Source organism: Pelodiscus sinensis, chromosome 18 (assembly GCF_049634645.1).
Source record: "Pelodiscus sinensis isolate JC-2024 chromosome 18, ASM4963464v1, whole genome shotgun sequence".
NCBI lineage: Eukaryota > Metazoa > Chordata > Testudines > Trionychidae > Pelodiscus > Pelodiscus sinensis.
Window position 1 is genome coordinate 19,581,944 of NC_134728.1, and position 60,948 is coordinate 19,642,891.

Below are 60,948 nucleotides of genomic sequence, written 5' to 3' on the forward strand. Positions count from 1 at the left end.
AAAAGCAGAAAGTAATTAGTGGAACGATCCCTCTGCCTCTCTTCTTAATTTCATTTAAAAAAATCATTTGTTTCCTGTTGGGAAATGGAGGATGGGGCTAACAAAACCCCAACTTCCTCAGTGCTCAATAATAAAGATTGTAATGAGCCAGGCTCAGATGGGAAAGTAGGTTTATGCTGGGTGAGCACTTAATTAAAGAATGGCTGAGCAGCAGATCTGTTCCCTTTTACAACTACACATCTGCCTGTTTTATAAAAGTGCCTTTTGAAACCTAAAGGGAACAAGTGCTTGACTGGAGGCTGCTTAACTGATTTTATCCATTCCCAATTATTTTAAAAAGGTGAAATGGAGACATGTCCTGCTTGGAGTGGAACATCTCTTTTGTTTCTGATTTAAAAACCGTATTTCAAGGATCATAAAAACAGAATGTGGGTGGAGGGAAATGGGAAAACTTTAGCCTGCAGGGAAACCAGTCAGTAAAATATAGATTTACATCTGCCAGCCAATTAAGTGGCCATGCCAAAATTCCCAGTCTACTATGAGTGTTTTGAGTGGGCAAGGATCAGACCCCTAAAATGGCTGCATGCCTGACAATAGCATAAAGGCAAATGTATAATTATTTATAGTAGGAGAGTCATCTATTAACTCTGCCATGTGACAGTATTTCTAACCTTTTTGAGCACAGCTAAGGAAAAGGGGAAAGAAATGATTTACTAGCTATTTACCATTCTGTAGCACCTTCCAAGCAAGGGGTTCCAAAGTATTTTTCAAACATTACATGAGCCAAGTTCCACCTCCTGGGTAAGGGGCATTATCCATTTTATAGATGGAGGAAGTCAGACGTGCTTTCTCTCCCTTTGGTGCAGCCGCACCAGCGAGAGTCATGATGGTGTCAACACTAGTGTTCCCAGGACTTAGTGCCAACACTAGATTGGCTGGTCTACCCATGCAGCTATTCAGGAAGAGCTGCCATGCTTTAAATTTACAGACTCCTCAATCCAAATTAACTTTCAAGCGTAGACAAGCCATAAATCTTGTTTAAAACTGCAGTGGCAGCTAGATCACCAGCACTTCAGCAGTGTACTTGCTACTGCGCCATCCACCCCTTTTCAGTGTTACAAAGGCTACATACAGATTCAGACTGATGCCAGGAAACACTTTCCAATTTGTTATATTGACCAAGATCCTTGAATAGTGTCCCAAGGGAAGCTATTGGGATACTTTCGGAATAAAGAGCACTAGAAAACATACTTTAAGAACAACCTTGCTTCATCTTTTGGTGGAAGAGATTAGATGACCTAATAGGACTCTTGAGAAGTTAACAGTTTGACCTGCCTCTGTCATTAAAGCTACATCTACAGTACAGCAGAAAGTCAACCTAAGCTATGCAACTCCAGCTATGTGAATAATGTAGCTAAGAGTCGACATACCTTAAGTTGAGTTACCATGATGGGCTTGTTGGGAGAAATTCCTTTCGGCTTCCCTTACTCTACCCTGGACAAGAGCAAAAGGAGCAACTGAAGAGTCATCTGCTGTTGACTTGGCAGGTCTTCATTAGATCTACTAACTTGACCACCGGTGGATTGATCTCAAAGCGTTGACTGGGGTATAATGTAGTTCTAGCCTAAGACATATCCTCTATGACCCCCAAACATACCACTTGAGAATTTTACTCAGAGGCTCTTTGCATCTGCACCACAAAATTACTTCAAAATGCCTGCAGAGTTACAGCCACCTACTACCCACTGTTCACGGGCATTCTGGGTATGTTACTGATACTGGTTCTATTGTCAGATTGCTATTCACCTTTGGCTACTCAGGGGGGAATAGCCTTTCAGGAATTTAAAGTGCTAATTTTTGAGCCCAACTGAGTAGCCATTGTTTACATTAATATGCCATTACTAACACATAATCTTGCAATGTCAAACTTAAATGTGCATTCATTGCTATAAAAAGTAGCCACCAGACCATATTATAAATTAACCACTTTATTGAATATCAATAAACTGTATATAATTATATAAAAAAGTTTCATCAGTACAAAATTGTGGCACAAAAATATAAATACCAGTGTACCTTTGAAATGTAAACATACTCTGTTATGATTATGTGAAAACAATGTACAAAGAAAAATGCATTCACTAGGCACCTGTCAATAACCATAAATAGCTCTTTTGGCACACACCTGTCAATGGGCAGTGCTTTGCACAGGCCACTATTGTATCATCTGACAAGTGCCTGCTATTAGTCACAGTTCTCTTGAAAGGCAGTTGTTAAGAGTCATATTAACAGGTGCTTGAGTGCATAGCTGCTCTGTAAACAGGATTCTTGTTTGAAATGGCTACCAATGCCTTTTATGGACACTGTTAATCTTGTAGGCATTGCAAATTGTCATTGTGCTGGGGAAGAAGCAGCTGCTTGAGAACTAATGTGATACTGTATTATTGCATAGTTACACCTTCTGCAGGCGGCATATACACAATTGAGGAGAAGAAGGGATTTATGTTTAACACTTCGCTTTTGTCCTTCATTAAAAAAAAAAAAAAAAACACCAAACACAAACAACTGTGATACAAATTTCAGACCAGCTGTATGTCATGGTTCCAGGCGCAATCCTGCAAGGTACTGAGTGCCTTCCGCAACCAACAGACACCTATTAAGTCTATAGCAATGCTCACATCAATAGGCCTGATCCTGCAACCACTGAATTTAGCTGGAGTTGATGAAAACTCTTCATGCCTTCATTTCATAAGCCACAGTCAATCAACAGTAGAGGGGCAGATCCTGTAACAGAATTTTCACCGCTGATTTCAATGGACAAAGGATCAGGCCCTTAAATTGCGCCAGAGGTATAAAGATGAAGAGCATGGTAAAAATATCATTTAAGGCCCAAAGCAGCTGGATATACAGGGCTTCATACACACTGTAATGGCAATATGAAGGAAACTACCTCCTATAGAAACTAGTAACAATACATGTATTTGCATGTCAGAGTCCTTGGGGGTTAGAGCCTTTAGCGAGTTCCAGAGCAGCCCGTTTCTTCATGTTTGTGAAGTAGTGACATGCGGGAGAAAGTCCGGGAGCAGGTTTTGCATTGATACTTCTTTACATCTGAATGAGTCTGCAGGTGGGCTCGGAGATTAGAGCGGTCAGCAAAAGCCCTATTGCAGTGTGTACAGGAAAAAGGCTTTTCACCTATAAAACAAAGAGAAGCATTCACAATTAAAGAATGCATCAACACATGGGAATATCAAAGAGTGAGCCATTCAATGGGCAAAGTTTGTTAAAAGTGTTTTGAAAAGAAGGCCTGTGTATTATTGAGATTTTAAAAGGACATTTATAAATCTCTGTACAAATGCATATACATTTGTATGTATGTGATCCACTTGGACAAAATATTACATGTGTAGGAATTCATTAGTAAAAAGAGCATTCCTGAACTGGTACATAAAAGTGTATGAAAAGTAATGCCAAGGAAAGGTTAGCGCGCGCGCACACACACACACACACACACACACACACACACACACACACACACACACACACACACACACACACACACACACACACACACACACACACACACTTTCACAAAGTAATTAAGGACAGAAATATTTCACGGGAGGGCTTGGTGTTGTTGAACCTGACTGTTTGCCCAGAGCTGTGATGGGATCCTGTCACAGCAGACAGTGTTTAAAAGCAGAGGGTTCTCCAACTAGAGTACAGCTATTTCTTTCTGTTCATCCACCTCCCAAAGTTGAAACGCCTCAAGTAGGGTGAATTCCTGGCAGAAAGGCTCTTTTGGAGAAAAATGCATGTGCTCAATTTAGAAAGCACAATTAAGAGTCTTTCTAGCTTCCTTCAAGCATCTTTAGTACTTTCAGAGGGTGTGAAATCAGCGCCAAGTAACAATTAAACTATCCCTGTGGCAAACACAAAGGATGTGGAGGGAGATGCATTGTAAATGTGATACTTCTTGGATTAGAAGCTAAAAGCTTCAACAGGCTGGCAGCTGCAGTCTGTTGCTTTGCCTGGGGCATTACAGTAACAGGTGCACCATGCTAACAGCATTGCTACATTAAAGCACCTGCCTACATGGGCCATGAGCCTTCAGTGTCCCCTACTCCCTTGCTCAATGGTACCATTAGCCAAACAATGGAAAATCAATGAGGTTTGAAATGATGCTTTTGTGTTGGAACTAAGCTCATCCCACCCCTTGATTCACGAGGAATTCACATGCCTGGAGAATTAAAGAGGCCTGTGTTCTGATCAAGGTGGTCAAGTTCCCTCAAGTGTCCACAATCCCTAACACTAGACAGAAGGAAAGACTGCAGATGATATGAGCTTTACTCCAGGAGCTAAGAGAGCCTGCAGGGAAGAAGTGGGGGTGGGGGAGAGAAGTCAGGAAAAGACTTGCATAGGTAAGCAGGTTGGATGTTTAACAGAGGGGGGTAAACCAGACCCAAATCACTGCATTGTCACAGAAAAGATTGCACGCTTGAGCAGAAATGCACACTACTCCCTGAACTCCTTAGCATGCCTGGGGCCAGACCCTCAGCCGGTGCAAATGGGGTCTGGATAGCACGGATTTACACCTGCTACTAATCCGCCCCATGAGTTTAGCAGAAAGGCATTTAAAGGACATTTTCCAGCCAGAGGCCCCAGGGTTTGGGAAGCCCTTATCTCCTCTAGATAAGATACAAAATTGTGGCTGCTGCTTCAGGCTGCAGGCCTGGGAGGGGAAGGAGAGGAGGGAGAAACACCCGGGCCCACTTTACCTGTGTGGGTTCGGATGTGGCCCTGCAGGAGCCAGGGCCTGGAGAAAGCCTTGCCGCAGATTTTACACACGCAGGGCAGCGTATGGCTCCGGATGTGCATCTTGAGAGCCCCCAGGCTCACGTACTCCTTCTCACAGTACTTGCAGCTAAAAGATTTCCTGGCCTGGGAATCGCAATGCAACTGTTTGTGCTTGGAGAGGCCCGCGAAGGTGGAGTAGGACTTGCTGCATTGACCGCACTGGAATTTCTCGGCCTCCGTGGCGGAGGAGGCCGGGCTGGGCGGGTCGGAGGTCTTGCCTTCGTCTTCCTCGCTGGACAGGGAGGTCAGGTCCAGGGGCTTGAGCTCGGGGCTGGGGGAAGCGACGCATTTCTTGTACTCCGCCTCCGAGGTGAAGAAGTTGGAGAGCAGCCCCGTGTCCCACACCAGCGGGGGGTAGTAGGCCCCCGGGCTCAGCACCTCCGGCTGGGGGATGAGGGACAGGGGGCACTTCTCGTACAGGAAGGGCGACACGATCACTGGAAAGAAGCAGAGCGGGCGCCGGTTAGAGGGGGCCAAGGTGAGCAGCCCCATTCAGAGCCGGGGAGGGGCCTGATCCCTGCGGGGGGGGGGGGGCTGAACTCAGTGGAGTGGGGAGGAAGAATCGGGACCCACAGCGCGAACCGAGCCGGTAAAATCCGCGCCCCGTGGGGCCCCGGGGCTCCTGGCAGAACAGAGCTTTTTCCTCTGCCCGTCGCCGGGCGGCGTGTCCCACCCCGGGCGCAGGCTGGGCGCCCGGGAGGCTGCGCTGCAGGTGCGCTCCAGCCCTTCCCTGCGCCCGCACATGGGCAGCGGCTCGCTCCCGCAGACCTCCGGGGCCGGCAGCGCCGGACTCCGCCACGCCCGCGGGCTTCACACGTGGGTGGCGGATGCTGCCCCTGGATGCAACACGGGCAACTTCCCGGGCCCGGGACGCACCTGCCTGGTGAAGCCACCGTGCGGGCAATGCCCTTCCCCTGGCCCCCACCCCAGCTCCTGCGCCCCCACCCTCTCCAGACTCCCCCCCTCGCCCCGCTGCCCAGCGGCCCCTCCAGCACCCTCCCCCGCCCAGCGCTCCCCTAAGCCTTCTCTCCCCCAATGTCCGGCGACCCCCTCCAGTCCCGTGCCCCCCTTACCGGTCTGACTCTCCAGCTCGCTGTAGTTGGGTTTCTTGCTGGCCGAGAAATGCTTCTTCACCAGGAAGGAGCGCGGCATCTTGCGGCCGGGGCTCTCGGCGCGTCTCCGCTCGCTCTCCCCAGCTGCACCGGCCCTAAATCCTCCGCTCCGGCTGGCCCGTCCCCCGGCTGCTGCAACCACCTTCAGCGGCCCGGAGCCAGGACGGCTGCTAATATGGGTCCGGGAGGGGCGAGACCGACACGCCCCCTTGTCACTTGGCGGCCAATGACTGGAGGCGGGGAGGGTCCCCGCTGTTCTGCGGTCCAGTAAGTGCGGCGCCCTCTTGCCCAGCCCGGAGACCCAGCGCTCCCGGGCGAGGAGCGCCCGGCCGGCCCCTCTCTGCGCGCACTGCAGCAGCTTGCGCGAGCAAACCCACCTGCGCCGAGTCCCATTGTCCGGGGCTGGCGAGCGCCCCTTAAAAAGGATCCGAGTGACCGGTCAGAGGCGCCCTGGCAAAGGCAGCAGAATTCATAGGGGGCGGCGCTCCCGGGGAAGCGCCCGGAGGAGTCCCAGAGGCTCTTCTCTATTGCTGCCAGTGGTACCCTGGGTACAGGCGGCGTTTCTCAGGTTGCAAGCACTGAGCAGAGCGGCTCCCGGTCTCCGATCCCAGTGCTGGCTAAGGGGCACAGTTTCCTCTAACTCACCGTTCTCCTGGCGCTGCGGTGGACAGACTGTGGGAAGTGTCCGTCCGGATCCCCTCTGACCCTCACAGCTTTGCCACCTTCAGAAGCAAAACCAATCCCCCAGGCTCAGCCCCGGTACCTGGGGCATGTTCCAGAACACCCCGAAGTGAGTGAGCCCTGCGGTCCAGCGTGGGCAGATGTATTTGTCGGGAGACGGGTTTTCTCTGGGGAGACCTGCGCAAGCGAATACACTTGTGCTCCGGCCGACCTGGGGGCGGGGGTCCCCCCAAGCAGCACGTGCCTTGAAAGAGCTGCTCCATATCGGGCATTAGCACAGTCTCCAGCTAGCCGGCCCCCGGCTCTTTGGTGAACTTTGCTTCCTCTCCCAGGCAGCAAGCCCACACGTGTTAGCCAGATGCCACCTGCACCCGCTGCGTTCCAGGGGCAACAGGTGTGGGCCAGAGAAGCCACTGGCAAAAGGGAGGGGGTGAAGAGGACTCATCCGGAGGCTTGATTCCCCATCCCCAGGAGAAGGATAATTTGGGCTATTGGTACTGTCTGTACATATGTCTCTGAGGCGCCCGGGGGCAAATTGATTGGTCTCTACACATCACCAAGCCCGGGGGAGAAAAGCGGGAGAGGCAAGGCGCTAGCCTAAAAGGGACTAAAATGAGGGTAACAGAAATTTAAAAAGTGAAAAGCCATCAGAGAATCTGCTTCCACCTCTTCTGTTAATTTCATTGCGCCAGAAACGGGTCTGAGCGCCAGACCCAGGCAGGCGCCTTGAATTGATTCGATTTTTAGTGGCGTTGACCTAATTCTTGACGCTGTTTACTTTAAAAAAAAAAAAAACTTTTTTTCAAACAGATGCACTACCACGTGTAAGAGGCTCTCCCAGCTCTCTCCAAGGTGGTTGAGCATCGCCCTCTGTGGGCATGTAAGGAAAACTGAATTCAGTTCTGAATGGATCAAGATTCGTTCTCTTTGGCTAGGTCTACACAGTAGGGCTAAAGTGGAATTAAGCTACCAACTTCAGCTAGTCAATTGCATAAAGAGAAGCTAGATAATTTCATGGAGGTTAGGTCCATAAAAGGCTATTAGCCAGGGGATAAAATGGTGTCCTTGGCCTCTGTTTGTCAGAGGCTGGAGAGAGATGGCAGGAGACAAATCGCTTGATCATTGTCTTCGGTCCACCCTCTCTGGGGCACCTGGTGCTGGCCACTGTCCGCAGACAGGATACTGGGCTAGAAGGACCTTTGGTCTGACCCAGTAAGGCCGTTTTTATGTTTTTATGTTCTTATAGTTTAAGTAGAAATAGCTTAACTCTTTTGGCACTGTCTACACAGCAGAACACTCTTCCTTTGACTTCCCTTACTCCTCCTGAAAAAAAGGTTACAGGAGCCAGACTAAGAAGTCCTCCAGCTCCACATTAGTTTGAAACAAAGGCTTGTAGTGTAGACATGTACTATGTTATTTTGGAATAATGTCACTTACTCCAAAATAACACTGCTGTGTAGATGTACCTATTAGAGGGTGCCAAGGCAATCTTAAAAATGAGTTGCCCCTTTGAACATGTTCAGATTCAGAGGATTTAAAAACGGGGGAGGGAAGGAATGATCAGTAACTGGGAAGAGATATTACACAGCTTGCACACCAATACATTTTAATGCCCCAAACTTATGTATTAACGGGACAGGGTCGAATTTAAGAGACTCCCCTCTTCGGATTAAACAGTTTCAGTATGTCTACATTGTCTTTACATTCATCTGCATTTGAGGTTTGCACTGGCTTCGCTAGAATGATTTAAAAGCTATATGGATAAATCGATGCAATCTTTGTACTTCACACATGGCTTGAATAAATAACTTTCACCCACGGGCCGTGGAGATAGGAAAAAAACCCAAGTTGTAGACACAATTCTGGGACAGCTTTGCCGGACGATAACACCTACATTAGAGGATGCCAAAAAACACGTCATTCTGGATGACTCAATAATCTTTCACTGTGGCTGGGATCTCGTTAAAATATGGGCAGAAGCAGGGACCTCAACCAAACTGACCACTAGCGTTTTCCATTGCCTTTAAAATACGCGTGTACCCGCAGGTACCGCAAAGCGAGCTAAGCTGCAGCGCTAGCCCCGAACAAACTCCCAACAAGTGAACACGTGGAACCCGCCTCTTGAAAAGCAGGGGCAAAACTCCCACTGACGTTTCCCATTGACTTCAATGGGATTTGGATCAGGCCCTTTCTGCTAGGGATGGTAACTCCTATTGTGCTGGAGTGAGTCAAAATTGACACAATCAGGAGAAGTTAAAGGAGGTGGAGACAGCTCCAAAGGATCGTAAAGTGAAGTAGCTATTGACTGGAGCTGAGATTAAAGAGTTTAAGTGATTTGGTTTGACTGGAACTGGTAAAATTATCGCGGAAGAATTTATAACAGAGATTGAGAAAAGAGGCTGGAAAGTATTTGCCAGAGGGAAACGTAGTGTATAAAACTTACCAAGCTTTCTGTCTAAGGGAATCTTAAAAAAATAAAATAAAAAATCAAAATACTAGAGACAGGTGGCTGGTACCAAGGTGGTATGACTGGATTAAAGCTAAACACACCAAGATGATAATGAGAGAGGGTGTCAGACAGACACACCAGCATTACCACAGGCCAGAGATACAGGTCATCTGCTTAAAATCCAAGGAAAATTCCACTGTAAAGAAAGTCATTTCAGAAATCAAATTAGGCAGTGTCCCTTTAATTCTATTAGCCACGTGTAATCTTGTTAACCCATGCATCTCTAGCCAACAGAGGAATTGGAAAATGGAAATGCAGCTCAAATGTGCCACTCAGACCCTGGGGATGGACCTCTCAAAGGCTTGACCCCATGGGTAATTTTATTAAAATTCACCCTTTCTTGGAAACTGAGACTCTAAGGCTGTGTCTAGACTGGCAAGTTTTTCCACAAAATCATCTGCTTTTGCGGAAAAACTTGCCAGCTGTCTACACTGGCCGCTTGAATTTCCGCAAAAGCACTGACGATCTCATGTAAGATTGTCAGTGCTTTTGCGGAAATACTATGCTGCTCCCGTTTGGGCAAAAGTCTTTTTCCGAAAAACTTTTGCGCAAAAGGGCCAGTGTAGACAGCAGAGATTGGTTTTCCGCAAAAAAGCCCCAATCGCGAAAATGGTGATCGGGGCTTTTTTGTGGAAAAGCACGTCTAGATTGGCCACGGACGCTTTTCTGCAAAAAGTGCTTTTGCAGAAAAGTGTCCTGCCAATCTATATGTGCTTTTCCAAAAATGCTTTTAACTGAAAACTTTTCTGTTAGAAGCATTTCCGGAAAATCATGCCAGTGTAGACGTAGCCTAAGGGTGCATCTACACTGCACTGTTATTTCAAGATAACTAGCATTATTTTGAAATAAATGAGCATCTACACAGCCATTCTGTTATTTATTTCAAAATAATGGATGGCTTATCCTGAAATCTGCAAGCCTCATTCTAGGAGGAATAACACCTATGCTGAAATAGCTATTTTGAAATAAGGCATGTGTAGACACGCCACTGCTGCTATTTTTCGAAATAGCCCCTCACCAGGGCCATTCGAAGTTATTCCTCCCCAGTGCCTCCTGGGGCTCTAAATCGAAATAGCACATCTGCATTAGGGAAGTCTGCCTTGGACTAATTTGGAGGCTACCCTGCAGTGTAGACCTGCTATTTCAAAATAAGCTATTTCTGAATAACTTCTGGAATAGCTTATTTTGAAATTGCTGTGCAGTGTAGATGTACTCTAGGGTACATCTACACAGCAGGGAGAAAGTAAAATTAAGCTTCATAACTTCAGCTATGTCAATTGCATAGCTTAAGCAGAAATAGCTTAATTCAGCTTTTGGAGCTGTCTACACAGCAGGAAGTTAAAGGAAGAACACTCTTCCTTCAACTTCCCTAACTCCTTATGAAATGTTGGTTACAAGAGTCAGAGTTAGAAGTCCTACACAGCAAGCCATTATTTGAAGTACGGTTGAGCTGGAGATGAGCCCTAGTGTTGCCAAAAAAAACCCCACGGCTGTGTAGACATACCCTTCTGGATCATAGAGGCAGACTGACCCAACAACACCTTCACCAGCATAAACTTGTCTCTCCCCCCTCCATTCCAATACAGATCCACTTTTCCAGAGTTGAAATCCTAACTTCCTGGCTCTCTCCAAAACTAAAATTTGGATGCAGACACCCAGGAAACTAGGAACACTGTCTTCTGCTCAGGTGCACCTCAAATGAATTTCAAAGGCATCTGCATTTCCTGAGACAAGAATCCTGCTGGAGGCAGGCAGCACTGGATGTAAGGCAAAGGCTGTAATTAACAAGAATTCGTTTAGTAGGCATGTTTCAGAGGGGTAGCCATGTTAGTCTGTTCCAGCAAAACCAGGGAGTCACATGGCACCTTAGGGTGCATCTACACTGCATCCTTAGCTTAAAATAAGCTATGCAATTTGAGCCATGTAAATTGCATGGCTTATTTCAAGTCAATTTTGAAATAGCTTATTTTGTAATTGGTGCTGTCTTCAGAGTGCCAAATTTCAAAATAAACCACTATTCTGAAATATCTCTTAATCCTCATGGAAGGAGGTTTACAGGGACTTCCGAATAGCATGCCTGTTATTTTGAAAGGTATCAGGGCATGTGCTGTCAAGATATGGAATAGCTCTTTCCAGATACCAGAAGTATCCTTAAAGACTAACAATTAATTGCTAGTCTTTAAGGTGCCACCAGACTCCGAGTGTTGTTTTCGTAGGCATATATCTGTCCCCAGGATCCTAAAGTATTTTAGTGTAGGAAAATCCTGAAAGATGACTTTTAAACAGAAAATCGATAGTAAATCCTACTGAGGGCTTCTAATGAACACATTTCTTTCCAGCCGCCTGTCTAGCCAAGGCCCTAGGAGCTTGCTCAAAACGAACCCAAACAAAACCCTGTTGAAGACAATTGGCGTCTATCCATTGACTTTAACGATTGATTCAATCACTGTAGTACCTAGCCGCCAGATTCCGCTCCCACTGACGTCAGTAGAGAGACTCTGACAACAATGGTGAATGGAACCCGGGCTGGGCTAACATTCTCTCGGGCGCAGAAAACACCTTCCTAGGAGATCAGCGCTAACCCCCTGCTGCCCTAACAGGACCGGAGCCTGCTGCTTTGCGCTGCACGCCCTGTCGCCGCAGAGGGCTCGGTTAGGGAATGAAAGGCTGAGATGCAACCGAACCCTGCCCCCTTCGGGAGCGCGGAGCGGACTGAGGTTGCAGCTCAAGCAATAAGCAGGGAATCCGTTAGCAGTGTAGGCAGGTGAGAAAGGGACACAGCCGCCCCGGTCCGTTCCAAAGCCCTGCCTAGGAGCTCCTGTTGCCATGTTGTGTTACGATCGAAATGCCCCCCCCCCTTTTTACTTTTCTTATGGGGGGCGGGGCAGGCCTTCCCTTTCTCGTGTCCCTGTGAAAGGGCTCCCACAAGCAAGGGCAGGAACAACTCAATCAGGGAAACCTGTGAAAGGGACTATCCAGCAAGCGAGGGCAAATGCGCTGGCTGAAGTGGGAGGGGAGGTATTTCTCCGGCGCCTTGAGGCTGTTCCACAGGAAGGGCGAGTGTTACTTATCACAGCAGTAGGCCAAAACTTTCCAGACGGGAAGGTGTTACATGTGATGGAGCCCCGGGAATGCCCCATGGAGCAGAACTAGAGCCGTTCACACCGCTGGCTGCAGACTCCAACCCAGCATGGCTTTGGGAAGGCTCTTTGCAGCCTGTTTTCTTAAATGAGGCGGTCAGACCAGCTGCAAGGGAAGGAAACATAAGGGCGCCCCTTTTGTATTCACCTCTGCTGCTGCGAACAGGTTGAAATGTGGAGCTGGGTGCGGAGCACCTGCTCTGAGATCTGTTTGGCTTGAGCTTCTTCCTCCCCTGGGGGCAGGTAGAATCAGTACCCAAGTGGTGGTCCCTTCTGATAGGTTTGAATGAATGCAGACAGCTCTTTAATAGCAAGGAGTAGACCTTGCAGACTAACATATAGAGAGAGCTGCAGAGGGGTAGCCAAGCTAGTCTGTAACAGGAAAAACTTTAAGAACAACAAATAGTCTAGTAGCACCTTAAAGACTAACAATAGAGATGGTCTCATGAGGTTTTGTGGGCAAAACCCACTTCTTATGAGATGATCTTGAGTGGAGAAAAAAAAAGGAGGACCCTCCAAATAAGAAGGGAGAAGGAGAAAAGAATTATCTGTCAATTGCAGTCCGGGTGCTAATGAGGCTAATTGAGTAGGCTGGAAGTGTCCCATACTTAGCTTTTGATGTCAATAGGAGGTTGAATGTGAGGGAAGCTAGTTTTATAAGATGTTAGCCAGTTCAAGTCTTTGTTCAGGCCAAGGGAGCTGGTGTCAAATTTGCATATGAAGGTCACTTCTTTAATCTTTAATGTGAGCAGTTTCCTACTCTCAGAATTGACATGGGGCCCTTTCCCCACTCTCCTATATACAAGAATGGTTAATTACCCTGCCTCCATGTGATGATTATTTGATTAATTGCCACTGGCACTTGAATGCAAGTGGGCACAGCGTTTCAGCTTGGGGGGGGGGGGGAAGAGAAGGGAGGTGCACTTTTCAGATGTCTCACCTTTCTAGTCAGGCCTTAGTGGGAGGGTGGCAAACATAGCCAGCTTGCTCAAAGACAGAGAGAATTACCTGTGTTTCCTCATGCTACAGAGAAGAAGAATTTTTCACTTTAAAGGGCTCAGCCAAAGTTTTGACTCTTGCTCCACAGTGACCCTCTTCCCTCTCAAATTAATTCAATTTTCCCTTTCCTGTAAAACTTGACAGCACCGGTCCAGTCATCTGCTGTGAAAGTCTTGAGTTCCTGTTGGTTTCAACACAGGCACAGCTGTTGACTTAGTCTGGTAATGACTGAGGAAGGAAGGGGAAAGGCCAGAATGGGAATGTCTTACTGGCACCTTAGTCTCTTTTCTGCATCCAGCAGTGCCTTTTGCTTTTCTACAGAGGGTGTTTTCTGCGAGGATGCCTGCCAAAGCCAATGAGCAGAGCAGCAGGAAGGGTTTTTCCTTTAATTCAGGTTTGTTTCCTAAGTCCCCAGAGTCCTACAGACTATTTTAGGGTAGTTGCACGCTCCAAGTAATAGTAGTGCATGACATGGGATGAAAAGATGTCAGAAAAAACTTTGCACTAGAAAAATTAAAGTTTTGGGATTTTATGTGACTTAAGTTCTAAGCACATTCTTTCCCCCATTGCACAAACAGCTGGAGAGGATGTTGTTATTGCCAGTGACCTACAAAAATATAAATAAAGTGACTCAGGATGGGTATGTGGGTGTGTGAAAAATCCCATTGGGGCAAAAATCCTGTTGACTTCAGCTGGAAGAGTGGTTTGCTGCCCATTGGTCACATGGGTAATAGCTTGTGGCCTCCACAAACAAAAGAAAGGGGGGGGGTCTAACAAATGTGTTGGGCTAAATTCATCCCTAGACTAACTGCCCTGAAATCAAGTAGCTTTTGGACAGAATTATCACTGAAGCTCTGTGAGGAGTCTGTAGAATTAAAGCAAGTCACCCAGGCAAGATCCACGTTTCCTGAGGGTGTGCAGAATTCTAAGAGGTGCAACAAATATCTTTGGATGCATCGTTCATGTTGATTTTCTATTACTAGGCCCAGTAGTTGCACCTGACTGTAGTTGCACCCTTGTTGTCCTAATAGCATCAATGGCGTGGTGATGCCTTCCACTTGCTGATTGCATCTGTGGAGTGGGTAGTGCTGACAGCCTGCCCTTTAGGGGGGACCTTGTTACAGGTACCCACTTAAGCGGTTGCCTTTTAAGGAGTGAGGGAGCTCCTTTTCCATTAGCTTGAAATGCGAGTCACATTAATAAACCACAGGGAGAAATCCTGCATTAGCTAGACAAGGATCTAGATTATCTACTAAGTGTGTTCTCATTTTAAGTTCTGTATCAATAAGAGGTCATTTAAAGTCTCTTGTTGTAAAGCAAAACTCTTAGGCTATGTCTACACTAGCGGCTTCTTGCGTGAGTAATATGCAAATGAGGCTAAGCGTGGAATATCGCCGAGCCTTATTTTCAAACCTAATGAGCCACCATTTTTTTCAGAAGAGACTCTTGCGCAAGAAGGAGTGTCTGCACTGCCCCTTCTTGCACAAGAAAAACCCTCTTGCACAATGCCGTTCTTCCTGAAAAGTAATAGGTGTAACGGCATTGCGCAAGAAAAACCCTCTTGCGCAATGCCGTTCTTCCTGAAAAGTAATAGGTGTAACGGCATTGCGCAAGAGGGTTTTTCTTGCGCAAGAAAGGGCAGTGTAGACGCTCCTCCTTGCGTAAGAGCCTCTTCTGAAAAAAATGGTGGCTCATTAGATATGCAAATGAGGCACGGCGATATTCCATGCTTAGCCTCATTTGCATATTACTCGTGCAAGAAGCCACGAGTGTAGACATAGCCTTAGGGTACATCTACACTGCATGGCTATTTTGGGATACCAGAAGTATCCTGAAATAGCTACCCCGCATCTTCACAAGCTGGCCATTATTTCAAAATATTTTTCAAAATAAGTGGCACGCTATTTCAGCATCCCGGTAATCCTCATTCCACAGGGGTTAAGAGATGTCTCAAAATAGAATATTATTTCAAAATTTGGCACTGTGTAGATGTGCCAAATTTTGAAATAGCTTATTTCAAAATTCAGTCAAAATAAAATACACAATTTGTGTAGTGCAAATTGCGTATCTTATTTCGAGTTTAGGATGTTGTATAAATGCACCCTCACTTACTTTCATGCGGTGGGAGGCCAGAGCTGTAAGTGGAAAAGGCATGGAGTTGAGCCATATCAAATATAAGGAATACAGTTAGAAACACATACAAGGAAAAATTCTCTCCCAAAATTACAATTTTATATCAGAAGGCTGGCTTCTTGGTCTAAGCAGGTTTCTCACCCATAATAAGTTTCCAGAGACCATCTTGGAGAATAACGGATACATTTTGGATTCTCTTCCCCTGCTCTTTGATGACTTATGAGAAAAGACTGAGAGAACTGGGCTTGTTTAGTTTGGAAAGGAGAAGACTGAGAGGGGACATGATAGCGGTTTTCAAGTAGCTAAAAGGGTGTTGCAAGGAGGAGGGAGAAAAATTGTTCTCCTTGGCCTCTGATGATAGGACAAGAAGCAATGGGCTTAAAGTGCAGCAAGGGAGATTTAGGTTGGACATTAGGAAAAACTTCCTAACTGTCAGGGTGGTTAAACACTAGAATAAGTTGCCTAGGGAGGTTGTGGAATCTCCATCACTGGAGATATTTAAGAGCAGGTTAAACAGACACCTATCAGGGATGATCTAGACAGGGCTTGGTCCTGCTATGAGGGCAGGAGACTGGACTCGATGTCCTCTTGAGATCTCTTCCAGTTCTACTGTGCTATGAACTTTACCCTGACAAAAAGGAAGTTTTAATACTTCATGGAGGCAACCTTCAGGTGAGACTGATCTTCAGCTTTTTATTTAGATTGCAGCTTTGCAATCTTTAGGACCTGCTACCATTATAGCAAACACCGGAGCATGGTTCTAAGCGGAGTATTCGAAAAGGATTTGATGATAGCTAACAGAGAAGGTAGTACAAGGGGTGGCTTCAATCCACATTGGTCAGCTCAGCAACCGCACCTAATTTATCTAAAATGCAGGAGCTCCCTCTGCTGTGTAGAGGCCATTATAGCTTCTTTGTGATGTGATTTTTCTATGTAATAAAAAGGACATTATGAAAAAGGAATGTAGAGACTATCACTGGGAAATTAACCATGAAATTACAAATAATGTTAATTGGAGTCATAGGGCTAAGTCTCCAGACATGACCAGCTCTAACACACTCAACACAGCAAAGAGTTGCCTTTTTTTCTCCACATAAAAAAGATCCTGGTAATTGTGTTAACATTAGTGTGAAAAGAAATGGGCATGTAGTGTAATTAGCTGCAAAGTACTGAACATCCATGATCTGCAATTGACATATGATCCACAGAGCCAGCCTGCAAACCACAGAACCAAAAGGAGGTGCTAAGGAGAAGGGTATGTTTTTAACCCTCTGCATTCAGCACCTAAATCACACTTATAGGGTGGCACCCCCATTTCTGCTAGTGACCTGTGAAACGGAGATTGGCCCTAACCTGCAGGCACCCCACCACCTGAGACCTCTCTTATAACCTTTAGCCCACTGGTTAGGGTACACATCCAGGATGTGGAAGACTTCCACCTCTCCCATTCAACTCCCTGCCCTGCTTGATGAGAAGAGAAATGAACAATGTTCTACTCGGGGCGGCCCTAGACTAGCTGCCAGCAACTAGTGCCCTAGGCAAACCATGCAATTGGTGCCCCCACCTCCAACCCCTCAATGGTATTGCGCCACCATTTGGCGCCCCATTTAACTTGGCGCCCTAGGCGACTGCCTAGTTCCCCTATATGGACAAGCCGCCCCTGGTTCTACTCTCTCTCAGGTGAGCAACCTACCCACTATCGAGTCATTCAAACTTTCCCTAGTCCAGATAATATTAAAGTGCAACAACTTCTGTGGGAGTGATTGAAAACGCTCTTCCTTGAATATTCCCTGGCCACCCCCAGGCTACGTCAACACTGGCGGGTTATTGCGCAAGTACGGATGTTCTTGTGCAAGAATCCACAGAGCGACTACACTACCCACCCGCTCTTGTGCAAGGAAATTTACAGCATGGCGTGGTAAGAGACGGCTCCTTGCACAAGAGCTATGCTCTTTTTTAACAGGCGCAAGAGGGCAGTGTGAACACTCAGCAGGGATTTCTTGTGCAAGAAAGCTCTATAGCTAAAATGGCCATCAGAGCTTTCTTGCGCAAGAGAGCATCTACACTGCCATGGGCGCTCTTGTGCAAAAACACAGCTTGCACATGGCAGTGTGGACATTTTCTTGCACAAGAACCCTTGCACAAGATGCCGCCAGTGTAGATACATAGCCCCAGATACGACAGATTCCTGTTTAAAGCCCTCCTGATCAGAAGGGGGGATGTGAATCAGGATCTCCCACACCATGCATCAGTACCCTACCCACTAAGCTGCCCATTGCAGGGACCAGCTCCATCTTCCCTCCTGTCCCTAGGTTGTTTGGTGCAAATTCACATGCAGATTTCCCAGACATAAGGCAGCCTCTGACTATGCATTGTGGATTAGCACTGCCCACACTCCAGGCAGTTGAATGCTTATCTTCCCCAGTTTATGAATCACCAGGCTTGGGCCCTTTGGTCCTACCTCAATGCAGCAGTGCACCTGTTCTGAGGCAGAAACAGGCACCAAGGGAAATTTACAACAAAAACTTAGGGCCTTGAGTGAATTTAGGCCCCTACAGACTTCAGTGGCAAGGCAGCTGGGCAGAGTTGTGGATCACAGCAATGGCTGAAAATAGGACTTAGTACCTCAATGGATCTCATCCATGGCACCACTTTTTTTTTTTTTGAAATCCCTTCTTGCTCCCCTCCCATGCTATCCTGAGCACAGACGGGGACAGCAGGTAGCCTAAAGCGCTTTCAGAAGAAGGGTGTTTTTGTTTTAAAAAGGGAGCAATTTGGCTCCATCTACCACTGCAGATGGACCCGTGGCCCCTTTAAGTGCTGCTACCCAACTTTCCTTGCTTGCTTCCAGTGTAGTTGCCAGCACTGTAGTAGGGCTCTCAGAGATACTTTCTGATTATGCAGCTTTAGGCCATGTCTAGACAAGGAGGAAAAAGGGTGATTCTTTCCTCTTCAAAATTAACTCAGTGGCACTTAACTAGGTTTGTGTCTACACTAAGGCTACGTCTACACGGCATCTCTCTTGTGCAAAAGCCTATGCAAATGAAGCATAGATTAGCATATTGCCACACTTCATTTGCATAATTAATTAGGGGCCATTTTTGCACAAGAGGCTTTTGCACAAAAAGGAGCTGTGTAGATGGCTCCCTTTTGCACAAAACCCCCTCTTGCGCAAGAACCGTTCTTCCTGAAAAAATGAGCGACTCTTGCGCAAGAGGGGGTTTTTACGCAAAAAGGAGCCATCTACACAGCTCCTTTTTGCGTAAAAGCCTCTTGTGCAAAAATGGCCCCTAATTAATTATCCAAATGAAGCATGGCAATATGCTAATCCATGCTTCATTTGCATAGGCTTTTGCACAAGAGAGGTGCAGTGTAGACATAGCCTAGGAAAGACATTTTTATGATGAGATAACTAACAGGCTGTAAAACCCTTCTGCAGGCAAGGACAAAGGCAGGAGCGGTCCGAGGCCGGTTGCCACAGCTGGTGCCCTAGGCAGAAGGCATGATCAGCACGCCTGCCTGCTCGGCCATCAATGGCCGTGACATAATCACAGGGCGCCCTGGCACATCATCATCAGGCGCCCGGTGCCCTAGGCAACTGCCTAGTCTCACGGGCTGCCCCTTGGCAAAGGTAGTTTTGCTTCAGTGTGGCTGACTGAGGTGAACTCTAGAGTCTTTAAGGTGCTACTACACTATTTGTTGTCGAAGTTTTTCTAGCTATTTAATCATCAACCAACTTTCCCCCAACAGACCCATGGCTGAGGAAGCTGTGCTTGTCCTGTCAAAATCCAGGCTACCGTTAAAAAAAATCCACACTGGTGAAAGTCGGGTTTTCAGCTGAAGGAGAGACATCTTGATTGACCTCCTGCCCCCACAAAGCACCAGGCCTGAGGAGTGGAAGGATAGTTCCAGAGTTCGTGTTTTATGCTTGGCTACAGCAGAGGGCAGGACTACATTTCTGGCTTCTGCTATCTGGTCTTGCAATCAAACATTTAGAGCCCCAAAGAGTTGATTTGAGTGTCAGTTAGCAACCAAGGATGCACCTGAACCTGGGCAGAAAGTGGCATAAGTGACTGTAGAGAGTCAATGGATGGTAGCAGTAAAGCTGTCATTTTCCAAAGGAGTTTTCCATGCCTGTGAAATATCAAGGGGGGGATTTCCTGAAGTAACAGCAGGACAGTTGCTGTAATGTAAACAGTCCTAGCAGATACTCCCCGCGAGAACAGAGGCTGTACTTCACCACTCCCACCGCTCATCTTTCTCCCCTTTTCTAACCCTCAGGCAGCAAAAACTATTTATTTGTCTCAGTTCAATTGCAAAGTGCAAGGCAGGGGAGGGTAAGGAATAAGACACACGCTGTGAAAGACTCCCCAAAACAAGGTGGATGGCAACACAACCTCAAACCATGGTTGTGTTGTTCTCAGAAGGACTTGTTTTTTTACCCACTGTCCAGACAGGAGGAATGATCTAGAGATCAGCCCAGCAGCCCAACAAAGCTCATCCTTTGGAGGGATCCAATGCTCGGACACCAGCTTCAGTCTTGAGTCCTGGCTTCAGTTCCCTGCTCCACACAGATTTTTTGGCCAAGGCACTTAGCCTCTCTGGGCCTGTCTCTCTACACTGTGATAAAGGACCCCTAAAAGAGTTGGCGCTGGACCATTCCACTGATGCTTTGTCTATGCTGGCAATTGAGCTGCAAAGCTTTTGTCATTCACAGACACTTAAAAAAATACCCTTCTTTCTCCTGTGCCCTCCCGCAAACTACAAAAGTACTTTTGTACTCTCCATATGGTTCATAGGAGGTGGAAGTTTTTTGTTGGCAAGCGTGTTTGCACTGCCCAACTTTTTATCAACACAGCTGTACAGCCTTGCTACTAAAAACTGCACCGTATAGACACCAACTCCGACTTGCAGGGCTATAAAATTGCACTGTAGACATCTGGGCTACGTCTAGACTGGCATGATATTACGCAAATGCTTTTAACAGAAAAGTTTTCCGTTAAAAGCATTTGCGGAAAAGAGCATCTAGATTGGCATGGATGCTTTTCTGCAAAAGCACTTTTTGCGGAAAAGCGTCCGTGCCAATCTAGACGCGCTTTTGCACAAAAAAAGCCCCGATCGCCATTTTCGTGATCGGGGCTTTTTTGCAGAAAACAAATCTGAGCTGTCTACACCGGCCCTTTTGCGCAAAAGCTTTGCGCAAAAGGGACTTTTGCCCGAACGGGAGCAGCATAGTATTTCTGCAAGAAGCACTGATTTCAGTCAGTAGGAAGTCAGTGTTCTTGCAGAAATTCAAGCGGCCAGTGTAGACAGCTGGCAAGTTTTTCCGCAAAATTTGCCAGTCTAGACGCAGCCTTGGGATGCAGTTTGGTTTCTGGGACCCTCCCCCACATGTCTACTCTGCAAATATATAACCACAGCACAGTCCAAGGCAGCAGAGCTGGGCCAGCTGCCAGGCTTTTAGTGCAATCAAGCCACCCTCTCAGCCTCAGCTTCTCCCTTCTGTAGAATGGGGATATAAAACACCTTCCTACCGTCACAGGAACTGGAAGGATAAATACACTCAAGAGTGAGAGACACTCAAATACTTCAGGGATAGGGCTAAATACATACCCGAGATAGTCAGAGGCCTAGTGCCTTTGTAGCTCAGGATACATTTCGTTAATATTGTTACCACAGGTATCCTGCATGTGGAAAGCTTTATCAATTGATTTGACTTAAGGATCAACTTTTTTTCCAAACCAAAAACACCTTCTTCCCTGGCTTACCTGCACAACTTCCCTCCTTCGTGTTAACTCTCCTTTTTAATGCCATCTCAGTGATAGAAACAGGAATTTATAGCTCCAAAGGACAGATTAGATCAGTGATGGGCAACCTGGGCTAGTGAGTAGGCTGCATGAGTGGACCTCCATCTCGGTGGCTTGCAGGACAATTTCTCAGGATAGGGTAATTTTTCTAGCTGTGCTGATGTACCTTCAATTTCTGGGGTGTGCCGATTGAAACAGTAACATTTTGAAGACAGAGGAAGTGCACAGCTCTCAGTCAGCGTTGTGTACAATCAGCATACACCTCACTTGACATGTCCTTGCTTTACCTGCGTGTTACTTTAGTAGTATTGGTAGGGAAAAAAAGATAGACAGAAATCAGAGGAATCTGGCAACGCTGTGGCTGTGTCTAGACTGGCCAGTTTTTCTGGAAAATCATCTGCTTTTCTGGAAAAGCTTGCCAGCTGTCTACACTGGCCGCTTGAATTTCCGCAAAAGCACTGACTTCCTACTGTAAGAAATCAGTGCTTCTTGCGGAAATACTATTCTGCTCCCGTTCAGGCAAAAGCTTTTGCACAAAAGGGCCAGTGTAGACAGCTGAGATTTGTTTTCCACAAAAAAGCCCCGATCGCAGAAATGGTGATTAGACACGCTTTTCCGCAAAAAAGCCCCAGATTGGCACGGATGCTTTTCCGCAAAAAGTACTTTTGCGGAAAAGCATCCGTGCCAAGCTAGACGCTCTGTTCCGAAAATGCTTTTAACAGAAAATGTTTCCGTTAAAAGCATTTCCGGAAAATCATGCCAATCTAGACGCAGCCTGTATGTGGGCAACGGTAAAAACGTTATGTGAGCGGCTCATAGAACCCGGATAGGTGGCTCACAGGCCGCAGGTTGCCCATCACTGGATCAGATTAATAACACCAACGATGACCATCCTGGATGTGCTCTGGCCTTATGGGCAGCCATGGCAATGATTTGAAAGATGCTCTGGCAAAGTACATCAGAAAATACTGCACCTGGGTAAGAAATCAAACTACCATTTGTTGGCAAACTTTTATTATGGAGTTTCTGAACACTGGTTGAACACGGATTATACGAGTTACTAACCCAGCCTCACTGTGACGTGCACATGTAGGAATGGGTACTGTGCGTTTTAGCAGTACTTAATAGAACTGGAAGGAACCTTGAAGTCATGAAGTCCAGTTCCCTGCTCTCATGGCAGGAGTAAGTATTATCTAGACCAGAAGTGAGGAACCTTATTCATGTCAGGGGCCGTTGGCCCACAGAAAAGTCAGTTGGGGGCCTGCACAAAAGTGAGAAGCAGAAAAAAAAAATCTCACTGACATCTCACACACCAGAGCCCAGTGGGACCCAGGCTAGTAGATTTTGTGCCCCCCCTCCCAGGTTCTGGGGTGGGGCATGAAATAAAGGGTCCAGTATGTGAGTGGAATCAGACTGGAAGCAGGCTGAGGGCTTGGGGTCTGGGCACAAGGGAGGATTCGGGAGTGGGTTGGCGGGTCTAGGAGGGTGCAGGAGCAGGCTGGGGTGGGAGGGCTGTGTGTGGTAGGATGCAGGAGAGGGATGAGGGTGGGAGGCACAGCACCCAGGGGTTGGATCCAGACCCAGCTTACCTAACTCCAGCCTATGAGGCTCGGTGTTCCTTCCACCCACCTACCCCCGCAATAGGAAGCCAGCATTGGTGCTCTAGTCCTGTGAGAAGGCCATAGGGCTGGAGCACCAGTATTGGCTCCCTGATGATTGTTCCTAATTAGAGAACTCTGCCTTTATCCTTATTAAATGTCATCCTATTTACCTCAAACAACTCCTCCAATTTGTCCAGAACATTTTGAATGATAACCCTATCACTTGCAACCCCTCCTAGTGCAGTATCATCCACATTACTCAATCTGTATTTCCCTTGTGTTTATCTGCTAAAGGATCAGGCGTTGGTATTTTTAAAACACTTTGCCACAGTTCTTAAATTTGTAAAGAGCTGAAGTTTTGAGTTGTTCATATTATATTTCACATTACTCCTCAACTTGTGACTTTAATGTGATCTGTAATTAACAGGGCTCAACAAATAATATAATCTACTCGCCATGGCGAGTAGATTACAACCCAGAAGAGCGGAACAGAGCAATCTGCGCATGCGCAGAACCGCACAGCTGGCGAGCCCTGGTAATTAATATTACCATATGCTTGTGAATCCTACTATTATAAAGTTAGTAGGTGTGGAGGCATTGTTCTATTTCATATTTATCTGCTGAAAGGCCAAACTACAAGTGTGTTGCTCATCTATTTTTCCCCATGAACACAGCCAAATCATTTCTTGCTCTCAACTTCTCACCTGTTCTGAATTTGAAATCCTCACCCAGCCCCTCTAACAATAATTCTATATCAAATCAGATTATAAAAGTTATCCTTTCAACTGAGGATCTGACCAGAAGCACACCATGTTGCGTAACAGCTAATGTGAGCAATTCAACAGAATTAGACTTCACAGCCATCTCATTGCTAGAGGGCAGGTGACAACGTTCACACTGTATATTGTTCAGATCTAGACTGAAAACAAAAGGCATTCAACTTTATACATTACAATCAGAAGAATTACGAACTAGAAAAGCTCAAATGCTACAGAATATGATTAAAGATCCATGGGAAGAACCTTTTATGTCAACAAGTTTTCTAGTGTAGACTAGGTGTTAACACACACCTGTAGTATCAAGTGCAGCTGCACCAGTGTTAAGCACTAATGTACACCAAACAAAGCCCAACCAGGTAAAAGTTACTTCCAGCTCCATTTGCATCTTGCTTACCTGAACTGGTTTTCACAGTTGTCTGGTCTATACTTGAATTTAAAACCAGCATAGCCAGTGTTAAAGACCTATACAGAATATGACAGTATAGACTGAGCTGTTGTCTCTTGTGTTTGCATCAATCCATTTCTATTGGACCCAATGATGTGTGTTGGAGCCAGCCACAGCTTTCGTTCAGGAGCAGACAGAATATGGAACAATGGGGAAGTTACAAAAGGTTACATAAAGATAACATTTTATAAATTATATGAAATTTATTTATACCTTGTCTTCAAAAGCCAGAACAAGACAATTTAATTGCTTAGAAGCTTTCTGAAACATTTTATCGGAATTACATGGAAGTGCACTTAAATACTAGCAGAAACCTGGAATCAGTCAGTGTAGTACAAGACTTTGGGTTCTAACCAGAACCTACAAACTCTTTAACTCAATATTAGGAGCCTCCACCCAAAAGTGTTGAAAGATGTTACGATATCTGCTGAGCCGAGTATCAAAAATACATGTGAATCACTTTTTAAAAGTCAACACGCAAGTCAAGCAGATTATTGTCTGTTCCAAATTAGCAAAGTCATATTAAAAGCCAGTTCAATTTAAAATGGTTTAAACTTGCCCAGCCTGTGTGGATGAGGCCAAATGTCAAACAAACCATTTAGCTGGAACTCTTTAAACTACTACTTAGAACAGTTCAAAAAAGTGAGTTGAAGACCCAGTAGAGACGGGTGGCTTAGCTGATAATGGGACCTCAGTACTTTGAAGCTTCTAAGTGCTAACTTATCAATAAAAAAAAGTTAAACCAAAGCAAGCAGCATTTTCTAGTAGGTAATATCAACTGCTATCCATTAACGGAATTAACAGTGAGCCACTTGGACATAAACCACCACACTAGTCGAGGTCATTAGATGACATGCCTAGAATTCTATTGTCACCAATACGTAGTCTTGGAGTTACAGCTAGTTGATGAAGACTCTAAAGATGATGAAACTACATATAATTATTGTCATATAATTCCCTGGGGATACACATCAAACAAACATACTCTGGGCCCTAGTTTTCAGAATTGCATGCTCTGAATTGCACAAGCATTTAGGTGTCTAATTTGTGCAAGTAACTGTGTGCAGAAGATAGGTACACAAATCCAGTCAATTCTGAAAGCACAGACCCTGGTGCAGTTTTACCTCAGTTTCTGACAATCAAGTTTTTTTAGTGCAATAGTCCCCATTACACAAAGCAAAAATCAACTTAAGTCTTCTTTCATGTCAGATTGAAGCTCAGCCCCAACAGACATGTAGTAATGAAGCTTAAGTTTTGGCGCCATGTGTATGGGGAAGTAATGGAGTATTACACAATCCATCAACAGAAGGGACATCGTTAATCAAGTGTCACTGCATAGGACATAGTAATTAGACATTATAATTTGCATGTTACATTCACACATTTAAAGTGGAATGTACCGTACCTTTGTGTGACACACATTTGAGTTGTGTCCCAGCTTTCCACCTGTCTGCCACAATACTACACCTGTATACACACACTACATGAAGACCATATTCTAAATACAAATTCCCCTCTTTACATCACATCTTTCAGAAGACACCAGAAATTCTCATTTAAATGAAGCTCAGGTATTCAAACCATTACTAGAATTTGTAAAGTATACAAGGAGTGGGTATAAACACTACATATTATTATTCCAGTTTGTAACTCTCAGGTTGTCTGGAGGAATAGGAGAATTGACAATTTACAGGAACATTTTATAGTTTAAAAAACAACGTAGAGGTAAAAGTAAAATTTTTGCTTTTGAATTCCTGTCAATGAAAGGTTGCATTTAATGCTTAACGGTTCAAACTATAGAATACCAATGCCAAAGATGTAAAAAAATGCCAAGACAGCAAATAAGGTTGTGTCACATCTAACAATAAAAAGAAGAAATACTTCCTGTGAATTTTTTTTAAAAGTAGTAAGAATTATCTTATCTTTTTAATACAGTTGTACTTTCTATGCTAGAAATTTATCACTAGAATATGATTATTTATAATTTATGCCAGTTTGTAACATGCAGCTGCTGAACAAATCTCTTATGCAGGTGCACAGAACTGTTAGTGTATCATTTAAAGACTTATTATTTAGGTAACCTATTATGTATTAGTAATATTGTACTACGTTAGAATTTATTACATATACCCTTCAGGTTGACTACCAGCATTATAAACTGTTAAGTGTAGTCCATAGTTGCTGTAGGTAGTCTTAAAATGCAAACCAATTTTTGACAGTTGCATCCAACAACTGGCTTTCCATTGATTGCTTCCAATGCTCAAACAACATTTAAGAAGCATATATTTTCAAGGCTTTTTTAAAAAAAAGTAGTCTTCAACTATCAATTGACGCCATTCCATCTTGAAAGCTTTATAGTTTTATGGGATCTGAGGAAATCAGATATGAATATAGTGAGCAGAAGGATATAGGGGAAGAAAAATGAGAGGAGGCAGCAGAAATGAAGACAACTGGCTGAATTTAAGCTATGTGTCTTACAATCATAGCCCACAAGTGGAGATGTGCACATCAAAGTTTTTCTGCCAGTATATAATCACCACCACCTCTGTGCCAGCAGAAGCATTCTTATGTCAGCACAACAACATCTACACTGGGAGTTTTGTTGATATAGCTACACTGGTTAGGGATGTGGGTTTCTGCACACTTCTAACTGCTATAGCTACAGGAGTATAAATTAAGCGTAGATCAGTTGTGAGGCCTAGAATACACTAAAAAGTTAGATCAATCCAGCTTTGTTGTTCTGGGCTGTGAAAAATCCACTCCTCTGGCTTAGTTAAGCCAACCTAACCCTCAGCGTAGGCAAAGCTAGGTCAATGGAAGAACTTTCTCTGCTGACCTAGCTACTGCCTCTTGGAGAAGTGGATTACCTACATTGACAAAAGAATCCCCACTGTTGGCACTGGCAGCATCTTCACTGAAGCACTACAGCAGCACAACTGCAACTCTGCCACTGTAGCGTTTCAAGAATAGTCAAGGGAGCAAGAGTAACACCCTAACTGGATGAGCAGCAGCAAAGAGACCCTTCAAAATGGATGGAGAGATCAGATACTGGAGCCAAGAAACTGTAACTCTTCAAAATCTTCCATATTTATTTTCAGATGTCTGAGATCATCTTGGGATGAGAAATGACAGGTGTCACGGATTTTGTGTCTTTTCCCCTAATTCTGGTATCACAGTTTATCTCCCATTCTAGTTCACTGATCCCTCAAGGAGCGTAGCAAAACCTGTGCCATCATATCATCTTCATCAGCATCATAATCCTAAAGACAAAAGGGGCATTAGAAACTGAACTTCATGATAACCGAATAAGGATACTAATGAAAACCTTTAGAAAATGTAAAAAGCAACAAAGTCTAAGGTGCCACACAACTAACAAATATATCATGAGCTTTCATAGGTAAAACCTACTCTATCAGAAAATGTAGGTACTTAAAAAAGCCACACACAAGCTACTTAATATGATCTGTATACCTCATAAAACAAGGTGAGCTGCCCGTCAGGACTTTGTCAATATGGGGCAGATTTCACAGAAACAGTTGAAACAAACTAAGTTTGAATACAATTAAGAAAAAATGTGTGAGAGTCACCATTTTGCTATATTCCAATATTAAGGAATATCCTAAAATAGTTATTAGTGGTATTTCTAACTTAAAAAAATCAAACCCATGCCATAACAGATCTTATAGGAACACAACATAAGAACGGCCGTACTGGGTCAGACCAAAGGTCCTTCTAGCCCAGTATCCTGTCTGCCGACAGTGGCCAGCACCAGGGGCCCCAGAGAGGGTGGACCGAAGACAATGATCAAGCGATTTGTCTCCTGCCATCTCTCTCCAGCCTCTGACAAACAGAGGCCAAGGACACCATTTTATCCCCTGGCTAATAGCCTTTTATGGACCTAACCTCCATGAAATTATCTAGCTCCTCTTTAAACTCTATTACAGTCCTAGCCTTCACAGCCTCCTCTGACAAGGAGTTCCACAGGTTGACTACACGCTGTGTGAAGAAGAACTTTCTTTTATTAGTTTTAAACCTGCTACCCATTAATTTCATTTGGTGTCCTCTAGTTCTTCTATTTAGGGAACTAATAAATAACTTTTCTTTATCCGCCCTCTCCACACCACTCATGATTTTATAGACCTCTATCATATCCCCCACTCAGTCTCCTCTTTTCTAAACTGAAAAGTCCCAGTCGCTTTAACCTCTTCTCATATGGGACTCGTTCCAAACCCCTAATCGTTTTAGTTGCCCTTTTTTGAGGTGAGGAGGCCACATCTGTACACAGTATTCAAGATGTGGGAGTACCATGCTTTTATACGGGGCAGTAAGATATTCTGGGTCTTATTTTCTATCCCTTTCCTGATAGATTTTAACAGTTTGCATTCATTACATACCACAAACGTATCATAGGAAAACTGATGTCGTCGCTGAAGATGTTCCATGAAGTTAGCACTCCGATAATTTGGATCTCCCCAGGGCATCGAGGCACAAATTGGGCAAACCTTAGAGGAAAAATATATGAAAACATGTTACCCAAATACTGAACTCGATTTAGGTTTGAGTTCATAGGGAATATCCTCAGAACTGAAGACTTCTTTAGAGACTATTATTACAACAGCAGCTTTTGGAATCTAGGTTTGCCTCTTGAAATTCAATTCCTTCCCCCCGCCCTCAAATCTGACTTAAAACAAAGATCATTGTAAAAATAAATGAAAGGATAAACAGTTTTATAGGCTTGTGAAGATTATAAACACAACCATGACCTTTATAAAAGACACTCACATTGCGGGAAACAAATTAGAACACGCTGCCAAATAATTTTAACACTAGGATATTTGGTTCCTCACTGCATTCTTTTGATTCAGTTTTTAGGTTTCTGAATTGAACTACTAACTTTGAGCTGCCTTTGTTTATGGATAGAATACTGAATAAAGTATCTTGTTTTGCAGAAATATTTCATCCTACCTCTTTTTCCAAGAATAAAAAAAAAATGTCCACCCTCATTATCCCCTTGTAGAAGATACAGGTCTGCATGGAAAAAAGCATACTCCTTTCTAAACTTTCCTAAAGTTACCAAAGCCACCCTGGGGACAAAAAGGAAAGAGCTATTAATTCTTAAAGCTGAATTTCTTTAAGTTTTGCAGCTTGTGTTTTGCTTCCTGCTACACTTGTAAGATTAGTGATCTACTCTAATACTGAGGACATAGGGGCTTGTTTAGAGAGGTTCTACTGATAAAACTTCATTATACATGACTCATTTTAAATTATCTGTGGGGCAGGCAGTTTAAGATTGCCTTTTTAAAAAAGCACAACAGATTTTGTAAGCTGCAGCACAGGCAAGTGAAATACCTGATGTTAATTCTAAGACACCTTAATGTCTTTAAGGAAATTTGTCCTCTTTAGGCTCCTCCACTCCACCTCAGAAAAGTGTGTTTTTGACATTAGCCATCTTGTTATTTTATTCCAGTTGTTTGTGTTTTATTAAGTTATTACTACTATGTTCTATTTCAATTGTGAGGCTGTAATATTTTGAAAAAATTAAAATGGGTGCACCTGTGACCATGCCACACCTAAGTTCAGATTTTTAACAGTTCAACCCCAATGCTGCAAACAAACATGCATATATTTAGTTTTATTGCACAAGTAGTCCCACTGGAGTCAATAGGAGGACCCAAGTACTTAAAGTCAAGTACATGCTTGTGTGTATAAGGTTCCCAAGTCTGTGGTTTCCAAGAGATTTACCATTAAGACCAAAAAATAAACAGATTTCCTCATCAAAACTGTTACACTGAGATTAATACTGTATATATTACCACTTGTTTTGCATCCATGGTATGGTACTTTTTGCAATGCTCAACTAGTCCTTCCTGATCAAAATTTTTCTCACTACAGTAAGGACAAGGAAAGGTAAAACGATTTGGAACATTTCTGTAAAAAAAAAAAAAAAATCACAGAAAGGTTAATTAAAATGCAGAGTCTCTCTGGATATTCAAAGTCAGTTGGCAGGATATTGAAAAAACAGAGTACTCAGAAGTTAAATCCTCTTAAACAGCATAATTCTTAATACATTTAGAATTTTACAGCACTTACTTTCTAGCATCTACAAATATTAGCTATATCTAAGTAAATATACCATTTCTCAAGTTGTTTTCTTTGTTATATTTTGCAATGCTTTAATAAAGCACACAATTAAGTGCTAGATATACTGTAGTACGATTCAGATTAATAGAGCAGTTTCCTTACCTAGGGCCTGCTCCTGGAACAGACTGCTTGGGCAATTTAAGTGACTGGAGCAGCATGCCTACATGCTCCATTGCAGGATTAGGGCCTAGTTAACACCAGTCTCAGAGCATTAAAGTAAATATTGTGCAAACTAAGTGACGAGCTAATGCTCTTGTTTGCTTTCGTTTTCACTTGCTGGCTCACTGGAGCAGCGAGCTGGAATATTTAAAAACAAACTCCCCCTACCCCCAGAGTCAATTAAAACCACTTCCATCTTAAACCTCAGCCTTGTACATTAATTACCCGAGAACACTGCTCTAATGGATCTGAAAAAGGAGTGTTTCATGAGGTATCATCACCTGGTGTTTCGAGGTGGTTCTTTAGTTACAGCTTTAACACGCTCCATTATATAATTCTGGTATTTTGAACAAGAAGCTGCATGACTTCGCATCTTTGAGAGGTACATCTAAGTGAGCAAAAGAGGCAGAGTTAACAAGCAAGGTTATTTTCAATTAAAAATTCAAAAAAGGATGATAAACAAACAGTGGAATCTACAAACCAACTGCTATAGGAAGAAGCTTCATGTTCAGATAAGACTGAAGTAGGAAAAGCCAAATGTTTTGGCCTATGTGGCAAAACAGAACAAGGAGCTATAAACAGAAGCTAAAAGTTAATGAAGCTATAACACTCTTCTGTTAATGGACATTGCATATTGCCTAGCACAGCTCACTCCTTTTTATATATTCCCTTTTGATGCACAAAACTACTGTATCTGCTTTGTACTAAGTCAGTTTTCTAGCTCCTCCTTTCACTATTCCTTGCAACAACAGGATCAAGTGGAAGTAGGTTACTCATCAAGTGACAGACTCTAAAATATACCTCACTGAGTATTATACCAGGGAAGAATAAGAGTGTCAGAGAAATGCAGAGGACAAAGGTACTTTCCTAAATAGAACTTTAGTGATCAAAGTCTAGCTAGTTATGCTGTTCTGGTTAACATATATAACCAGTTTAAACCATAAGCTTCTCTATTAATTCTAATAAGGAAATGGTTTTAAGTGTGGTTTTGTCACCAATGGCACACATCACTTGTGTCATCAAATTAAGGTCAAAGATATTACAAAGGGTGGGATCCACAAAGGTGTTTAGGCACTGAAGTCCCAGTTTTGGCTCTCCTGAAGTACATAAACTACACACCTCTATAGGCACCTACATTTTTCAGAATGAAAGTTCCCCTAACATCTAAGTTTCTGTTTGTGGGCAGGCAGGCAGATGTCCTCTTCTAGGTGTCCAAAACCCATCTCCCACTAAAGCCTCAGACGTGCCCATAATCAAGGAAAAGACAGACCTGCTTTATAACACTTAGCCCTGTGGCTAAAACACTTGCCTGGCATGTGGCAAACCCAGGTGTAACTTCCCCCTTCTGCCAGAGAAGGACAAAGGATTAGCCAGGGCACAGACTTATGGGGTATTCTGATATAGGGCTGCCTCAATCTCTCCTGTTAAAGTTACTGTTATGAGTGATTGGCGCATGGGGACTGGAGCTGGGATCTCCTACCTCACAGGTAGAAGTCCCAACCATTAGATTAGAGGAGTCTCAGTGTGTGTCTCTCTCTCTCTCCCTCCCTCCCTCCCTCCTAGCAGGTGAAGCTTTTTGTTGACTGGGCAAAGTTATTTTGTGTAGATTACACTTTTAGGAAAGATCAAGAAATTAAATACATGTAATAGAAATTTTATTAATATGCTTGCAAAGGGGAAGCAAAATAATATTTTTAAACTGGTAGGATTTCAACTTCAAACATTATTCATTTTTATTGAATAATTATCATACATAGTAAATTTGAATCAGAAATTCATAAAGCTTCCATTACTCTTTCTGAAACTTATTTGAATTATTCTGTGATTTGTAACTGTAAAAATTTTCTTTGCATTAAAGTGACAGTTGAATAGGTAACTTGATTTTAATTTTTTTTATGAACTCTAATCATAATAGTCATGACTTTTTAATAATTATTTTTGTTTATCATCAGAAAAAACAGTGTTGCTCAAAGTGGTCTGCAGACCCACTCTAAGAAAGCTGCTACTGGGCCACAGGCACGGAGTTTCACAGTTCCCCCTTGGCAGCAAACAGCGAACCACAGCCAATGGGAGCGTGACTGCGGAGCTGGTAAGTAAACAAACCAGAATGGCCTGGTAGAATCTCTCTCAAAGTGGGTCTGCAGATCGCTTTGAGAAACACCGATTTACATCCAGCATATTCTGGTGTAAAAAGCACTGCATTCAGCTAATTTAAGTGGCAGGATTGTTTATACAAATTTGGTATCTGTAGGTAATCATGAAGTATGACCTTATTTTGCACAAACAAATCCACAAACAAAAAACTCTTCAAAATATTTAATAGATAGTAGAACATAAGGCCAGAGAGAGAGAGAGAGAGAGAGAGAGAGTGAGAGAGAGAATGAATGACTCAGGTGTTAGTAGGATCTAATCTAACATCAAGGAACAAAAATGAAACCAACCAGAAACAAAAGTGAAACTCATTGAGTTGTTATGCTCTCTCAAGCTACATTAAATACAAAAAGCAGAGCATAAAAATGAGAAACAAAAAAAAGTGCGCGTTATTTAACAGGGAGGGGGCATTTAGTAACGATAATTTTACATGACAATATGTTTTACACGACAATGCCCCTTAAATAGCTTTAAATGATAATTTCCTTAAGGCAAATCTAAGATTAATCTTAATATTTAGATACAGGACTATATTAACTGTAGAAGTTTCACACTATGTGCCATATAACAAAGTAACAAGAGCTGATTAGTGCTTTTTATTTTTATGGCACTTATCACCTGCTGTTACAGTTGTCAATCCTCCAGGATTGCCCTGGAATTGTCAGGAATTAAAGGTTAATCTCTATTAAATATTCTGTCATGTGATGGAACTTCCAGGCATATGTCCAAACTAAAGCAACAATTCTGCCAGGTATCCAATAATTCCTGAACTGCACTGTATACATGAAGGACTAGCAATTCCATTATTTCCCTACCATCAGAAATAAAATTGATTAAAGGATATTGCATACACAATCTTCTTGTGAATTTCACGTCTATAGAAAACACTACCTGTAGACAGCTTTGTCTTAAGATACAAACATAACTTTTAACAGATTATAATATACCTTTATTAGAAAATTATTTCTATTAAGAGACTAGCAGATTGGTTTATTAAGAGAGTTTTCACTATGTTCTGTATTTACAGAACTTATTCCTGAAGAAATAGATGTAACTCAGTACCTACTGCATCATCAGCTTCATGTGAACTGTGTATTTGTACCTGAAATCTACCTATTAATGAAAAAACAGCAGCAACAGGGGAAAGGGTATCATTACCCTATATCATGTGGGGGCAATAATTTTTAATGGGGTGGGAAGTGCGAACTCCAAGAATTTGGTAAGTGATCAAAGGCTGCGCTTTTATTATAGAAGGAAATGTGGAGTCTGAGTCAGAATTTGGATGCAGAAGGGAGTTTGGGGTAGGAGGTTGAGGTGTGAGACAGGGTTATGATATGGGGCAGAAGCTTGGATGCATGGTCTGAGAGGGGGTATGGGTGCAGGAGAGGATTCTGGCCTGGGGAAAGGGTTTAAGAGGGGGTACAATGGCCTGGGAGGGAGTTGTGACCTGGACAGTTGGGGAGAGGGGGCTATAGAGGGTTAAGCTGGTGACCCTATGGCAGGAGGAAGTGGTGGCCTAGGACAGGTAGTTGTGGGGGAAAAAGAGGGGATGGGATGCCAGAGGCAGATTCTGGCTGAGAGGCTCTTACCTAGGTGGCTCCCAAACAGCAGCCCTGCAGAAACTGGAGGCAGGCTGTCTGCTGCTGTCCCAAGCTGGTCAAAACACCTGGATGCTCCATGTGGCTCTACTCCAGCATGGGGAGGGTTCACATGTTGCCCCTGCTCCCAGCAAAATTTCTCAGCTTCTGTTGGCCGAAAACTGGCCAAAGGCAGTTGAGAGATTTTGCTGGGTGATGGACTAGCAGGAGAAGCCTCTATCCTTCCTCACCAGTGTCCAGAGCAGCCAGCCATTTAAAGTGGCATGAGCTGCTCTGTGCCTAAGGGTCCCAGCGAGGCAGCTGAGGGCCAAGTCTGGTGGTTTGGCACTCCAGATCCAGCCTGCAGGCCGCATATTGCCCACCCCTGCCCTATATGCAGTCCGTGCAAATTATTTATCAAAACTAAAGTTCTGATTGTTTATTCCCTAGAAAGCTGATGTGCAAAATAGTGCATTTCCATGTAAGCTGTTTGCCTATTTTAACTATATATGTACTTCCTTTTTTGTTCTTTCATACTTTTTTATTGCAGCCATCACAAGTGGTTTCTGTCATTTCAATTTGCTTTTCCAGGTCCAAATCTCTACTGCCAGGAGAGAGGGAACTGCGGCAGACTCCACAGACTGGCTTAATAGGCTTCAGACATTCCTGCAGGCATGGAGTGCAAAAGCTAATATGGGAGAAATACGATTTGTAAAAATGCATGTTGTAGAATATACGTGTATTGTTCCCATTAAAATAGAGACCTACTCTAAAAGAAAAAAGTCCCAAGTGACAACACCCACTGACAAATAATCTGTTGATACGTGTGTTATACTAAAGGACAGCCAAGTCACTGTAAATCTAGTCAATTTAAAAACAGTTTCAAGTCATGTCCCTGTCCCCGAATGCTCTTACCAATTTGTGGTTTATGCTACATTTCCTCTTTTCAAAGTTTCTCTTCACTGTTTCCAATAGAAAAATCCACACAAACAGCAAAACCCAATGATTACATAGAGAAGCTAACCAAAGTGCTGTCAAACACACAAAATAAACAAACTGAAAAAATATTCTTTTCATTTTTCATTTTTAGTAATCTGAAATATAACCTGTAAAAGTCACCCAACTATTCTCCCTAGATGCATAAAGAGAAAGAAGGGGGCCTTAGCTTGCTCTGCAAAACCCTTTTCTTTAGGCCCCCCCTCCACCCAAGAACTTGAAGGCGATGTACATTGCTCTTTCAATGGTACATTTCACCTGAGAAAAATGTCATGTTAGAAAACATTAACTAGACCATTTTAATGGACTATTGCGACAGCAACATTGTACTGTAGAAAAGGAAAGCAGTGTGATTAACATAAGGCAGGTCTAACCTTAGGGCTTATTTCCTCTTAGAAGCCTCTCCTGTGAATTTTACAGGAAAGGAGGGCATCTTGTCCCAGCAGAGACAGAACTGTACTTAAGTTTCACTTTAGTCACAGCCAAACAGAGAGCTCATTTTGTAAGAAAGCTGTCTACCCCACCCATCTTGTCGGTGTCCCACTCTCAGCCCTTCTATCCACAGCTCAAATCACCCACATTTTATCTAGTGTTTCCATAACACTCACACCACTGCACTGCAGATGAGCCCATATACCTGAAAATAAAAAAGGCCAAGCTTCTTCCTTAGCCCATTCCACACTTCTCCTTCACCAGCACATGCTGCCGTCAATTAAATTGGTTCGCTTTCTATTCCCTCTCTGGTACAGTTTCCCAGAATCGACCGGCTGGGACTCCACCCTTTTCTAGCCATGGGAAATCCCGGCACTCACTGCTATCCATTTGAACAGTCGGATTTTCTACCAGGTGCTCAAAAGTGATCCCTCTAGGGCCCAATCTTTCAGGGCTTGCTCAGGAAAAGCTCCCCCCGCAACGAAATGGCCTGTGGCTTTGAGCCCCAATGGGGCTAACGGGCTCCAGGAGGAGGATTAACAGGTAGCGGGGGAGCGTTTCTCGGGAATCCTACAGCATCAGCAGACCCATTTCTTCGCAAGGGCTCAGGCCCGCTCCCCAGGCTGGGGGGGGGGGGGGTGTGTGGCGGGGGCCCACACGGGAACCGTGCACTAGTGACAACTCCGTCCTGGCGCCTCCAAGTGCCCGCGCCTAGGCCCCACCAGTCGTGCCCCCCGCCCTCTCGCGCGCTCAGAGGGGCCCCCCCCGCCTCAGGGATCCGCCCCAGCCCCGATATCACGGAACCCTCCCGTCCCGCGCTCGGCCCTCCCCGAGGGGTCCGCTCACACATGGCCGCAGGGGGCCCGCATCGGGCTCTCGAACACCTCCAAGCAGACGGGGCAGGTGAAGCGAGACAGCGGGTCCTGGAGCGCCGGGTACCGGGAGCCGCTCTCTACCCCCGCCATCTTCCACCGGCCGCTCGCCCCGCACTTCCGCAAAGCAGCCCGGGCGCCGCGACGGCGGCCCAAAGGGGCTAGTTCTCCGCCACGCCCACTCCGAGTGGGCCACAGGGCGGCGGCCTAATCCGCACGCGCAAGACAGCAACGGCTTCTGGCCACGCCCCCTCGCGGCTCGGACACGCCCCAGGACGGATCGAGTTTCTTCAGCTCCACCCACAGCTGGCCAGGGGCCGTACTGCGCAGGGCAGGTGGGTGGGGCGAGAGCTCGGTAAGGAAATAGGCAGGGAGGAGCCTGAGCAGAGCCAGAGCCACTCAGGATATAGTGGGCAAGTGGAGTGGCCAGGGGACAAAACTGGGCGGGAAGTGACTCAGCTAAGGAACATTTGGGCAGGGAAGTCACCGTGCATGGGCACAGGCAGGCAAGTGCATGGCCAGGCAGGAGAGAAAAGGGCTACAACATGGCATAGATGCAACCAGCCACTGATGGAGTTGCTAAAATTTGCTCCCTCCTTGCCTCTGCCATATATGGAGTGATATGTGCCTTTGGCTACACCTTCCACCTTCAATAATGCAATGTGTGTACAGCTCATGCAGTGTTGATTATAAATTCACTGTCCATTTTGTTCAGCCCCATGGTCCGAGATGTTAAAAATTGCAATTTTCATGATTTCAGCAATTTAAATCTGAAATTTCGTGGTGTTGTAATTGTAGAGGTCTTGGCTCATAAAGGAGTTGGGGGGAGATCACAAAGTTGCGGTGCTACTACGTTTACTTGTGCACTGCTGTTGGCAGTGGCGCTGCCGTTAGCATGGCAGCTACAGTGCTAAGAGCCCAGCTCTGAAAAAGCAGAGCCACCATCAGCAGCAGTGCAGGAGTAAGGATGTCACAAAATGGTGTTGCCACCCTTGGTTCTGCAACACTGCCTGCAGAACTGAAGCCCTCAGTAGTTGCTACTCTCCAGCTTGTCCAGCTCTGAGGGTGGCAGTGCAAGGATGGCATGGTATGAACTGCCACCCTTACTTCTGTGCTGCTGCTGGCGGGGTGCTGCTTTCAGAGTGAGGTGCTCTGAAGGCAGCACAGAAGTAAGGGTGAAAATACCACAACCCTGGTAAAATAACCATACAACTTCTCTCCCACAACTCCCTTTTGAGTCAGAACTCCCAATTGAGAAACACTGCTCTCCCTGGTGAAAACTTTATAGTAGAGGGTAAAAGCAGACAAAAGACCAAATTTCACAGCAGGAGACCAGATTTCACTGTTCATGATACATTTTTCATGGCTGTGAATTTGGTACGTCCCTACTTACTATGGCAGCACTAGGACTTAAGTGGTGCCTTCCCTCCCATGTGACCTTTGGTGGAAAAGTAACTGCAGAGAGGATGGAGCCATGTAGACTCTAGCCAGCAGCCAAAGCAGAGACCTTAGACATTTAACTTCTTTGTTTTGAGTGGCCTTTCTCTGCCTTGTGGAGATTGTCTCCTTGCTGTAATCCTCTCCCTCACAGTCTGTTCACCTCTGCTTTACACCGCCCCTGCCCCCTTATAGGGTTGCCAGATGGTTTCAACAAAAATACCAGACACACTTGACGTTACATCACAATCTACATTACATCTTATTTAGAAAATACTGGACATTTATATTTTCTCAATTTGTTTCCTGAACAGAAAGCTCAAATACTGGACTGTCTGATTCAAAACTAAACACCTGGCAACCCTACCCTCTTACCATCTTCTCCCCGGCCCTGTCGCTCTGCACTTTCCTTTCCATCCGCACTCCACACTCTCCAAAAAAGGTGGCCCTTAAGTGTTTGTTGCCCTCATATTTTTCAACCAACTTGTGTGGTCTACCCCTTCTCCCATCCTGTGTCTGTCTGATCTATTTCCATTGTAAATTCCACACTGCCAGGGACCATTCATTACACTGTATTTATACAGTGCCTTGCCCCATTATTGATTGATCTTTAAATATTACTGTCATATATATGATTAATAATACTAATTAATAATTAGGACTGAGGTACTATATACATGTAAAATTATTATAATTATTATGAGAACACATCTCTGCTGAAACAGCCTGTACTAGAAATGTGTAAATGACACACAAGAGATAGACACTGGAGATGGTTAGAAACTGGGGTTGCACATATAGTCTTTAATTGTATCGGGGTTGCTATATTAAGTGGAGGGAAACGGTGCAGAAGAAGGGGCTTTAGTTTAAATAGTTCACAATATGACTGGTTCAGTGAAAGGAGTTCAGCCCCATCTCTTCATACCATCATCCTGTAATATAGGGAGGTAAACAGATGACAATACACTGGGGATGTAAATTTAAAACAATGCTTTCTCCCGTGGACAGCCAACTGCAGCAGGAGGAGATCAAAGACTGAAACAGAATCTTGACTTTAATACAAGCTAGAAAATACGGACAGAAATATATAGCAATGCTAAAATAGGAATGCTGAGTCTTATGCTTCATAGTTTAAATTCTTCAGTGCAGGACACACCCTGTCATGTCATATACTGACTAAGTTGTGTTATTGGTGAGTTTCATCTTCCTCTGAAATGGCAGGCATTGGGCATTATTTGTCTATCACCTTATGAGTTACAATTTCATCCTGTAAATCCTTTTTCACTGCACAAAAGGGAACATAAGGCTGCTGCACTGCAGTTAAGTGTGAGCAGCAGCTATGTGTGGGTGCAAGTACTAAGCTCTGAGAGCCAGACTGTAAGCCCAGTGAAGTCACTATTTGAACCCAACGGGGTAGGCGGGTGCCAGCCCACCCACTTCTAAAAGCCCCTCCCCCAGCCTTGCAGGAGGGACAACTGGGCCCAGGGCTCAACTAAATACGAGGGACAAATGATGAAAAACAGGGTCAAGTGGTGCGGGTCAAAGGTTTAAAATGAGGGAACCGGATGGGGACACTGCTCCTCAAAGCTGTTTATGGAGCCAGCGGACACTGCCTAGAGGAACTCTGCCTAGATATGTGACACAAGGGTGGAACGGAAGTAGGCCCCACAGTTGCAGAGCACCCCCTCATCCAGCATTCTCCCCCTGGTATTATATATTGCGGCTTTTGCCAGAGCCAGAGGAGGTTGGCAAGGAGGTCTTGTGACTTTGTGGGGCCATGGATGGGGTGCGCATAAATAAAAAGGTGAGGGGAAAAGTGCAGCCAGACCCTCAGCAATAGGTTCTGGAAGAGCTGGAAAAGGGGCTGCAACCTGGTGCATTCCAGATATTCATGCACCAGGTTTCCCCTCACGCCGCAGAAGGGGCAGGCGTCTGGGACGGGGGTGAACTGTGCCAGGTATGCACCCATGCTCATGGCTCCATGGAGGAGCTGCCAGCTGATGTCCTCAATGGGATGTGGGATTAAGGTGGAATAAACACTGGTCCGTCGGGATTCCTTACCTTCAACTGATCTTAAATAATCCTGCCATTTGGTATCGGAGCGGGACACGAGGGTGAGGAAATGCAGTGTGTGGAGCATGAGCGTGTACAGATGGTCTCTGGAAAGGCGGGCCATGAAGGAAAGGCGGGCTGCCAATGAAAAGACACCCATTGACTGGAATGGGCTTTGAATCAAGCCCCAAGTGTAGCCCTGTGGAATGAGCAAGTAATAAGCATCAAGCCGCTTGCATGTCTACCCCATTGCCACAGTGCAGGGTAAAAAGAAGCAATGCTGGGGAAGAATGAGCACATCTGAAGATCTCAAATAGCATCTTTACCACTCTCATGAAATATTTTGTCAAATGACCTTTGAGCTTTAATTTTGCTATTAGGAAGTTACTTGTCAGCCATGCAGAATCACTATCCTTAGTGCAGAACTGGGTTCCCCTGAGTACTCATTACACTTCCATATGCAGCATTTCAGCTGAGAGATACAGGATCAAGTTTTTAAGAAACAGATTGTCTGATCCGGTACAGTAACTCTTTTGTGTTAAGGAGGACTTTTCAGAGGAGTAAAGTTCTGGAAAAGCCTTCAAGGGGAGCAAAAAAACCTAACTGGCTTCAAGACTGAGCTTGATGTTTATGGGGAGAGGGGATGGTACAATGAGACGGTCTACAATGGCATGTAGCTGATCTGCAACTGCAGGAAATATCTCCAATGGCCTGTGATGAGACACGAGATAAGGAGGATTTTGAGTTACTACAGATAATTCTTTCCCATGTGTCTGGCTGGTGGGTGTTGCCTATAGGCTAAGGATCTAACAAGACTGCCATATTTTGGGTCAGGAAGGAATTTCCCCCCAGGTCAGAGTAGCAAAGATGATGGGTTTTTTCTCTTTCTCTACAGCACAGGGCACAGATCACTTGCAAGTTTAAACTAATGTACTGTAAACTCTCTGTAACTTGAAGTCTTTAAATCATGATTTGAGGACTTCAGTAACCCAGTCAGAGGTTGGGATCGATTACAGGAGTGGGTGGGTGAGATTCTGAGGCCTGCAGCATGATGGAGGTCAGATTAAATGATCATGATGGTCCTTCCTAGCCTTAAAGGAGGTGTGAGCAATAAAACAGTGGTGGTTGCCAGGGTTAGCCCTTGGCAGGCTGCTGCTGCTATATCTACCTGCGCCTCCACAGATACCGGCAATCGCACCTCCTGCTGCCCGCGGATGGCCGTTCCCAGCCAGTGGGAGTGGCAGGAAGTGGTGCAGACTAGGACACTGCTTCCTGCAGCTCCCATTGGTTGGGAACAGTAATCTGTGGACAATGGGAGCTGCGATCGCCAGTACCTGTGGAGGCTCAGGTATTTGCCCACCCCTGCCTTAAAATCTATGAGTGACTGAATGGAATAATGATCAATCTTTTCTTTAAAAAAATAAAAAAAGCATCCTTTCCTAACAAGGATGGTGGCAATTTATGTATGGAGCAGTTTGCAGATATTGTCCTAACCCACTGTCCTACTCTGCAGGATTTAAGTAAAACTTTGAATGCTTCACAATTAACTTTTGGTGGGGAGGAAGTTAGAGAGGAGAGTAGTGTGAAATGCAAATCAGGAAGGCAGAAGGAAAAATACAAGAGGAAAACATACTGTATATGTGAAGCCAAATGTTTCCATTCATGTGCCAAGTGCCTTGTCACTTAACTAGCAGAATTAGAAAATCAAAGCTATGGATACACTGCCAGTGACAGAAGGTCTCTGTTCTTTTCTCAGAACTGTGCTCACAACATGCATATTAACTGCACATGCATATCCACGGGTAGGTTTAATCCTGAGTTTAAATTCGGAACCAGCTGCAAAATAAGGACTCATTTGTAAAGGCTTTAATGGGTCAGATTTAAGCCCTTATCATATGGTGCCTGACACTCTGTCTTATAGTTTAGACTTTGCTAACGCTTTGCTTCTGCCTGCAAGTGATACAGGCCTCCTGAAACTGAATTCACTGAGTGCTTTGTCAGATGGAGTCACCTGCCATACATGGAACATAATGCACTGAAGATGCAGAGAAAGAACAACTATGCTTTTGACATTCAGAGTTGGTCTTGGAAAACAATCAGCTTCTAGTCAGCTGTAAAACACATTAGCACTTATCACCAGCAGCCTTAGAACCTAAACATTGTTAGAACAACAAGCCAGGCTTGAGGTAAAATCAGCTCCCTTCAAGCAGAATGTAAAGGAAATGGAGTTTGTTAGTTTCAGACTGATCTTAAGTGGAACAAAAGGTAAATGATCCTGTTACTAAAAACAAACAAATACTTTAAAAAATAGCTAAAGCAACAGAATGTAAGTAACCGTGAGCAGGCAGAATCTGCCTGGTTTTTGACATAGCCTCAAGGATGCAGGTTGTCCACATTTTAATCATTATGTTATTACTAGCATATGATTTGGGTGTTTTCTAGTAACAAACCGTCATGCTATTTTCCTCTTCATTTATCATCATGGCTGTTCTGGCTATATAAGAAATATTGACCTTTTTAGAAAAGGATAATGCTGTTGTTATTCTGTGGCTTTCAAAGCAATTTATAAAATAATTGTCTCATGATTTGTCAATAGATTTCATTGTTGTGAATGAGTAGCCACATTCTGCATTATTTTAAAGGATTTTTTTTTTTGCTGTAATTATGATGTAACACATTTCTCCTCTAGAAAGTGAGGAAATTGAGCTGCTGGAATTGACCTTAATATCTTTCAAATGAGATGTAAGACCAAGGCTGTGACTCTTTCGCACATTTCAAAATCCCATTTAATCCCAAGAATAAGCAGGACTAGTGACCCAATGACCCTGTCAAAGCTTTCCTTCCTCCCACTTTAGTGCAGCATCCTGTTGCCTCCCCACATGTGATTGTTTTTTAGAGGTTCTGCTGGATTGCTATGCGTGTCCCAAGAAATAGTCCATGCTATGTTGCCAACTCTTGTTGTTTTATCACAAATCTTACAATATTTAATGTTTTTTTCCTTAGGCCTCAGTTCCTGTGTTCTTGTAACTGCATGAACATTTCAATTTTCATTTAAAAGCGTGTTTCTAGCTCAAAGTTTTAGAAAAACGTGGAAAATGTGAACCTTTATGAGCTTTTAAGCTCAAAAATAAAAATAAAAATAAATTATGCACGCCCAACTCTTGTTTGCAAGTCTCATGGTTTGGGGTTCTGAATGATGCTGTTTGAATACATCACATTGGTAATGCATTAGAAATTTTGGAATCAGACTGACTAAAGCTCATCCTCTTCTCTGGCTCTCTGTGGAACAAAGGTGATGAAGTAAACACTAAAGCAGGTCAAAACTTGAAAACAGTGTTTTTTCCATTTCTGATCATTTTCTGACAGTTAAATCATTTGCAGGTGGGTGGCCAGGTCAGGATCGGAAACAGCATTTATTTTTCAAGATGGATTCTGTGGGGTGGCAGCTTTGTCCTGTTCCGAGGCATTGGTTGCAAAGGAGTTTATCAGTCACTGAGGCCTGGTGTACACTACACAGTTAGGTTAATGTAAAGCAGCTTACATCAACCTAATTCTGTAAGTTTCTATATTACCATTTTGCTCCCACTGATTTAAATTGTCTACTACACCAACTTAATAATTCTACCTCCATGAAAAGCTCAATTTAGGTAGATATAGATATGATGCAATATCCGTGTAGACACTATGTTGTTTACATCACATTGGCTGTCCATCCCGTGTAGGCTGATAGCTGGAGCGCACCTCCCCTCCCCATTATGGGGCAGAGCAGGGAGCAAGAGTCAAAATGTGAAATAGGAGTCCCCATGTAACTTACAAGAATGTCCTGGAGCTGGGAGCCTAGCAGTACCAAAAATCTCACCTGCAGATGAGGTTTCCAGGGCTGCTGCCACTGTGGTGTGAAGAGTTTGTCAGCCTCCATAATCCTGGCTCCAACTGGGCACTTGCAGGCTGGCTGCAGTATTGAGGGCATCTACCAACTCCAGCTGTGAGCTCCACACCAGACCGATTGCTCTGCCTGCTACCTCTACAGTGGGTGAGTGGGATCTCCAGCTGGCAGTGCTCCCACAATGCCCCACTTTACTCATTGGAAGTACTCCTGGTAGGGATGCACACCACTGACGAAGGAGCATAGTGCGATGTGAAACATCATTTTAATTACAGTTATGGCTGTACATCAGCATAAAGTTGACTTAATTTTATAGGGCAGACAAGCCCTTAGCTAGTGCCAGAAAAGCTGATCCATCTTCTCCCTCACCTAACAAGGCTCTAGCTCTGTGGTGTCCAACCAGTTCTTATAGCAAACTGGTCACACTCGGCCAGTCAAATAGCCACATTGTTCCAGCCAACTAGTCACACTCAACCAGCCAAATAGCCACATGTGGATAGTGTGTTAGACACCGGGGCTCTAGATGAAGTACCTGGGACTCTCATTCAAGCAGGGCTGGTGCAACCAGGCACATCCCAGGACTATCAGCACCTGCTGCCAGAGCTGCCCTGTTGTGAAAAGCCCAGTTTTATCCAGCAGGCCACTTACAGCCTGGGCCCTTGCTGGACAGGAGTAGTCAAGCTACAGGTGGCCTTGCAGGTCTATAGGAAGAGCCCTTATGGTAAGAGGCCAGGTAAAGAAAAAAAAACCTGAGGAAGATACTCTAGCCCTTTAAATCCTTCTCTATGACATCACACGTGAAGTGACGTCCCCAAAGAAGCGCATGCGCAATGACTACGGACCTCAGTAGTACGTCACTTCCTCCGCCTAAACTGATTTGCTGCCCGTGGTGGCTGCCACTGTTTCGCTTTTATTGGAGCCAGGAGCATGCGGTTGCCTCGCTGGGGGGGAAGGGACAAGAGAGAGGGACGGAGGGCTGCCTTACAAGCTACAGCAGTGTTTCCCGAGAGCACCGCGCATGCGCCAAAGCCCTTCCGGGTCCTTGTGCTTCCCCTCTCGCTCCCACAGGGGTCACTTCCGGCTGCTTGAGGGAGGGCGGGGGTCTGTATCCGGGTCACCGGCGGCTTCCTGCAGGCGGGCGGCTGGCCGCGGGGCGCGCTACGGCTTCCCCTCGTTGCGAGCTGTGAGTGGGGAGGCCCCAGCGGGGGAGAGTTCCGGGTGCGGGGTGGGTCCCGCGGGTGCCTCCTGGTCGTAAGCCCTGCGGGTCCTTGTCGGGCCCCTCTCCGCCCGGCTCTCGTGCGCCTGCCGGTGCGGGGTGCCCGGCCTGCCCCGCTGCGGGCCCTGGGTTCGCTTTCCCTGGCTGGGGGAGGTTTGGGTAGCCCCGCCGAGCACAGGTGCGGAAGGGCCAGAGAGATCTCGGGCTCACATTGGCGTCCCCCGGCCCCTGGTAATGTACTCGGAGACTTCCTCCTCTTGGGGGGGGGGGGGCCGCTAGGCTGGGAGGAGATGCCTCTAAGGGTGCAAAATCTCAGCCCAGGGAATGATGCTGGAGCAGGTATGTCCCGTGTTGGGCAGGAGGTCAGACTAGGTGATCCCGGTGGTCCCTTCTGGCCACTGTGTGGCCTATGCAGAGAAGGATGGTCCATTGACTGTCCAATCCACAGCAAGTTTTGCATAGGGTCCTACGGGTGTAGTTACATTGCAGAAACAAATACCTGCCCTCCAGCTGTCTCTGGCCTATGCTGGGGCGCTAATGATAGTCATTTAGCTAGCTGCCCCTGCCGCTCTGAAATCATGGGAGTAGGAGAGAAACTTCAGAGTTTGAGTTCCAGATCAGTTAGGAACATTTGCATTGTTCCTTTTAGTCCCAGTTGACCCAAGCTATGAGGCTTCATGATGTGGTTGGTCAGGGTTGGCTTTTGTTTTCCTTCAGTGTAAATGGACTCTGAAGTTAGAGAGAGGATGGGAGCTCGTGCAGGTAACTGATGGACAGCAGTGATTTATAATAAAGTGTCTTGACTTTGTACCAGACACAGGAAGGTTCTGAGGCTGAATTAGCAGCAAAGTTGACTGACAAGTAGCACTGGAAGAATATTCCAGGAGAATGGTCTCTTTGAAAATGTAGAATTGTCAACATGTTAAAGGCAGTGCCAAGGAGAGAACCTAGCTTTTCTCAAACAGTATACCATGGAAACCAGATTGAGAAGGTTGCCAGGTTAGAGCAAGCTTTCACTGTATTAGGTATGGGTTTAGGCTTTCACTATATTACCTATAGGCTCTCAAACAGATTGAAAAGGGAATACCAGAGTAAGTTATTTTATAGGTTCAGATGAATTTTTTAAAATCTGCATGCTTGATGAGACCCTGGTGTGTGAGCCTCTCTAGCCCAAATTGTTATTCATAGAATCATAGAATCATAGAATAATAGGACTGGAAGGGACCTCGAGAGGTCATCGAGTCCAGCCCCCCGCCCTCAAGGCAGGATCAAGCTCCGTCTACACCATCCCTGACAGATGTCTATCTAACCTGTTCTTAAATATCTCCAGAGAGGGAGATTCCACCACCTCCCTTGGCAATTTATTCCAATATTTGACCACCCTGACAGTTAGGAATTTTTTCCTAATGTCCAATCTAAACCTCCCCTGCTGCACTTTAAGCCCATTACTCCTTGTCCTGTCCTCAGAAACCAAGAGGAACAAATTTTCGCCTTCCTCCTTGTGACACCCTTTTAGATATTTGAAAACCGCTATCATGTCCCCCCTTGGGCATGGAAGATGCCTGTGGGTTTGTGGTAAAATTATTGTGACAGTTCAGCCATATTTCATGTTGAGTTGCTCAGTGTAATAAAAGCTATGTTCTCACTGTCTGGGGCAAGGAATTCCACTTACTCAATAGTTCTTTGAATCAGAACTTTGTATTTTGAATGGTGCTAGCTTGAGTAGTTAATATGGCAAGAAATAGCAGGGGGATTTTCTTCTGCTGGTCTGGGGATTTTTCTTGTCATATGCTTTAGAAACCATTTTGAAGACCAATCTAAGATTGCGTGGGTTTTGCTTATTCTTACGGGGACAGAATTATTTGACTTCCCTATAGATTGCCTCTCAGAGCTGTCACGTTTTTTAGAAAAAGCAGTTGAATTTCAGTACAATCTTAATTCTGCTTTTTCTGCTGTAATCATTATTCTGAAGGTTGCACATTTTATCGTCTTATAAGTGTGTTGAATAGGTCAGCTAGCTTTCTTTAGTTTGCTGTTTTAAGAGTTTTAGTTCTTCTGAGATAACACAACACAAATTATGCAGTTTATAAGCAAACTGGTTTTGATTAAGGATGATAAATTAATGTCCTTTGCAGTTTTCTATCTTTTCATAAACTTAATCTATGATGCCTTATTATTAAAAAGCTCTTTCATGTTGCTAAGCATTGTCTTGTGTTCAATATGGTACTCCTTTGTGTTAGTGAACGAGATGTAAGCGAGTAGTTGATGACCAGATAAGCCTAAATTTATTGGGTAATTAAGTTGACTACTCGCTTCCTTTACCCCTGTGCTGCCTCTATATCAGAGGCAGCAAGGTGGGGGACGGGAGCTGGCTTAAAGGCTGGTTCCCCTCCAGCACCGTCTTCGCAGTGCCATCTCTCCTCCCCTCTCTTCCCCCCCCCCCCCCCCCCCGCCCATGCTGCTGCCTCTAGTGGAGGCAGTGGGGGTTATGGGAGGCTACCATGAAGCAGCCTCTGCCTGCAGTGGGCCCAGGCTCATCATGGGCAGAAATTGCTCTGGCTACAGGCCCTATCCGGGGTCACCCCTGTCCCCTGTGAACAGAGACTGCTCTAGCAGCAGCCTCTGTTTGTGGTGGTGGGGCTGGCCGCGGACAGGGGCTGCTGGACCCAGCCTGCGTTGGAACCGAGCAAGCCCAGCTTAGTCCCAGCTCACACCAGTCTGGGATTGCTGCGGCTCTGCATTTTAAACTTAGTAAGAGCTGCCTGACTCTTACTACATTTAAAATGCAGAGCCATAGTGGTCCAGGCTCTGTAGGACATACTTTTAAACTGCAGAGTTGCAGTGGGGGCTATAGGAGCCGGCCTGCCTCCTCCTACATTCAAACTGCAGAGCCTTATGAACTAATCATGTAGTCGATACATGATACAAATTGTATCGACTACACAATTAGTCAGTTACCTGCCTCTTAACATCCTTAGGTGAAAGTCTTAGAGACCAAAATCCTATTTCAGCCCTATACAGGTGATCGCATGAGTAGCAGCATGGTATAAGCTTTTCTTATGTCGGTATGGCTGTATTTCATCTCTATACCACACTAAATGTTTCTAGGGTTGAAAGGGCAGCTGAATCTAGGGCCCATTCATTTTTTTTCCATTTCTATGCTTGGACTTTGTGATGAGGGGAAGAACTATATTAATGGCATTCTTTATGTCCAGAAGGAGCTGGACTAAGAGCACAGCTTGTAGTATGTAGGTTACCACATGAGATGTTACAACTTTCTGGTTGAGCTGCAGGGAGAGGGTTCAATGTTACTCAAGCTTCTGAGCAGGAGTCATTACTAGGTCTATTTGTGCACTGAATTTCTTATCCAATACTGTAACCATGTATGGCATAGTAAACTGTTGCCATCTAACACCTGTTAGAACCTGCTTGCTGATTAGTGATGATGATTTTTTTCAAGAAGTTAAACTGTAGATGTGGAGAAGCAAAACAAGAGTTTTCTTAAGTTCTTGGTTTCTGACTAAGGCTTTGTCTACATTGGCACATTCGTTGTTAACATTTTTATTGCTCAAGGGTATGGAAAAAGAAACAACTCTGAACAAGGAAAGTTGTAATGATGTAAAGCACTTGTATAGACAATGCTTTAAGGAGAAACGCTCCCACCCCTTGGTGGTAGGGATATTAAATGGTGTTTAATCAGCTAATCAACTAGTTGATGGAATTAACTCTACTGAGGCTCTGCCTTTTAAATGTATTAAGAGCCCGGTGGCATTTAAAAAGCTCAAGTGCAACAGGAGGGTGGGGCGGGGGGTGAGAAGGGCTGAGCATGAGCCAGGAATCAGCTACGCCTCTGTCTCTTCTGCCCTCCAGCCGAGATGGTGCTGGGGAAGAGGGATGCTGCCTAGAGGTATTAAGGACTAGTCAGTCCCATCACCCTTGCTGCCTCTATCGGAGGTGGGAGGGGGGGTACTTCAAAGCGGCAGTGCCACGTGGAGCCCGAGATCAGCTGTGTGGTGCTGCCCCTTTGAAATGCCACTATGGTGTTTCAAAGCGGCAGCACAGCGTGGAGCCTGGGGTCAGCTAGGGCATTTCAAAGGGACAGCACTGCTCTATGGACTAATTGGTGCAAAAATGCATTGACTATTTGATTAGTGAATTACACACTACTTAACATCCTTATTACTGCCTCTCTTTGATAGGCAGCGAGGTGGGAGTGACTAGTTGATTAATCACTTACATCCCTCCTTGGTGGAAGTGGTTTTATTTTGTAAAAGAAGCTACACTGTGCACCTTACAGTGTTTCGGCTGCAGTGGCATACCAGTGCTGTTGTAAGGTGTGAAGAGTAGACAGTTTGATTTTCAGCCATGAGCTGGTGAACCCTGGCATGTCCACAAATGGCAAGTCATAGTAGGAGCTGGAGATGACTATGAATGTCACAGTTCATAAGATCTTTATGAAGGACTTACTTGTCTTTAGGGGACTTCCTCATCTGAATGCCCTATTCATGTATGATACAAGAGCTTTGTTACCATTATTGAAAATAGAGATGGAGGTTAAGATATCTAATCCAGCTCCATTCTAGTACAGATTTGTTCTCTCTTTAAGTCTACTATCCAGACTGGTTCAAAAGTCCCAGTTGATTAGAAACAATCAGAGCTCTTTTGCATAGCTTATGTATGTATTTATTTTGGTTGAGCAGTGGCATTCTGCTGCTTTTGCTCAGTTCTGTTTTATACAAATACAAAAATAGCTTTAGGGAAGGGACGTAAATCATCTTGTGGAGAAGACTGAAATGCATTTTTATTTATCTTCTTTGGGCTGAGATATAAGTTTAGGACTCCATAGTCCCTGTAATTCACAACATAACTCCTACAGATGTCAAGATGTCCTACTTGTGTGCAAACAACTTAGTTTGTTTGTTGCCTCTCTCATTGTTGTATTCAGCATCATGTGGTGAAATAATATTCTTGAATTTGGGACCACTGAAATTTCTCCCCTCTGTTTCTCTTCTTCATTAACTTCTTCCTGATGTATCTGCTGCAGTTCTCATTTTTGCCTCCTCCCTCTGGCTTCATTCCCATCTGCTAAAATGATCAGCAACTTAATAATTACTGATGGCATTTACATTGGATTAATGTGGGTTGGAGAGTTTACACTTTGAGTCATTGTTTCAGGCTGACTGCAGATTTAGAAAGACAACACTCCATTGACTTTCACTTGGTTCACAGTTGGGAGGCTTTCACAGTCATGAGTAGAAACAGTGTTCCCTATGAGTTTTTTCTGCTCCTGAGCATAATGAATTTAACCTTCATATTAGTGCGCGCGCACACAATTCATGTGGTGGCAGGGGAGCCAAGGGGTTCTTGAGTGTGGGAGGAGGCTCAGGGCTAGGGCAGAGAGTTGGGGTGTAGGCATGGGTTCTAGGGTGGGACTGGGAATGAGGGGTTTAGGGAGGAGCTTTGGGCTGGTGGTTGGCATGCAGGAGGGAGTACAGGCCAGGGATGTGAAAGACTAGTAGACTATCCAATAAGCAAAAGTTTATTGGATAGTTGATACTAGTTGCTCCCCCCCCTTGCTGCCTCTATCAGAAAGAGGCAGCAAGGGGGCAGGGAGAGGAGGGGAGGCTTCAGAACAGCAGTGCTGCGTATAGCCATGGTAGAACCAGGGTCAGCAGGGGAGTCCCCAGCTGGCTTCTGGCTCCACACATTGCTGCTGCTTTGAAATGCCACAGGAAGCCAGGGAACTCAGTCACCTGCTGGCCCAGTGCTCTCAGCATGGCTTTCACCTTTGAAGTGTAGCAACAGCCTTGGGGCTCCCTTATAGGCTAATCAAATAGTCCATGCAAATTGCATCAACTGTTCAATTAGGCTATTAATCTAAATTTAGCATCCCTAGTTCAGGCTCTGGGCTAGGAGTGTGAGCTTTGGGATGAGGCTAGGAAAGAGGGCTTTGAATTACAGGCGTGTGCGTAGGGCTGGGGGGGAGGTCTAAGGTGCAGTTGGGGCTTGAGTTTGCCTGATCAGTTCCCTGTTGGGGATGGTGGAAAGGGGCTCCCCTCTGCTAGCCCTGACAGCTTCAAGGTTTGGGGAGAGGGATCTCTCCCTGTTGCTGCCCTGAGCCACTGCCTGGGGTTAATGGTAAATTGCACAGCCACCCAGCTTAGGGGAAACAGAGTAGAAGCATACTGGATTGAAAAATGAGAATTTGTATTCTGTATTATTTAGATGACATCTCCGTAGCATTTGGAAGTCAATGTAAAGGGATTGACTGTGCTGGAGACATCAAGTCACTGAAGTAGAAACACAAACATCAATGCACCTATTAAAAACTAGGAATGTTAAGTCAGTTAAATAGGCAATCGTTTAACCACTGAAAACCTCAGTGGTTACAGTTACATACTGTGGGCTCTGCAGCAAAATCTCTCGCAGAGCGGGGCTGCCAGCACCTGCCAGCCTGGCTTCCAGAGAGGTGGCTTTGCTGTGGCAAGGAAGCTGCCTCCCTGGGAACAGAGCAGGCAACCCTTGACTGCCTGGTTCCCGGGAGAGGAGGCTTTGTTCCAGCAGTGAAGCCTCCTCTCTGGGAGCTGGCTGAGCATAACAGACACCATTGAGCCATATGCATCAGCTTATTGGTTAAAGAATTAGCTGGTTACACTCTGGCCAGGTCTACACCAGGGTTAAGATACAGGTTAAGTAACTCCAGTTACATAAAATATGTAGCTGGAGTTGGTTTACCTTAAGCTGAGCTTAGTGCAGTCTTCATAGAGGGACGCTGATGGGAGCAAATGCTCTCGTCAGCTTCCCTTACTCCTTGTAACTGCAAGGAGTACCAGTACCAACAGATGCCACCCTCAGCATCTGATTTAGTGGGTCTTAACTAGACCTGCTAAATTGAACACCAGAAGATCAGTCTCCGGTATAGGGATCTAATAGTGCAGTCAGTTAACAGATAAGCAAAAGCTAACACTATAGACTACATGCATTTCCCTCCCCCTTCCTCCGCCAGTAAACTTTTTAGCAGGCTGGCCAGCAGCCTGGTTCAGTTCTGGCTCAGACCCCCTTAGACACGGGCTGCTGTCACCCACACTGCTGCCTCTTTATTAGAGGTAGCAGCACAGGGGACAGGCAGCTGATTTGCGAGGGGAGAAGCATCAGTGTGGAGTGGCAGGCAGCTCCTTGAGTGAGGCCAGAGCACACTAGCTGCCATCCCCAGAGACTATAGTCGACTAACTGATAAGAATTCATGAGGTTACTTGACTATTCAATTAATCGATATTTAACATCCCTACTCAGGTGCAGTAAGTGAAGACATGGTTATACATCCCTAGTGAAAAACAAATGTATTAAAGGGTTTTGTACTACACCTGCCTAATAGTCCAAGTAGAAAGTACTAGCTGTTGGAAGTAGGGACACGAGCCTTTTGATGTTTTAGATTGAAACTGGCAGTTACCGTGGCTGTGTCAGTTGCTGCTCTCTGCCTCCTGTCCAGTTGCATGTGCACTCTTCCACAGAAATGAGATGAGTGTCCAGCAGCCTCACCTTTTGGGCAAGTTAGTGTATGCACATCTGGGTAGGCTATTAGTAGCGCACAGACACACAGAGAAGGATGGAAAGACTAAAATGCTGGACTGTCCAGTCTATGCAGTGGTAGGGAATTATAGCAGAAGTCCTGAGTTAAGTAGAAAGGACCCTTTTGGAGCAGTTCATGTTGATATGTTTTTCTGAGGAAAACAAACTAAGATAACTATAATCAGAGATTTTATTACTCCTCATGCAACTTAACTCCGTCCCCAGAACTATATAAATAGGTAACTTATTTTTTCATGGCACCCATCTTCACTTTTAGTCATCAAATCTTTCTACTCCTAGGGACCCAAAAGCATTTCTGCTCTCTTTAGGCTCATGCGTACCTGATTTCTTTGGGGCTAGGACTGTCTTCACTCAAATCAAGATGGGACTTGGAAAATTGTTGTTGTGCACCCATTGCTGGAATTTATCTCCCAAATACTTACATTAGTCTCTAGCTTGGTTTTGTTCTTGGATGCAGTCAAGGAGCGGTGTATATAATGGCTGTGAAATGCTCTCCTTGGGGCACCAAGAGACCAGTACACCTATTACATGGCTACAGAGACCTGAAGGGTTTGTGGTTGGGAGCCACTGCTCTGTGCACTTTCATAGTCTCCTTTGGATATGTGGAAATTACAGGTATGCTGGAGGAGTTCTGCTGTAAACTTTGTTTTTCTTTTTATTTCAGAAAAATTACAATTACTGAAAACTTGTAAAAGACTCACTAATCTGCCTGTTGCAGAATAACCATGGAAGAAACAAGGTAGCCACCCAAAAGTGACCCAAAGTCCTATTTCAATGGATACGAAATATAAAGAAGATTTATTTAGGAAATATGTACACTTCCATGAATCCAAACTGAATGCTTCTGACAACAAACAGCGTCCTGTTAATGATGAGTATTTGCGAGCGGCAGCATCAGCTTTACTTTGCCTTCCCAAGATTGATCCCTTTTATAGATTCCGGTTGATTAAATTTTATGAGATGGTTGAAAATTCCCTAAGATCCCTGAAATCCTCCAATTTACGTTCTCTCCATAATGCATTCACTTTGCTGGAGGTAGTAGGTGTTAATCTCTTTCTTTACCCTTGGAAGAAGGAATTCAAAACTATAAAGGTAAGAAGTCTCACATATAGTGGTAATGTATTAGAATGATTGTCTGTAGTTTCATCTAATGTTATTCTTGAGTATTTTTTGCAATAGTGAAAGGTGACAGTTCTGGAGTCTGAAGTCCTCTGTATCCATAGAACAGTTACAACTCAGGAAGAATCAGTGCAAAGATTCTCTCCCCCATTGACTATTGTTGTATCCTGACCTTGGTGGTGAGAGAACATCACGAGGGTGAATGGATAGTTGACTTCTAAAGTTCACTCAAATATTTGCCCTTTCTGCCAGAACTCCAGTTGATTTAGCACTAACTGTAATGTGCACTGTTTTGTGAAGTGGACACTTGTTTACTGGAGACTGGATTGGGATCCTCAACTCATTTCACACTGGCAAGCAAACTTCTTTAGTTTTCTTTAGGAACTTTTCTTTGTTCGTGATCACATGGAGCCTTAATTTTCAGTATCCTTTCAAATGCCTTACCTGTGTCAGGATCTTAGCTTGAAAATTATAGTGTTTTAAAAGCCTAATGTAATTTTCATCCTCTGTGCTATTTGTTTAATACTTGCATATATCTCATTTAAGACCATGGAAACAGACTAGGTGGCTTCACTTCTGCTGCGAGTTTTGAGTCTATCTTGTCTTTGAGTTCTCATTTATAGTAGTTCAAAGCTATAGTGTTTGCGTTGTAAACACTGCATGTGAAATTTTAAATCCAGACAAGTTGTTTTTAAAAGCTTACATGTAAGCACTTCTAATATAGCTTTACAAAGCATTTTTCTAGACATTAAACTATTTGACAGTATCCTTTTTAAAAAATTGCACTGTGCATTTAGTAGTTTGTCTCATCTCAGAGGGCAAGGTGGGGAGGGCGGGGGCGGGGCTGGGGATATTCCAGACGAGTAGAATCTCCATATGTCAACTTCCTCACTGCAATAAGTCCTGAAAGGTTGGAATAGTCTAGATCTTACAAGTGTCCTAGACAGGGATGTAATATTATATACTTGGGTCCTATATGATCATTTTTACCACTATGTTCAAGATTGACAGAACCAAATATTTCCACTTATGACCCATTCTAGGATTTGAAATCCAGTCAGATAGCATCTCAGTTGTGTTGCATCACAAGGGATTTGTGTTATGGATCCATATGTTTCCTCATCCCCCACAAACCTCTCTTTACTGTAGACTCTTGACATATAAAACATGACTAAGTCTTAAGAAAATTTAGAAAATAAATTTACTTTCCAAATCAAACAGTCTTCATGCTCTTTGGAGTCAGTTTTGTCAACACTATTGAAGGCTTTCTGTCCTTTATTATTAGCACGCGAAACACCTTTTATCTGGGAGACTTTGCAAATGCAAGTAATAAATGTTATGTCCATTACAGATAGGGGAATGGAAGCACAGATTATTTCAAGGCTTTGTGGCTGTAGAATTTGCTACAAAATCCATCTCTTCCTGCAGAGTTGTGCTCCAAATATGTTAAAATGTTCCACCCACTTAGTGTGAATAAAACCTTTGAAATGTGAACAGCATAAACCAGTGCAGCACCCCCTTCAGTCATCAAACCATCTGAAATATTTGCCGAGATTTCAACTATCATCATCCATTTCAGTACATATAACACTGAAGTCAGATAAGATTTAAATGTCAACCGTAACTATTTCAGTGACTGCTGTAGTGGAAACATTCAGTTAATTTTATGATTCCCACGTTCCCAATACAGTTAGTTTTCCAGATTCCTAAATTCCCCTACCCACTCCTGAAACCTCCATTCCCCTCCCCCTATACCTTGTACAGTGTAGTTGTCTTGTAAATTCCATTTCTGGTATGTTACAATTTAATACTTAGGGGATGCATAAAAACAAAATTTAATAAGTGGCATTAAATGCTGATCATATTGCCTTCAAATTTAAGCAAAACCTTCCTTTTTGGATTATCTGATGCAAATTTAGTCTCAGACAGGAGTGCTACAAAATTTGGGTTTGACTTTCATGGACTATATGTACTCTTTGGCCATAGATTGATTAGCTAGGACTAACAAGGTACCTATATTGTACCCATCACTTAATGTCTAAGCATCTAGTTTCCCCACTGAACCTAACTGTCCTTTTTTTTTCTCCTTCCAGACCTACACGGGACCTTTTGTCTATTATGTAAAATCCACACTACCTGAGGAGGATGTAAGACAGATTCTGAACTACATGGGGTATGTCCAAGAACTGGGAACCATGTATAAGCTCAAAGAGCTGGTTGATGCCATCCAAGTCAAAATGGTTTCATTTGAACTCTTTTTGGCAAAAATAGAGTGCGAACAACTGCTTGAAATTCATTTGCAAGTGAAGGATAAAGGTTATTCGGAGCTTGATGTTGTAAATGAGCGAAAAAATAGCAATGAAGATGTTAGAGGCTGCTCAGAAGCTATGAAACGGCGCACAGAATGCAAAGAAAACTTGAACACTTCTATGGCACGCATGGTTCTTCAGAAATCTGCTAGTGAAAGAGCCTCTAAAGATTACTTCAAGCCAAAAGTAAGCAAGCCTTCTAAATCCGTCGACACATATGACAGCTATTGGGAAAACAAGAAACCACCATTGATGACTACATTGAGTCTCAGAAAAGAACCAATTTTGGTTGATACAGAAGATGACATTAAAGATGAAATAATACGTCCATCACCATCTCTTCTTACGATATCAAGTTCTCCACATGGGTGTTCAGATGAATTTTTGCCAGTTCCATCCCATCCCAATGGCATGTTAAGAACAACTGTCCCCCACAACTCCTATTTTTCCACTCCAGAAGACTTAGATTTGTATACTGATCCTGATTCTAGAAGTATGGTACATTTTAAAAGACAAGAAGCTGGTAAACCTGATGTATGGCTAATAAGAAATGATGCCAATCCCATTTACCACAAACGTACACATCTAGCCAAAGAGACAACTTCCCTCAAGTGCCAGAATTGTGGCATATCTTGTGGCTCTTCTGTTTGCCAAAAGTGTGACAATCTGCTCATCTATAGGCAGGAATATCCAGCAGTGAAACAGAGCAGTTATTCAATTAAAACCATTCCAAATGAAGGCTTGTCTCCTGGATCTGCATTGAGAGAGAAATCTCAGTATGCATTTCAGAGTCAAGAAAGAGCTGCTCAACTCAGTTCAAAATCCAAGCCTTCAGGCACCCTGCGATGTGGCTTCTGTAATCGATCTGGAGCTGCAAACACATGCACGTTCTGTTCAAAAGTCTCATGTGATGTTTGCCTCAATGCTTACTATTATGATCCCTGCTGTAGAAAGAGTGAGCTCCACAGATTCCTGCCTAACAATCAATTAAACTATAAATCAACCCACCTGCCACACCTTGTTTATAGATAGACTTGAAATTGTGTGTTTGAGTGGGGGGGGAAACAAGGGCTAAAACACATGGAATTTTCTGATTTCACTGGTAACAAATGATACTGACCTCTTTATATATAAGTGTAAAAAAAACAGCTATGTCCAGTATTTGGAAATACATTTCAGTGACTAGGTGCCAGTTTCAGTTGTAGTGGCTTCACAAATGCTGCATACACATTAGAGTTCATGCTGCTACCATTTAGATGATTCTTATCCAATAACTTCTTTTCAATTTAGATGTAGGAGAAAAGCACACTTTCCTTTAAAACTTGGCAGCTGTTGCACTTTGACACCACACCTTTGTTATTACATGGCAGTTATTGCCTCACCCAAATAAAACTTCATAAGAATATAAAATCAAAATTCAGAGCAGCGTTTTCAGTGTATTGTGAACTCACTGTCTGTTTTGATAAAGTAACTTTAAAACATTTTCAGGAAGTATTTGTGAATTACTTGGTTGCCAAAAAGGACTCATTTATGAAGAGTTTGGCTGCATTTCCTGAGCTCTAAAATGTAAACACCAGGACATCTTCCCTTCATGTTTCTTCCTTCTCCTTTCCATCCCTCGATGTTTATCTCAAGCTTATACAATCTGAATTTGAAGAGAGTTCTTGCTTTATTTTCTAGTGTTGCCAATATCATCCTGCTGGTTTTTACTGTGTGATTTTTAAAAGGTGAATCTCTATACATGTCACTTAAATTATGCCTGGAGTGTTGTCTTTCCAATTGAGTTTTGATTTTATTCATCTTCTGTTGTACATGTGTTCAATCCCATTCTTTGTACTGTATATAGGTGATTTGGAAACAGTTTATTTTTTAATAAATATATTAAATATGTTGAATTCTAAAGGTGGTAAAATCATTATGTAACTATGAAGCCTCTCTGGGTTACTTGTTCAGATTACTTTCCTTTGTTTTTTCACTTGTACTGTATTTCATGGTTTACTATAGTCACTGTGGCAGACTGATATTATTGGCTCAGTTTTTCTTTGCTTCTTTCTTTAAAGAACCCAAAGTTCTCAGTCAGGAGAGACCCCTGCTAAATTAACTGGAGTCTTACCTGAGTAAGGACTGTAGGATTTTGGGCTTAAGGGCACATTTTCTTCCCTTATGCTTACGGGAACTGTGTGTGCATGGATGATACACCTGCATCTAATTCCACTACAAAGTCTATAGCATAGCTCAGTGGCTAAGGCAGTGATCTGATTAAAATTCAGAGAGCTTGTATGACTCCCATTGGAGTAAATCCATCAGTTGTAGATGTGAATCAGGCAGTAGAACTTACTATTTATTTGTATGACTATCGTGCCTAGGAGCCCTAGTCCTAGATTAGGATTCCCTTGTGCTGTGTGCTGTACAGTTTGGCTCACAGGCCACGTAATAAATTTAAATTACACTTTCCATGGACTGACTTGAGTCTATGGGAAAATAAAATCTACAAGAGCCCCCTTTTATTTAGTTAGGGTTGTCTTTTTTTTAAACAGACAAGCTAGTTTGACAAAATATTAGAAAATTCAGAAAATCAAACATTTCAGATATCTAAAGAGATTAAGTGTAAATTAATCCACTATGCACTAAAATAATGGTTTTGATCAGTTTGATTCTAGAGGTTTTTTCCCCAAATGTCCATTGACACTGTGTGGAAAAACATGCATGAATGATTAATCACCAAATTTTTCTTATTGTTTTGGTTGGAGGGGAATTAGGCTAATATTGTAAACTTACTAAAATATTTTAGCCATAAGTGTGTCGATGTAGAAAGAAAAAGGTGAACCTGGTTTTATAGAAGGCTGAGAGAGCAGGCTGCTTTATGGCTTGCATGAAGAAATAAAGTAAATGGCATGTGGTTAGCTATCAGACAAATCAGTGGTTTAAGTGGGTACTATCTTGCTGACTTTGAAGGCTATGGAAAGGGTTCCCAAACTTTCTGTTGGCATAACTCTGTTTTAATGAATTATTTCCTGCCGGGACTCCAGATAGCATAGAGGATGCCATTTTGTAGAGCAACATGACATCCTCCATGCATTGTGACTGCCTGCACTGTACATGCAAGGTCATGCTGCATGGAGCAAAACGGAGTCCTCTGTGACCCCATATGCTGATGGTGCATTGTAACCCACTGTTTGGGAACCTTTGGGCTAGGCTTATATGAATGATAAGATTTTGAAAATCTGAATGGCTTTATAAATACGTATATATAATATATAAAATAGAACAATGTAGATACCTAATGTATATAATGCAGAATTTAAAACAATTTTACTACTAAAATACAGTCTAAGGGTGGCTCTCATTTTGGTAGTTATTTTTTCTGTTGATCTTTCTGAAGTGTCACACCTGTTCTGGCTGCTATACAATGTACCTTCTAGTTCACTAGTTCAACTTCCATAGTGCTACTTTCACTACAGTAATTAACTAAAACTGTGATGCCACGTAACTTATACAGTGAACATAGCAGGGACTACGTTATTTGCTTTAAAAAGGTAAAAGTCCTGTGTATATATCTGTCATTGAATACTGTAGTACAAAACTGTGTTGAATTGCAAGTAATACCATGCTCTATTTTCTGTGTATCTTACTGTATGAGGTTGCTGTGATTGAGACAGTAAAATATATGCTAACTTACAATGCAGGTGTTTTGCATCTGATTTCTGTTAAAACATCTGAATGTATGTATTGGAGCCTTTTCTAAAATGCCTCAGTCTTTACGGAAGGTGGGAGGGGAAAGTTGAGTGGATTTAGATGTCTCACATGCACACTTTGCACAAAAGTTTCTCATTTGGGCACTGAATGATATTCAGGAAATGGAGACTATTTCTCAGTAAATGTAGATTGAAGTTTTTTTTAAGCCTGGCAGCATGACATTGATTGGCTCATAATGTGAGTGTGATATTGCTTTCTAAGACTACCTGAGGTATATAGAACAGATATGCTTGGTGTGAGATCTTCCTTTAGTTTACTACTTAGACTTAACTGACTTCATTATTACAAGGACATATGTGCTTCTTTTAAAATCAGCTTCCTGATGTCCATATGTATGCTATAGCTTTTGAGTAAAATATGTGGAACTATTCACATGCTTTTTTTGGCAGTTGAGTTGAGATTTTTGGAAGATAGTTTTATCTTGCATATTCCAAACTAGACTGACATTGGATTTGCATATGTTTTAGAACTATTATGTGAGAGTCTTAAACCAGTAGAGGGCCAGTCCTACATGCAAATGATTTGAAAAATCTAGAGTTCCAGTTGCATGTTTGGGAGGATCAGGCACAAGAAGTGTAACAAACATTCTTGCAATGGCTCTCATCCTAGACTTATGTGCTTGTGGAGCTAATGTATTTCTAGTGCATAGAAAAAAACCCCAACCCATGTGGCTTTCTTGCTGCCTGACTTCTGGTTATGGTTCACTTTATTTTGCTCCCTCCTTTGCCTTAATAAAAGTTGACACATTGTCAAGTAGTTTAGACTGACAGTTTGCACTTTAAGCATATTCTATGGAGTAGGGATGTTAAATTTCAATTAATCATCTGAGTATGATGGAATTTCCATTAACTAGTCGATGGGGAGGAGGTGCTCTCTTGTATATTTCATAGGGACAGAGGCAGCAGGTTTCCGCTGCCTCTCTGCCTTTGAAATACAAGAGCCGCAGCAGCTCCTGTCCATTTCAAAGGGATAGAGGTAGCAGGTACCCGCATCAGCAGGGAGCTAAACAGTCCCTGGGTTTCTCTCTGTGCCTCTTCTTTTGAAATGTACAAGAACTGCAGGCGGCTCTTGTACATTCCAAAGGGAAAGAAGCAGCAGAGGGACAGGCGTGAGTAGGACTGTTTCAATCCCTGCTCGCATGGTTTCCCTGCTGCTCCCTACCTCTACTTGCTCCCTGAGGAGTGTTGGGGAG

General features: G+C 44.0%; 3 protein-coding genes across 6 annotated transcripts; 1 reads left to right on the forward strand and 2 right to left on the reverse strand.

The window, feature by feature from the left end:
• Positions 1-1,972: 1,972 nt before the first annotated feature.
• SNAI1 (snail family transcriptional repressor 1) lies at positions 1,973-6,357 on the reverse strand. Its single transcript, XM_014576723.3, has 3 exons — positions 5,931-6,357; positions 4,779-5,294; positions 1,973-3,195 (listed from the first exon to the last, which is right to left on the reverse strand). Exons 1-3 carry the CDS (start codon positions 6,007-6,009, stop codon positions 3,014-3,016), a joined length of 777 nt encoding a protein of 258 aa, XP_014432209.1. The 5' UTR covers positions 6,010-6,357; the 3' UTR covers positions 1,973-3,013.
• A 20,775-nt stretch (positions 6,358-27,132) lies between these two features.
• Positions 27,133-36,592, reverse strand: RNF114 (ring finger protein 114). Of its 3 annotated transcripts, none has more exons than XM_075901218.1 (6): positions 36,366-36,592; positions 34,629-34,757; positions 30,645-30,751; positions 29,877-29,991; positions 28,458-28,565; positions 27,133-27,323 (listed from the first exon to the last, which is right to left on the reverse strand). In XM_075901218.1, the coding sequence occupies exons 2-6, from the start codon at positions 34,662-34,664 to the stop codon at positions 27,258-27,260; spliced, it is 432 nt and encodes a 143-aa protein (XP_075757333.1). In that variant the 5' UTR covers positions 34,665-34,757; positions 36,366-36,592; the 3' UTR covers positions 27,133-27,257. The 3 variants fall into 3 exon arrangements, with proteins under 3 accessions (XP_075757333.1, XP_075757331.1, XP_075757332.1); XM_075901216.1 differs by having other exon boundaries at positions 34,629-34,779; positions 36,366-36,587; XM_075901217.1 differs by lacking the exon at positions 34,629-34,757 and adding an exon at positions 35,007-35,122 and having other exon boundaries at positions 36,366-36,505.
• Positions 36,593-43,623: 7,031 nt separating this feature from the next.
• Positions 43,624-59,685, forward strand: SPATA2 (spermatogenesis associated 2). 2 transcript variants are annotated; one of them, XM_075901220.1, is made up of 3 exons: positions 43,624-43,913; positions 53,237-53,664; positions 55,785-59,685. In XM_075901220.1, the coding sequence occupies exons 2-3, from the start codon at positions 53,347-53,349 to the stop codon at positions 57,030-57,032; spliced, it is 1,566 nt and encodes a 521-aa protein (XP_075757335.1). In that variant the 5' UTR covers positions 43,624-43,913; positions 53,237-53,346; the 3' UTR covers positions 57,033-59,685. The 2 variants fall into 2 exon arrangements, with proteins under 2 accessions (XP_075757335.1, XP_075757334.1); XM_075901219.1 differs by lacking the exon at positions 43,624-43,913 and adding an exon at positions 44,623-44,949.
• Positions 59,686-60,948: the final 1,263 nt, after the last annotated feature.

Coding starts and splice junctions, on each gene's coding strand:
- SNAI1 (XM_014576723.3), bottom strand. CDS start 6,009: ATGCCGCGCTCCTTCCTGGTGAAGAAGCATTTCTCGGCCAGCAAGAAA. Junction 5,295..5,930: donor CGAGCTGGAGAGTCAGACCG/GTAAGGGGGGCA, acceptor GCTTCTTTCCAG/TGATCGTGTCGCCCTTCCTG. Junction 3,196..4,778: donor CCACATCCGAACCCACACAG/GTAAAGTGGGCC, acceptor TTTGTTTTATAG/GTGAAAAGCCTTTTTCCTGT.
- RNF114 (XM_075901216.1), bottom strand. CDS start 36,484: ATGGCGGGGGTAGAGAGCGGCTCCCGGTACCCGGCGCTCCAGGACCCG. Junction 34,780..36,365: donor CGGGCCCCCTGCGGCCATGT/GTGAGCGGACCC, acceptor CTCCCATATTAG/CTTTTGCACTCCATGCCTGC. Junction 28,566..29,876: donor CCATGGATGCAAAACAAGTG/GTAATATATACA, acceptor TTTTCCTCTAAG/GTTTGCCCAATTTGTGCCTC.
- SPATA2 (XM_075901220.1), top strand. CDS start 53,347: ATGGATACGAAATATAAAGAAGATTTATTTAGGAAATATGTACACTTC. Junction 53,665..55,784: donor AGGAATTCAAAACTATAAAG/GTAAGAAGTCTC, acceptor TTCTCCTTCCAG/ACCTACACGGGACCTTTTGT.